This window comes from Budorcas taxicolor, chromosome 9 (genome assembly GCF_023091745.1).
Source record: "Budorcas taxicolor isolate Tak-1 chromosome 9, Takin1.1, whole genome shotgun sequence".
Taxonomy (NCBI): Eukaryota; Metazoa; Chordata; class Mammalia; order Artiodactyla; family Bovidae; genus Budorcas; species Budorcas taxicolor.
Window position 1 is genome coordinate 62,015,437 of NC_068918.1, and position 72,089 is coordinate 62,087,525.

General features: G+C 39.2%; 5 protein-coding genes and 3 pseudogenes across 5 annotated transcripts; 2 read left to right on the forward strand and 6 right to left on the reverse strand.

Moving 5' to 3' along the window:
- The first annotated feature begins 2,371 nt into the window (after positions 1-2,371).
- LOC128053282 (trace amine-associated receptor 8-like) lies at positions 2,372-3,378 on the forward strand (annotated as a pseudogene).
- A 9,831-nt stretch (positions 3,379-13,209) lies between these two features.
- LOC128053298 (trace amine-associated receptor 7a-like) lies at positions 13,210-14,241 on the forward strand. The gene has a single exon (XM_052645801.1). The coding sequence runs from the start codon at positions 13,210-13,212 to the stop codon at positions 14,239-14,241; it is 1,032 nt and encodes a 343-aa protein (XP_052501761.1).
- Positions 14,242-28,973: 14,732 nt separating this feature from the next.
- On the reverse strand, positions 28,974-30,002 carry LOC128053299 (trace amine-associated receptor 6). Its single transcript, XM_052645802.1, has one exon. It carries the CDS (start codon positions 30,000-30,002, stop codon positions 28,974-28,976), a length of 1,029 nt encoding a protein of 342 aa, XP_052501762.1.
- Positions 30,003-39,925: 9,923 nt separating this feature from the next.
- LOC128053307 (trace amine-associated receptor 7a-like) lies at positions 39,926-40,957 on the reverse strand. The gene has a single exon (XM_052645807.1). The coding sequence runs from the start codon at positions 40,955-40,957 to the stop codon at positions 39,926-39,928; it is 1,032 nt and encodes a 343-aa protein (XP_052501767.1).
- A 6,978-nt stretch (positions 40,958-47,935) lies between these two features.
- LOC128053302 (trace amine-associated receptor 6-like) lies at positions 47,936-48,973 on the reverse strand (annotated as a pseudogene).
- A 5,506-nt stretch (positions 48,974-54,479) lies between these two features.
- On the reverse strand, positions 54,480-55,514 carry LOC128053297 (trace amine-associated receptor 7a-like). Its single transcript, XM_052645800.1, has one exon. The coding sequence runs from the start codon at positions 55,506-55,508 to the stop codon at positions 54,480-54,482; it is 1,029 nt and encodes a 342-aa protein (XP_052501760.1). The 5' UTR covers positions 55,509-55,514.
- A 7,246-nt stretch (positions 55,515-62,760) lies between these two features.
- LOC128053264 (trace amine-associated receptor 6-like) lies at positions 62,761-63,987 on the reverse strand (annotated as a pseudogene).
- Positions 63,988-70,081: 6,094 nt separating this feature from the next.
- TAAR5 (trace amine associated receptor 5) lies at positions 70,082-71,095 on the reverse strand. Its single transcript, XM_052646107.1, has one exon. It carries the CDS (start codon positions 71,093-71,095, stop codon positions 70,082-70,084), a length of 1,014 nt encoding a protein of 337 aa, XP_052502067.1.
- Positions 71,096-72,089: the final 994 nt, after the last annotated feature.

Below are 72,089 nucleotides of genomic sequence, written 5' to 3' on the forward strand. Positions count from 1 at the left end.
GGTAGAATCATGTTCATCAGTGATCCAGTTTTTAATGACAACAAATAATTTGCAGTTTTTATTTAACCTGACCCATCACTAACCTTTGACACTCTTGGTCAAAGAGTGTCAAACCACTTGTCCCCTTCACAAAACATTTTCATCCCATGGGAGTCTGTGGGACCACTTTTTCATCTTTTCCCATCTATATTTGTTTGTAAGCATAACTTTGAAGTTGGTGCACATCCAGTTCCTTCTATTTTCACTATATAACCTTCTAAACTGGTCAACAAATATTTATTGAGTATCAGATATATATCCTAGGCTTTATGGCAGGTGTACAGCAGGCAATCACATTTACTTCTCAAAACACAAGTATGCTGAAGGATTTCATGTGATCATATCAGGCAAAGTTTCTTATCTGAGCTAAACATTTACAGACTAAACCACTCACTAAAGAATCTCAGTGTTGCCTCCCTCTGACCAATCCCAACTTAACCCATCATCTTTCCCCCAAGTGTACTCTTTCTCCTACTCTTTCTTGTGGGCAGGCTAAAAGCCTGGACTCACTTTTGATTCCTGCTTCCATAATGCACCCCAAACCTCTCCAACCTCTCAGTCTTTAAATTCTGTATGTTACATTATCAAAAAAGGGGGAGGCAAGGTTACCAAATAAGAGGGGGAAGAAATCAAGTTATATTTGAGAACTGAAAGAAAAGAAATGATAGTATTCCCCAGAAGAATTTGGTAGATGATTAATTGAATAATTGTTTTCATGGGAGGGATTCTCATCCACCTGATCCCCAACCGCTGGCTCGTTGGGCCCAGCTCAGGCTCTCCTTCCTCACTCAGACTTACTAGCACTGCCACTCCCCCCTCCACGCTATCTGAGGACTGGGTATGATGCCGGGAAGGTTGTGGTCAGGTGTGCACTGAGCAGTCTCAGGGCAAGCACGGCAAGTGTCACCCCATCTCAGGCTGGTAGGGCACAGCATGTCACTTAAGAGATTCAGGGAGTCCAAGCCCCTCCTTCACCCGTTCAGATACTGTGTGGTTCCTGATGCGGAGGCTGCCATCTCAGGGGGTTGTCTATCTGCCTTTGGTTGAGGTGGCAGGCCCAGGAGAAGGGGAGATACCTGGCTCAGGTTCCTCACTCCAACCTGAGCCTGAACTATTTTTTCAGAGGTTGGTGGGAGGGGGAGCCTGGTAGTGGTTGGATCACTGAGTCACAGGACAGGGTCTCCAGGCACCTTTGAGGACCTGCACTTGCCCTGCTAATATCTCCATGTCCGAGAGAGAGGCACTCCATAGCAAAAATCAAACATCTTGGCAGGTGAGAGAAACTGCAGAGAAGGTGAAGAGCTTGATACTTTGAGGGCACTATTTTTCATATTTTTGAATAAAGATCTCCACATTTTTATTTTGCCCAACCCTGCAAATTATGCAGCCAGTCTTATAAATAGTGAACAGATAACATTATTATCATATACAGAATAACGCTAGTTCAGAACAGTTGAATTAAAAGAAATTTCTCTGTTGGAAAATCATAAGGATTTTGATAAGGTAGCAGGGCTCAGAGAAATATCTTCGGTAGAACTTTTTAATTGTAATGACATAAAGTAAGTTTCCTTTCATGAGTCACCCTACAGAGGTTGCTTGTGAGGAATTTATCATGGACAAAGTTTATTGGCTGGCTACTTAGAGCATCCTGGGTGTTAACTTCTCAGATGTGAAGGTGGAAGTCTATTAAGATGTGACTTTTTAAACATGCAATTTTTGCACGTGATTATCCTTTATAAGGGGGCTCCCCAGGTGGCTCAGTGGTAAAGAATCTGCCTGCCAATGCTGGAGATGAAGGAGACATGAGTTCATTCCCTGGGTTGGGAAGATCCCCTGGAGTAGGAAATTGCAACTCACTCCAGTATTTTTGCCTGAAAAGTGCCATGGTCAGAGGAGCGGTGGGCTAAAAGACCTGGGGTCATTAAGAGTTGAGACAATTGAGTGACTGAGCAACTAAGCATGCACACATATCCTTTGTAAGGAAGAAATTCACAGGTATAAAGGGCCAAGTAATTAAATTAAATTTCTCCAATTATTAGGCAATGTGTTTTCTGGACTGATGAAAAATCATAGTAGATTTGCTTAGTGTTAACTATCTAGGAAATTTAGATATAGTTATAGAAATATTAGGTAAACACATAAAGAATGTATTTCTGAGTTTTAAAAATTTTTTTAGTTTCTCTTCATAACAAAATGGGAAAAGGATGAAATATGAGACAGTTTTTAAAAGTAGTACTCAAGTATGCAGTTTTATTTTATTTTTTTAAATTCTCAGAATTGAAGACCATTTTTCTGAAAAGCAGAAACACAGCAAGCATCCAACTGCAGAACCATGGCCAGCAATCTTTGCCAATCTGAAACCGTGCAGCTCTGCTATGAGAGTGTGAACAGATCTTGTATTAAATCTCCTTACTTGCCTGCATCGTGGGTGATTCTGTACACAGTGTTTGGCCTCGGGTCTTTATTGGCTATCTTTGAAAACTTCTTGGTGATGATTTCAGTTCTTCAATTCAAGCAGCTGCCTTCACCAGCCAATTTCTTGATCGCCTCTCTGGCCTGCACGGACTTTCTGGTGGGAGTGACCGTGATGCCCTTCAGCATGGTCAGGTCCGTGGAGAGCTGCTGGTACTTTGGAGCCAGATTTTGTGCCCTTCACAGTTCCTGTGATGTGGCCTTTTGTTACTCTTCTCTCTTCCACTTGTGCTTCATCTCCATCGACAGGTACATTGCTGTTACTGACCCCCTGGTCTATCCCACCAAGTTCATGGTGTCTGTGTCAGGGGTATGCATCAGCATCTCCTGGATTCTGCCCATTGTGTACAGCGGAGCTGTGTTCTACACAGGTGTCAGTGACGATGGGATGGAGGAATTAGTAAGTGCTCTCAACTGTATATGGGTTTTGGTAAATGTTTTGTTATTTTTTATATCATATTTTTTATATACCATTGTTATGATAATTCTTTATGGCAAGATTTTTTAAATAGCTAAACAACAAGCTCTAAAAATGGAAAATACTGGTAGCAAAGCAGAATCAGAGAGTTACAGATCCAGAATGGCCAAGAGAGAGGGAAAAGCAGCTAAAACCCTGGGGGTCACAGTAGTAGCATTTATGATATCATGGTTACCATATACAACTGATATATTAATTGATGCCTTTATGGGTTTCATAACCCCTGCCTATATTTATGAGATTTGCTGTTGGGGTTCCTATTATAACTCAGCCATGAAACTTTGATTTATGCTTTATTTTACCCTTGGTTTAGGAAAACTTTGAAAGCTATTTTAAGTGGGGGACTTTTTAAGGATAATTCATCAACCACTAGCTTATTTTCAGAGTAAATGAAAGCACTAAGTTGAAAAATTTAGGACTATTTTTAAAATTATGAATTTATGATGAAATTAGATACAAAAAATGAATAAAGCCTTTTAAAATTGGGGAAATGTATACATTTTTCAAATTAGCCAGGAGCAAAGTCACAGACAGGTGCTTTCATCATATAATATTTTTTCTTTAAGTAATAAAGGCTTGGCCTTGAGGAGGGCCTGGTAGCCCACTCCAGTATTCTTGCCTGGAGAATTCCATGGACAGAGGAGCCTGGGGGGCTATAGTTCATAGGCTCAGCAAGATTCGAACACAACTGAAGCGATTTAACAAAGTAATAAATGGTAAAGTGGTTTACTTGTATCCTCTGTCTTGATGCTTTGTACACATCCTTACTACATGTACTTGTTATACTATATGTATATGTATACTATATGTACTATATATCCAATTCTGTGAATCCTGAATCTCATTTTTCATTCTCAAATCTGTAATCATTTTCTCATTTAGGCTCAACTTTCATTTCTCTTTCAATGGTCCTTCTTTCTCAGTCTTTTGCAACATTATTTCATTTTCTAGGGCTGTCATAGCAAAGTATCACAGGTAGGGTGGCTCAATTGAAGGAAATTATTTCTCCCACTTAGAAATGTAGGGGTTAGTATTCCAAGGTCAATGTGTCAGCAAGAGCTCATTTGCTCAGAGGACCCCTCTCCTTGGATTGCAAATGCCTGTCTTCTCTCTGTGTCCTCTTATGGTCCTTGCTACATGGGAGTCTGCATCCTAATCTACTCTTCTAAGAATACCAGTCATATAGGACTAAAAACTCATTTTAGCTTAATTAACTTTTTAAAGATCTTGTCTCCAAATATAGTTGTGTTGCAAAATACTAAGAGTTAGGAATTCAACATATGAATTGGGGGTGAGAGGACCTGATTTAGCCTATATCAGACAGTCCGTGCCTGAGGCCAGGGATGGCGCCCGATGCCAGGGGCAGCAGCCAGAAGGAGCAACCCCACGGCCGAGGCCAGGGGCGGTGGCCGGGAGGAGCAACCCCAAGTCCAAGGAGTGGTGGCTGCCCAGGCGCAGGAGGGCCTAGAGGGGCCATCCCACACTGAAGGTCATGAAGGGCGGTGGGAGGAGATACCCCTCATCCAAGGTAAGGAGCAGTGGCTGTGCTTTGCTGGAGCAGCCGTGAAGAGATACCCCACACCCAAGGTAAGAGAAACCCAAGTAAAATGGTAGGTGTTGCAAGAGGGCATCAGAGGGCGGAAACACTGAAACCATATTCACAGAAACCTAGTCAATCTAATCACATTAGGACCACAGCCTTGTCTAACTCAATGAAACTAAGCCATGCCTGCAGGGCAACCCAAGACGGGCGGGTCATGGGGGAGAGGCCTGACAGAATGTGGTCCACTGGAGAAGGGAATGGCAAACCATTTCAGTATTCTTGCCTTGAGAACCCCATGAACAGTATGAAAAGGCAAAATGATAGGATACTGAAAGAAGAACTCCCCAGGTCAGTAGGTGCCCAATATGCTACTGCAGGTCAGTGGAGAAACAAATCCAGAAAGAATGAAGGGATGGAGCCAAAACAAAAACAATACCCCCAGCTGTGGATGCGACTGGTGATAGAAGCAAGGTCCGATGCTGTAAAGAGCAATATTGCACAGGAACCTGGAATGTCAGGTCCATGAATCAAGGCAAATTGGAAGTGGTCAAACAGGAGATGTCAAGAGTGAATGTCAACATTCTAGGAATCAGCAAACTAAAATGGACTGGAATGGGTGAATTTAACAGATGACCATTATATCTACTACTGCAGGCAGGAATCCCTCAGAAGAAATGGAGTAGCCATCATGGTAAACAAATGAGTCCGAAATGCAGTACTTGGATGCAATCTCAAAAATGACAGAATGATCTCTGTTCGTTTCCAAGGCAAACCATTCAATATCACAGTAATCCAAGTCTAGGCCCCAACCAGTAACGCTGAAGAAGCTGAAGTTGAATGGTTCTATGAAAACCTACAAGACCTTTTAGAACTAACACCCAAAAAAGATGTCCTTTTCATTATAGGGGACTGGAATGCAAAAGTAGGAAGTCAAGAAACACCTGGAGTAACAGGCAAATTTGGCCTTGGAATGTGGAATGAAGCAGGGCAAAGGCTAATAGAGTTTTGCCAAGAAAATGCACTGGTCATAGCAAACACCCTCTTCCAACAACACAAGAGAAGACTCTACACATGGACATCACCAGATGGTCAACACCGAAATCAGATTGATTATATTCTCTGCAGTCAAAGATGGAGAAGCTCTATACAGTCAACAAAAACAATACCAGGAGCTGACTGTGGCTCAGATCATGAACTCCTTATTACCAAATTCAGACTGAAATTGAAGAAAGCAGGGAAAACCGCTAGACCATTCAGGTATGACCTAAATCAAATCCCTTATGATTATACAGTGGAAGTGAGAAATAGATTTCAGGACCTAGATCTGATAGATAGAGTGCCTGATGAACTATGGAATGAGGTTCGTGACATTGTACAGGAGACAGGGATCAAAACCATCCCCATGGAAAAGAAATGCAAAAAAGCAAAATGGCTGTTTGGGGAAGCCTTACAAATAGCTGTGAAAAGAAGAGAAGTGAAAAGCAAAGGAGAAAAGGAAAGATATAAGCATCTGAATGCAGAGTTCCAAAGAATAACAAGAAGAGATAAGAAAGCCTTCTTCAGCAATCAATGCAAAGAAATAGAGGAAAACAACAGAATGGGAAAGACTAGAGATCTTTTCAAGAAAATTAGAGATATCAAGGGAACATTTCATGCAACGATGGGCTCGTAAAGGACAGAAATGGTATGGACCTAATAGAAGCAGAAGATATTAAGAAGAGATGTCAAGAATACACAGAAGAACTGTACAAAAAGGATCTTCACAACCCGGATAATCACGATGGTGTGATCACTCATCTAGAAACAGACATCTTGGAATGTGAAGTCAAGTGGGCCTTAGAAAGCATCACTACAAACAAAGCTAGTGGAGGTGATGGAATTCCAGTTGAGCTATTTCAAATCCTAAAAGATGATGCTGTGAAAGTGCTGCATTCAACATGCCAGCAAATTTGGAAAACTCAGCAGTGGCCACAGGACTGGAAAAGGTCAGTTTTCATTCCAATTCCAAAGAAAGGCAATGCCAAAGAATGCTCAAACTGCCGCACAATTGCACTCATCTCACACGCTAGTAAAGTAATGCTCAAAATTCTCCAAGCCAGGCTTCAGCAATACGTGAACCGTGAACTTCAAGCTGGTTTTATAAAAGGCAGAGGAACCAGAGATGAAATTGCCAACATCTGCTGGATCATGGAGAAAGCAAGCGAGTTCCAGAAAAACATCTATTTCTGCTTTATTGACTATGCCAAAGCCTTTGACTGTGTGGATCACAATAAACTGTGGAAAATTCTGAAAGAGATGGGCATACCAGACCACCTGACCTGCCTCTTGAGAAATCTGTATGCAGGCCAAGAAGCAACAGTTAGAAGTGGACATGGAACAACAGACTGGTTCCAAATGGGAAAAGGAGTACGTCAAGGCTGTATATTGTCACCCTGCTTATTTAACTTCTATGCAGAGTACATCATGAGAAACGCTGGACTGGAAGAAACACAAGCTGGAATCAAGATTGCTGGGAGAAATCTCAATAACCTCAGATATGCAGATAATACCACCATTATGGCAGAAAGTGAAGATGAACTAAAAAGCCTCTTGATGAAAGTAAAAGAAGAGAGTGAAAAAGTTCGCTTAAAGCTCAACATTCAGAAAACGAAGATCATGGCAACTGGTCCCATCACTCCATGGGAAATAGATGGGGAAACAGTGGAAACAGTGTCAGACTTTATAGGGCTCCAAAATCACTGCAGATGGTGATTGCAGCCATGAAATTGAAAGACGCTTACTCCTTGGAAGGAAAGTTATGACCAACCTAGATAGCATATTCAAAAGCAGAGACATTACTTTGCCGACTAAGGGCCGTCTAGTTAAGGCTATGGTTTTTCCTGTGGTCATGTATGGAGGTGAGAGTTGGACTGTGAAGAAGGCTGAGCACCGAAAAATTGATGCTTTTGAACTGTGGTGTTGGAGAAGGCTCTTGAGTGTCCCTTGGACTGCAAGGAGATCCAACCAGTCCATTCTGAAGGAGATCAACCCTGAGATTTCTTTGGAAGGAATGATGCTAAAGCTGAAACTCCAGTACTTTGGCCACTTCATGCGAAGAGTTGACTCATTGGAAAAGACTTTGATGCTGGGAGGGATTAGGGGCAGGAGAAGAAGGGAACGACCGAGGATGAGATGGCTGGATGGCATCACGGACTCGATGGAATCGAATCTGAGTGAACTCCGGGAGGTGGTGATGGACAGGGATGCCTGGTGTGCTGCGATTCATGGGGTCGCAAAGATTCGGAAACGACTGAGCGACTGAACTGAACTGAACTGAACTGAGGCTTGAGGACATTATCTAAGGGTCTGTTTATTTACTGTTCTTCTGTGACCCTATCTCCTCTGTATCTTCCTGGAGCTTTTGGAGCAGCTGGTAAGCCCCTCCTGCTTAACGGCTGGTAAGAATCTTAGAATGTCCACTTGTAGTATTTTGGAAACAGTAATTCTGCTTTGGAATCAGGTATTAGTTATAGACATTATAAAGAAGTAAAAATTGTGAAAAAAATTTACCAAAAAATCTGATACAATGATTGTTAGCTAATATAAAATTGGCATTTGAAAAAATTATCTATTATCACTAGCAGGGACCATTTCTGCATCAATTTCTCTCACTTGAAAATAATGTGTAATTCACATTCTCATTTTTTTCTCAGCAGTTTTCTCACCTAAGTGTAGTCTGTACTTACTTCTCCAGGATGTTGTAGGATCAAAAATTCTTTGCTTTTGCTGCAAAAAATACCTAATATTAGAAAAAGCATAAACAATGTATAAATCTCCGACCCATGTCTCCTGTGTCTCCTGATTCTTCATCTGCTGAGCCATTGCGGAAGTCCAGTGTATTTTGTATAATGAAACCATTGTAGTATAAGTAGTGGTATGTAAGTCTTTTTCTTTTGGATTTTTCTGTCTTGTCATTCAGTTGAAGTAATTTTTTCTCATTGGTTTTCATTGAGTCTTTTCATTGTTTTCAAACAAATACTGAACATTAAGTATATACAAGTAAGTGGCTCAGAAGGTAAAGCGTCTGTCTACTATGTGGGAGACCCGGGTTCAATCCCTGGGTTGGGAAGATTCTCTGGAGAAGGAAATGGCAATCCGCTCCAGGACTATTGCCTGGAAAATCCCATGGACAGAGGAGTCTGGTGGGCTACAGTCCAGGGTTTGCAAAGAGTCGGACATGACTGAGCGACTTCACTTCACTAAGTACCTGTGCAAGGATAGCTAAGGATTAAAAAAATGTATTTTATCTAGTATTTTCCTCAAGGAAAATAATTTTGTAGGTAGTATGGACAATTCATTTTCAAATATATTTTTTGAGACTCAGAAGAATATTGCAGACCTAACTCCTGTGAGCAGAAGATGAGTTGCCATCACAAGGCTGGCACATGGTATTTGCTCATTCCTATAATATTGTCATCTCACCCACATATGGTCCCATGGCCTGCGGGTTTAAAAGTTGTTAAAACAACCTTATTTTTCAGTAGAAAGGACTTTTGAGGAATCCCCAAGCATGTTTGGACTTGTGTAGGCAAATAGAAGGGTAGATTAGTTTGGGACTGTAGGATTAATTTCCATAAATGGAAGGCTGGGCTTGGAAAAAGAGGAAGACAAGTAGAGCAGTGACAAAAATATGTACATTTTCATGTTATCACTTACTATCCTCAATACATCAGATTAACTGCAGTGGATTTTAAAAAAGGACATCTTCCTAGTTTTAGAGCATAGAGAACATAGAAAAAATTAAGTGAAAGAGTCAGATAATAGTTCCATTCAATAAATGTCACACAGAATTACAGTTACTAAATTAAATTATAGATAGTCAGACCAAAGGAAAATTAAAGATTTTTAAAATATTTCCTATGGGTAGGAAAAATATTCTTTTGTTATGTATGATACCAAAATCTCTAGTACAATTCTGAGTATGAAATTTCTTTTGAGCATGTAGTGAGTATGTGGAACTCAACAAAAGAGAAAGAAAACAAAAGAGCAGATTCTTGCATTCACTCCAGGATAGCAGTAGCAGTGTTGGTCACTCAGTCGTGTCTGACTCTTTGCAACCCCATGAACTCTAGCCTTCCAGGCTCCTCTGTCCATGGGATTCTCCAGGCAAGAACACTGGAGTGGATTGCCATTCCCTTCTCCAGAGCATCTTCCTGACCCGGGGATCGAACCCAGTCTCCTGCATTGTAGGCAGATTCTTTACCATCTGAGCTACAGGGAAGATCACTTCAGGATAGTCTTTTCTGAATATGACTACCCAGGTTGGCTGATCAAGGCTTTCTAATTACACAAGCGTGTAATGCTTTTGTTGGTACCATATTATAACCTCCTTAGCCTTAGATGACTGAATTAGAGTTGGCAAAATGATTCCAGGAAAACTCATTAGTAGGTAGGGGTGAATCATATTATTACTCAAGAGAAAAGTAAAAAGACACCAGATCATGTTAATACTAAGTATGAGAATGAAGCTCTTTGATCTGCCTGAGTTCAATTCAAAGTTTTGATTGCTCATTGTTTCCTTCTTTAAAATGATAAAAATATATCTGTCACTGAAATTCAGCACACACTGAGAGGTGAAAATTTAGAAGCAATCTCTTTGGAGTCCAGTAAAAGACAAAATGGTCCAATATTATCACATTTTATAAACATTGTTTTATTGCTGTTGTTGTTCAGTTGCTAAGTCATGTCCAACTCTTTGTGACCTCCATGGAGAGCGGTACACCAGGCTTCCCTGTCCCTCACTGTCTCCCTGAGTTTGCTCAAACTTTTGTCCATTGAGTTGGTGGTGTTATCTAACCATCTCATCCTCTTATCACCCCCTTCTCCTCCTGCCCTCAATCTTTCCTGGCATCAGGATCTTTTCCAATGAGTCAGCTCTTTGCATCAGGAGGCCAAAGTATTGGAGCTTTAGCATTAGCCCTTTCAATGAATATTCAGGATTGATTTCCTTTAGGATTGACTGGTTTGATCTTCTTGGTGTCAAAGGGATTCTCAAGATTCTTCTCCAGCACCACAATTTGAAAACATAAATTCTTCAGGCTCAGCCTTCTTTATGGTCCAACTCTCACATCCATACATGACTACTGGGAAAACCATAGCTTTGACTATATGGACCTTTGTTGGCAACATAATATCTCTGCTTTTAATATGCTAAGTTTGTCATAGCTTTTCTTCCCAGGAATAAGATTTTTTTTCATTATTTATTTATTTATTTATTTATAGAAACATATCACCAGTCTAGGTTCGATACAGGATACAGGATGCTTGGGGCTGGTGCACTGGGATGACCCAGGAATAAGCATTTTTAAATTTCGTGGCTGCAGACACCATCCATAGTGATTTTGAAGCCAAAGAAAATCAAGTTTGTCACTGTTTCCATTTTTTGCCCTCTATTTGCCCTGAAGTGATGGGACTCTGGAGGCCATGAACTTAGTCTTTTGAATGTTGAGTTTTAAGCCAGATATTTTACTCTCCTCTTTCACCTTTCACCTCCTCTTCATTTTCTGCCCCTAGGGTGGTGTCATCTGCATATCTGAAGTTATTGATATTTCTCCTGGCAATCTTGATTCCAGCTTGTGCTTTATCAGCCCAGCATTTTGCATGATATACCCTGCATAAGTAAGCAGGGTGACAATATACAGCATTAATGTACTGTTTTCCCAGTTTTGAACCAGTCCATTGTTTCATGTCTGATTTTAATTGTTGCTTCTTGAAGGAGGGCTTCTCATACAGCGCTTCTCAGGAGGCAGGAAAGGTGGTCTGGTATTCCCATCTCTTGAACAATTTCCCACAGTTTCTTGTGATCCACACAATCAAATGCTTTAGCAAAATCAATGAAGCAGGTGTTTTTCTGGAATTCTTTTGTTTTTTCTCTGATCCAGTGGATGATGGCAATTTGATTTCTGGTTCCTCTGCCTTTTCTAAATCCCACTTGTACCTCTGGAAGTTCTCAGTTCACCGTTGAAGCCTAGCTTGGAGAGCTTTGAGCATTACCTTACTAGCATGTGAAATAAACACAACTGTGCAGTAGTTTGAACCTTTTTGGCATTGTCCTTCTTTGGGACTGGAATGAAAACTGACCTTTTCCAGTCCTGTGGCCACTGTTGAGTTTTCCAAATTTCCTGGCCTACTGAGTATAGCACTTTCACAGCATCATCTTTTAAGATATGAAATAGCTCAGCTGGAATTCCATCACCTCCACTAGCTTTGTTCATAGTAATGCTTCCTAAGGCCCATCTGACTTCATACTCCAGGATGTCTGGCTCTAGATGAATGACTGCACCATCACGGTTATCTGAGTCTCTAAGACCTTTTTTGTACAGTTCTTCTGTGTATTCTTGCCACCTCTTCTTAATCGCTTCTGCTTCTATTAGGTCATTACCATTTCTGTCTTTTATTGTGTCCATCTTTGCATGAACTATTCCCTTGATAACTCTCATTTTCTTGACAAGGTCTATACAATAAATAAGCAAATATAAATGTAATATACATGAATGACAGGAATGCATTTGAATTTGCAGATATCTTGCATGCCTTACAGCTCATAAATTTTCTCCTACTGAAGTGTCTCTGACTTTGTATTCATCTTAAAGAGAATTTTCTGAAATATCTCTCTGCAGTATATCTTGTGCAATAGGTCTTTTTTGTGTAGACCTCTTCAGATAAATAAGATCTCATATTTTTAGTTAGCTAAGACTTTTTCCTTTTAGCAATGAATAAATTTTGAAATATATCAGATGGAATTTTGTATTTCATTGGATGATCATACAATTTTAATCTGTTAAAATGGTGAATATAGTAATAGATTTTCAATTGTTAAAACAAACTTCCATTCTTGGCATAGACTCTAATCAAGATGTATCATCTCTTTATATGCTGTCAATTTTATTTTGTTTAGGATTTCTGCTTCATTATGAGTGAGAGTGTTCATTCTTTTTCCTTGAGTTTTGTATCCATGCTATTCTATATCAAACAATAAATTTTAATTGGAGATTAAAAGTGTAAATTTCTTCTTCTTCACACCTTGCACCAGAGGGACTCCACTGTAGATGATTTTGGATATGGGATTTGGCTGTGCTTCCTGGGGGGATTTGGCATTAACTTTTTAGATAGTTTGGAGGTGAGTAGTAAAAGGTAACCTGCGTCTTTTGCATCTCCTGCATTGGCAGGCAGGAGTTTTACCGCTGGCATTATACGGGCTTCCCTAAAACGTAATGAATGAATAACAAATCAATACGCACCACGCTAACTTTGACAAAGAGAAATACCCACCCAAACATCAGGCAGGTAATAAAAGATTGTTGTTAAATTGTAAGGTAAGACATCTTTTGTGGGAAAAGAAAATTTGCAACAGATTTATTTGAAATTAAATAATTATTCAATTTAGAATATTGTTTCATAGTACATTTTAAGTATAAAAATTATACTTTATATTCTAAAATTAAAATAAATTCAAATTCAATATACAGTTATTTAATATGTTCAGAGATTAAAACTAACATAGATACATGACAGGTCACATGATAATGTTTGGTAATTATAACAGAAATAATTGGTTCAAAGATCTTTTGTTCTATTTTATTTGATTGAAAAAGGGAGGAACTTCTCCAGATGTTTATGTGCTATCTACAGCAGCACCATGAACAGCAGCTCATCCACTGCTGCAGTCGTGCAGCTCTGCTATGAGCACCTGAATGGATCCTGTGTGAAAATCCCCTACTCACCAGCTCCCCGCCTCATCCTGTACACAGTGTTCAGCTTTGGAGCTGTGCTGGCTGTATTTGGAAACCTCTTGGTAATGATTTCCATTCTCCACTTCAAGCAGCTGCATTCTCCAACCAATTTCTTGATTGCCTCCCTGGCCTGTGCAGACTTCTTGGTGGGAGTGACTGTGATGCCCTTCAGCACAGTGAGGTCCGTGGAGAGCTGCTGGTACTTTGGGGAAAGTTATTGTAAATTTCACACTTGTTTTGATGGGTCATTCTGTTATGCTTCCATCTACCACTTGTGCTTTATCTCTCTGGACAGGTACATTGCGATCACTGATCCCCTGGTCTATCCAACTAGGTTCACTGTGTCTGTTTCTGGTATGTGTATTGCCTTCTCCTGGCTCTTTTCGATTATTTATTCTTTTTCCCTTCTTGGCACAGGAGCAAATGCAGCTGGACTGGAGGATCTAGTAAGTGCTCTCACCTGTGTGGGAGGCTGTCAATTTGCAGTGAATCAAAGTTGGGTATTAGTGAATTTCATTTTATTCTTCATTCCCACCCTTGTGATGATAGTTCTTTACTCCAATGTTTTCCTCATCGCTAAACAACAGGCTAGAAAAATTGAGAATCTGAGCAGTAAGACTGGGCGATGCTCAGAGAGCTTCCAAGACAGAGTGGCCAAGAGGGAGAGAAAGGCAGCAAGAACCCTGGGCGTCGCAGTGCTAGCGTTTCTCATCTCCTGGCTGCCTTACTTCCTGGATTCCATAATTGATGCCTTCCTAGGTTTCATCACTCCCACATATGTTTATGAAATACTGGTTTGGATTGCTTATTATAACTCAGCTATGAACCCCTTGATTTATGCGTTCTTTTATCCTTGGTTTCAAAAAGCCATCAAACTCATTATCACTGGCAAAGTCTTGAGAGAGAATTCTTCAACAGTAAATTTATTTTCTGGGTAAGTCTACATTTTAGATGGAGGAATTGATAGTAGATTCACAGTGAACACATGCTGGGTAGAAAATTTAGTCATATGTGTTTCTAATGTAAAATAAATTATGCTTCAAATTTGACCCAAACACTTAAATTCAGCTTCCTCATTCTTTGGTAGATATAACATAAAACCCTGTATGTAATGGAAACAGCATGACCTTGGAGCCAGAAACATGGCAATTTAACACCGATCTTGGGCTGCTTCCACTCTCTGAACTTCACTGTATGTCCCTAGTTAATAACCTCTCCTTTGTAGCATTCTTGAGAAAATTTAAAATAATGTATAAAGAAAGTGAAAGTCGTTTGGTCATGTCTGACTCTTTGCCACCCCATGGACTATATAGTCCATCGAACTCTCCAGGTTAAAATACTGAAGTGGGTAGCCTTTCCCTTCTCCAGGGGATCTTCCCAACCCAGGGACTGAACCCAGGTCTCCCGCATTGCAGGTAGATTCTTTACCAACTGAGCCATGAGGGAAGCCCAAGAATACCGGAATGGGGAGCCTATCCCTTCTCCAGTGGATCTTCCCTACCCAGGAATCGAACCAGGGTCTTCTGCAGATTCTTTACCAACTGAGCTATCAGAGAAGCCAAAAAGAATGTACATGTTGATGTATGGCAAAACCAATACAATATTGTAAAGTAATTAACCTCCAATTAAAATAAATAAATGTAAAAATAAATAAAAAAGAAAAAACTACTATGTTTTCATTATTCTAAATCCCCCCTTTTATTGCTTTATAATAGTTCAGTCCTTGGTTATTACTTCTGTTTATATTTTCATGATTGTAATATTTTTCCATTAAAATGTACATGCAGCTGGGGAATACTCAGAGACATCCTGGCTCAGGGAGAGCAAAGTAGTGACTCTGCACTGTCAGGTGTTCAGATTTGTGATCCAGAAATATGATCTCAGAGTCAGGTAAAATCGACCCAGAAAGAGTGACTATAACATCCATTTAATTCTTTACTATGGGAAAGGTGATTAGTGTCATTAATAGTATTTGATTATTCAGTAAGCTTCTTTGTACTGATTAACTCTACTCCTACAATTTCATTTTGGTTCAGAAATTTTACCAGTTAACATATGCTTAGAACATGGTTTTAAGACTATTCACTCATTACTGTATTTTATCTTAAATTAATTTAGTACTTGTTCACTTTTGCATTGTACCAAAAATATCATCTTTAAAACATTTATTTTATTAAAGTATAGTGATTAAATGTACCAAAATTATTTATAAGTGCTTTCAATGATTCACATGAAATGTTCAAATTAAAAAACACCCAAAAGAATAGGAAAGTGAAATGAAGGAGAAAAATGATGATAGAAATGGCAACCCACTCCAGTATTCTTGCCTGGAGAATCCCAGAGACAGAGGAGCCTAGTGGGCTGCCATCTATGGGGTTGCACAGAGTCGGACACGACTGAAGTGACTTAGCAGCGGCAGCAGAGAGGCTGGTAAACACAATTTGTGTGACCCACAGATTTGAAATTGAATTAATTTAAGCAACTCACATTGGAGAAGTTAAGCTATTCACTTTGTATAACATTCACCAGCTTTTCAGACATGAAGACTTGCTCTGGGTCTTAAGATTGAAGGGTGCTGTGTGTCCCATGCACTGAGTGAGTTAATTGCTTGATTCTCTTCTAACTTTTGGTTTGTTGTAATCAGACATCAAAATTTAAAAATCAGAGCACCATATCTTTGGGGCAAGCGTAAATACATATTAAAAATATTCTTGTTATTTTTCTTCAATTTCTTGATTGATATAAATCAGAAGTATATTAGCACATCATTTCTATTGTTAAACAAATGCTTTGAGCTGGTAAGCCTTTCCTGAGACAGTGAATTTTTTCTGAATATACTATGCTTGAATGAAACGCTCTCATCTTCATTTTATGATTAAAGATGATTCAGATAATTTAAAGGCACCCTAGACTGCTTAGTATTAGTTTATACACAACTCTTCCAACACTGAAAATCATCATTTTATTTTGATTTAGTGCTTTCAATATAGTAACTTTCTCTAATCCTGTGCCACAAGCTATAGAGAAATCATATTGACCATTTTAAAAACAGAAAAAGCTACAAAGTGCTTACAAAATCTGCTGAATATCTTAAAGCTTCTGGATTCAAATAAGCACTTCTAACATCTAGTTTAGTACTTTTATACTTGTCTTTCCATTTTTTAAGTCACTTTCACTTATATTTATCAAATCATTTAATTTTATTCCTTTCTTTCCCAGATCAACATATCATTCTATTTTGGTAAATATTTCATATCTTTCTTTCTAAAAACACAAGCTTCTCCTCATTTATGTGTGTGAGTATATAAAAGAAATAATTCTTTATGCATCATAGTGGTTATTGTGATATGCAAATTACAGACACTTCACACTTATTTTGTGGTTATTGGGATGTACCTCTGGAAAGAGCATCTCTCTCTGTCAGACATTTGGAGACGAAATCAGAGACAGAAAAATTCGCACACCAAGAAAATCAAGCTGATAAGTTTCTTGACCATTCAATTGTTAGTCTGCTATGATAAATGTACAAAATAATAAAACTGGAGGTGACTTTGAGACGATCTATTCTGAACCATCCCTTTAAAATAATTAAGTAATTAAAAAATTTTCTTGGCTGCACTGCATGGCTTACAGAATCTCAGTTAGCCCATCAGGTTTTGAACCCAGGCCATGGAAGTGAAAGCATAGAGTCCTAACCACTGAACCACCAGGGAACTCCCCATATTTAAATTTTTTAACAGAGAAGCTCATAATTTAATATTTTTCATAATGGACATATAAATTGAACATATTTAAGCTACACAATTTGATAAATTTTGACATTTGTAGACACCTATAAAATCATCACCAAAATCAAGACTGAACATACCTATCTCCTCAAAGTTTCTTCATGTTCTTTGTAATGTCCTTCCTGCTCATCCCTGCACACTCAATCCTCTTCCATCCCCAGGCAGCCACTGATCAGCTTTATGTCACTCTATACTAGTTTGTACTTCTAGCATTTTATATAAATACAGCTATACATTATATATACTCATTTTTGTCTGAATTATTTCACTCAGTATAGTAATTTGGAGAATAATCCATGTCAAAGCTTGAGTCAGTATTTTAGTCTTTTTTCTTTGTGATGGAGTAGCATTTCACTGTGTGAATTGAGCACAATTTGTTTATTCATCTCACCTGTTGACTGAAGTTTGGTTTGAACCATCCCTTTCTAGATGCAGGTCACAACTTAAGTACTTGAGCAAGATAGCCAGAGTCTCGTGAATTCACGGAAGGGGGCTTGGCCACCCTCCAGGAGATGTCTGGCTGGATTGGGCCTTGCTACTTTCATCCCCTCCTCCCTGTAGTCTTGGCACAAGGTCTCCTTTCTAAGAATTGCCTCACCTCTACTCCCTTAGATGTGGTTTGCCTGGTTCTAATGATCCATGACCATCTGTTTCTTGCTCTATTTTATACTAATGCAAATTTTATTTATAAATTTATGTTATATAATCATGTTATATTAATTAAAATTTAATATAATAAAACATTTGTTATATTGTGAAAAGTGAAAATGTTAGTCAGTCAGTTGTGTCTGACTCTTTGCAACCCCAAGGACTGTAACCCACCAGGCTCCTCTGCCCATGCAATTCTCCAGGCAAGAATACAGTGGGTAGCCATTTCCATCTCCAGGTGATATTTCTACCCAGGGATTGAACCTGGGTCTCCTCCTTTATCATCTGAGCCACCATATTGTATATTATAGTATATAGAAATGTATACTATATATAATTATCCATTATATATTTCTTCTTATTTGAGCCAGAAGGAGAAGAGGGTGACAGAAGATGAGATGGTTGGATGGCATCACCGATTCATTGGACACGAACTTGGGCAAACTCTGGGAAACAATGAGGGACAGAGAAGTCTGGCGTGCTGCAGTCCCTGGGGTCATGAAGAGTTGGGCATGACTTGGCAATGAACAGCAACAATTCCAAAAAGTTTTTTAAATTTTTATAGGATTTCAACTATAGTTTTAATTTTCAGAAGAGTTATGTTTCCAAAAATAAATTATCTTGCAACTTCAAAAACATAACTCCATTGTCTTCTTGGATCTAGTGTACTGAGGAGAAGCTTGGTCCCAGTATGGTATTCATTCCATTTTCATAGACTAGTTCTCTCTGGCCTTCATTCCTAGGAAATTTTAAGAACTTCTCCTTATATTTGTTTATATTTAGTGCCTCTATTTTTGGTTTTGTTTTGTCTCTTTGTAGTTGGTAGACATTTACATTTGGAGTTTAGATTCTTCAGCCCAGAGAAAACTTTCTCTAGGATCATTTTTATTATTTTCTTGTGCTCATTCTTCAATTGCTTTTTTCTGGGATTAAGAATTTCTCCCAGGTCCTATGGAAAGAATATTTATCTTACCTTTCTTATAAATTTTCACTGTGTTTAATGTGGGTTGTATTTTCTGTACCTAGGGTTTTCCATCTGTTTGACCCTATCTCATTTTTATCTTTCAGAGATACACTTTAGGGCATCTTACTGGGATTTCAGAAGTAAGTAAATTATTGGTTCACTTATCTTGACAGGGCTAATCTTCAGATGGTATGTACCAATTCAACCATTCCATTGTGAAAATGATGAAACGCTTAAATACTGGTTGGTAAATATCTGTTGACCTGAGCCTCCTACACCTCTCAAGCCTTGACATGATCCAACAATGAAAGATCAATGGAAAGCAAAAGTGAGCGTCTCCACAGATTAACTACCTCTCAAAAGAGCATCCTTTCTGACCAGCCTAAATCTGTCTTAGCAGATTGATTTTTTCATGATTTGAAATGTCAGCCCTAAATACTGACCCAGAAATCAAATGGTCATTTTTTGAAGAGCACTTCATCAACAGTAAATTTACTTCTGACGATCAAAACTTAAATAGGGGAAAATTAAGAATGTACTCAGAAGTACCGACTGATTGTTTAAATAATTATTATTTACTTTCTAAGAAATAAATGAGATTTCTGAAAATGTATAATGAGATGATGGGAAGAAGTTTTCAAATTATTCAGGAAAAGCATGAAAGAACAGAACTCTAGTCATTAACTTCATCCTTCCTTCTAGTCTGATTAGGAAGTCTGGCCCATCGAATATGTCACTAGATTTGGGACAGTCTGAGCTTGGTGAATCTCAAACATAAAACAGCTTTACCATTTATCTCCTAGAGCAGGCAAATCTACTCTATTGATTCTCCCTTCCCCACATTTTAAGAACATTCTGGGGAGGTATTACTATTTTCCATTCAATTTCCAAAATTTATGAAGTCATGGTAAGGTCTTTATAATTCACAGTAAAGCTTTAAAACCAAATCCAGTTAAGTAATCTTATCTTTTCTACCCCAGTCAGTGCCATCCAGGCCTAGGCCTCTTCCTTTCACTCCCAGTTTCTGCTTGGAGCCCCAACCACCCTCCAGGATGGAAGAAGAATAAAAAGAGTATTAATAAAGAGATGGAAACTGTGTTCTCATGTCTTGTAGTGTCAGGGTGTTAATGACCTATGTCTTGATTGTGGCAGAAGCCCAACTGCAGGCTCAGTAATGAGGTATACAAGTAACTTCTTTTGGGGGAATCCACCCACTGTTCAGTTCCCTAATGTGGGGTGAACCCCCCCCCCCCGCTGACCTCTCCTGACTTCTCCTTAGAATCTCTCCAGGCAGACTTTTCTTCTGGGGTCCTTTGTTCAGGAAACTACTCCAGTGAAGAAGGTACTGGCAAGATGATTCAATCTTGATTGCCTCTTTAAATTTGCTTCCTCAATTGCATGCTCACCTGCTGGGAGCCAGCATGGGGAATCCTGCCCGTGGCAAAGGTCATGAGGAAGGGGGCCTGGCAAAAGGCAAAGGCTGAGATCAGGCCTCAGGGGTACCTCTGGATTTTTCTGAGCATCTACCCCCAAAACCAGAGTCTGCCTGCTTTATTGTACTGTGCTTTCCACTCTTCTGACATAACAGGGGGCTATCCCGGACCACCTTTCTCTGGAAAGAGTTAACTTAGAGCTCCAGTTAACAGTCTCCTGCATATAAATGGAGTGTCTCAGCTCAAACCCCTCTGATGGCTCTCTAACTTGCCTGACAGTTAGAGACTTTTACAACTTGTGATCATTTACAGCCCCTCAACCGCAAGAGGCACACAGCTTAAAGCATCTTAAAGATATAGAGCCTTTTCTAAAAAGCTAAAAATTATGTTGGTGATGGGTTTCACTGTTGAGTCAATGACTGCTGCCAGGCCTCCATATTCTTTATCTTTTAGGCACCTGGAGGATATTAATCAATGTAATTGGGATATAGAAAAAGGAATATAGTAGTTTTGATGTTAGCAACACTATAGTTTTGAGTTAATGAACTTTCTCTTTGTTATAAATCACTGTAATCCTCTTTCCTTGTTATAAATTGTTGTGTCCTTGCTATATAAGAATGTAACTTTATTTAGTGCTTTCTGAGAGTGGCACCAGACTTTGGAAAGAACAACACTTTTAAGGCAAATAAGTTTTCTGGTTGACAGACCCTTATCAGAAAAGGGCTGTAAAATGCTAATAGGCCTCCTGGCCAGAAGATGATGTAAATCACCTAAGACTTGTGTATGCAGCTAGGTATGCAGAAAGAAAGCCTGGTCTCGATAAGAGTCAGGGATGCTGACACTGCATAACTTTGTATTATCCATTGATCTCTACGTACAACCAAAAGTATAAAAAGCTTTTCCGGACAATAAAGGATGGACCAGTTTCTCGGGCTAGTTCCTGGAAAGACTGGTTCCCCTGTGTCTTTTTTTCTTTCTTACTCTCTTTTCTGGCTGATTCCCATCTGAGGCATAGAGGCTAGCCGTGTTTACTTATTTGCTTGGGCTTCTAAGACCCACATGAGAGGGAGCCCAAGGTGGGGCACCCTCCGCTATTCAAGCAGGTGCCTGTGGCCCTACGTAGACGGTTCAAGTCCCTTGTCTCAGGGCTTTATTGGCTTTCTATGTAAACCAAGGAATACATCCTCTTTCTCTCCTCTATTCTCTTAACTGCAAACTCTTTCCTTATCTCTCTCTAAATCTATGTATCTCTTTCACCACGCTGTCCCCACTTCGAATTACCCTGGATCCACCGGGGTTGGACCCTGGCACTGACCTGCCCTGTGTTTGTGTTAAGCAGTGCATGCATGCTAAATCGCCTCAGTTGCGCCCGACTCTTTGCGACCCTATAGACTGTAGCCCACTAGTCTCATGGGTCTGTGGGATTCTCCAGGCAAGAATATTGGAGTGGGTTGCCATGCCCTTCCTTCTACAAGGGTTTTTTCCCTCCCAGGGATTGAACCTGAGTCTCTTACATCTCCTGCATTGGCAGGTGGGTTCTTTACCACTAACATCACCTGGGAAGCCATGTTAAGCAGAGGAAAGTAGAAATGGAGAGAGATGGCCGGGAGGAGAAATGGGCCAGTGGGGAGAGAAGACCATACTGTCAATGATTCAGGTGCCAATGATGCATCAGTTTGATGAGGTCTGGAGACTAGTGGAAGCCAGGCTGATTTGACCCTTCCTCAGGTCTCCCACTTCAGGGTGTGTCAGGCATCTGTGACACATCCCACAGGACTGGAGGAGGATGCTGAGAAAGGCCAAACCAGCACTGATCACAAGGATGAGGGACCTGGGGTGGGAATGCCTCCTGCAGGGACGCCTGCAGTCCCCAGATATGCGATGCAGGAGTGGGACACTGTTAGAAGGCTCATACACAGAGGTCATAAAGGTTTCAAGGAGCCAAATCGGGCACAGAATGATTGTGCTCTTTTTCTTCTATTCTCTTCTCTCTATGGGCTAGAACAGAAAAGGAGGGCAGGATAAGGAATAAATGATCCGACATGCTGTTTCCCTAAAATCCAGAGTTTTAAACTTAGGCTTGGCTAGTCTGGGTTCAATGAGAATGTAGATACTCGATTTGATAGAGATCATGGTTTTAAATTAGTGTAGATCAAAATGGAAATTTTTAACATTCAGAGTGACTGGACAGCTCTGGGGTCTGCCTGAAATCTAAAGAAGGGATAAAAAAGAAGATATGTTAGAGCACACTGGGCTGTGATGGGAGAGAGTATAATTTTGTACTGTTTCTCACCCCCAAAATATTCCATAGGCAGTTGTACACATTCCTAAGAAAATACTTGTTAGATACAAATGGATTGTATGGTGAATCTAGGTAAGAACTGATTCAGTTAGGCACCAACTTGAAGAACTGCTTAGACTGTAAATTAGATATATTGATCAAAGTGGCCAATGCCAAGGGCTGTTTATTTATAGTTTAACACTCTGAGCCTGCTTTGTGTTTGGTTACCTCTTGACTCTAATCCAAAGAGACAAGAGTACAAAATATGTTTCTCTCCTTCTCATTAGCAAGCTTCCGAGTTTGGGCACTGGAAAGACCACAGAGCATCATTAACGCATCTTTCTCCCACTTTCATCATAACTAAGGAATATCTCACATTCTTGGCCATTGGGGAATTTGTTTATTAAACAGACCTTAATTTGAGGAATGTCTTAGAGAAGCTGGAAGCCTGTAAACAAAGGTCCCATGTAGATATAAGACTGAAAACTGTAGATGATGCAAGACAACCAAAGTTTGACTCCAAATGCTGCCTAGTGTTAGTCTATAACCCCTTGAGAAATGTGACTGCTGCCTAATCTTGATCTTTATTTGATGCAAATGCATTTACTTAAGATGGTCTTATGAAGGCCTTAGGAAGAGCCTCCAATTTACCTCTCATCTCAACATGACTCAAGTTCTCTTTGGGGGCTAACCCCAAAGATGAACGTGTAAAAGAACCTAGATTCCTGTAATACACTTCAGTTCAGTCCATTTCAGTTCAGTCGCTCAGTTGTGTCCAACTCTTTGAGACCCCATGAACTGCAGCACACCAGGCCTCCCTGTCCATCACCAACTCCAGGAGTCCACCCAAACCCCTGTCCATTGTGTTGGTGATGCCAGCCAACCATCTCATCCTCTGTCGTCCCCTTCTCCTCCTGCCCTCAATCTTTTCCAGCATTAGGGTCTTTTCAAAATGAGTCAGCTCTCCACATGAGATGGCCAAAGTATTGGAGTTTCAGCTCAACATCAGTCCTTCCAATGAACATCCAGAACTGATCTCCTTTAGGATGGACTGGTTGGATCTCCTTGCAGTCCAAGGGACTCTCAAGAGTCTTCTCCAACACCACAATTCAAAAGCATCAATTCTTCTGCACTCAGCTTTCTTTATAGTCCAACTTTCACATCCATACATGACTACTGGAAAAACTATAGCCTTGACTAGACAGACCTTTGTGGGGAAAGTAATGTCTGCTTTTTAATATGCTGTCTAGGTTGGTGATAACTTTCCTTCCAAGGAGTAAGCATCTTTTAATTTCATGGCTGCAATCACTATCCGCAGTGATTTTGGAGCCCAGAAAAATAAAGTCAGCCGCTGTTTCCACTGTTTTCCCATCTATTTGCCATGAAGGAATGGGACTGGATGACATGATCTTAGTTTTCTGAATGTTGAGCTTTAAGCCAACTTTTTCACTCTCTTCTTTCACTTTCATCAAGAGGCTTCAGAGTTGTAGCAAAAAAAAAAAAAAAAAAAAAAAAAAAAGCCGAAAAATGCAGGACAATTCTTCCCTTTTTATAGTAGATGTTTCACATTGCTTTTTCTATGCAGCTGGTTTCTTGGACTTCTCCTTCCCTTGGAGCATGTCAGGTTTATTACCACTTATTGTTACTTCACTGAGTGTAATGTTTGGAATTGACCAGTGTTGCCCTGGCTTGTCTGAGGGGCATAATAAAAGGCTTACCTGCTGAAAACACCACCTTTGCTATTAAATATACTAATGTTAGGAAACTGGTTCCTGGAAACTTGGGCTTCAGAAATTAAGAAATTGATAAAAATTAGGGGAACCAATAGATAATTACCCAATTTTAACTTGCCAAATAAAGATAAATAGCAATAATAACTGTGGGAACAATGTTCATGCCCTTTCCCATAATTTTATTAAAGTGTTTTAATACTAAAAATTAGGAACAACATAATCTAAGAGGAAACAACAGTCTTGTAAATTGAATAAATTTTCCATTATGAGACACGTGCCTCATTGTTCTTTTTTTTTTCTCATTTTTTTCCTTCTGACCAATGAAAAGTTTGCCATAGTTCAGCACTGATTCCAAGACTGGCATTTCAACATAACTGAATTAAGATTAAAAGACAGTATTACAAAGAGTAAATACTGAGATATAACTTTACAGTTTGCATATTTCCTTCTATGCAGGTTCTCTGTAACTTTTAGGAACTTTGTCTTCACCTGAGGACTCTGCTCTTTGGTGGCAGAGCAAATGAAGTGGCATCCTCTGTATTCCTCATGGTGGTGGAGCATTCACCCTCCATCCTCCCCAACCCTCCCCAAGGTCATTACACTGTACCAGTCTTGCCTCTCTCCAATACTGTCAACACATCCTTCTTTCTATTTTAGCTCCTTAATTTTAATACCCAGCACTCTGTCATTCTCTCTAGTCCTACTCTAAGTATTTATCATATTTAAAACATAAACACTTGCTATATTAAGTACTATACCACGTGCTTTAGAAATGTTTACCTCAATAATCATCACAGTAAGCCTCCAATGAAGCTAGTATTATTATCCCCATTTCACAGGTGAGAATACTAAAGCCTAGGAGGTTACAAAGTTGGGGAGAGTCTGGAGACAGTCCCAGGCAGACTGAGCGGACTCTGTGTTCTGCCCACATGCTAAAGCTGCCTCCATAAAATCCTTTCCTTTCAGGATATCACCACCATGCTACCTCAGTTGTAACCTAGGACTTACAATCTGCAAGCTACAATTTTATTTGAAACCCTTGGGACTTCTGGAAATTGGAATTTTTTTTAATTGAAAAAGGCACATCTGTCAAATATTTTGAACGTACTAGTGAAGTATGTGAAGCATTTGTCATCAACGCTATTATCTCCGCACCAAAGCATGAACCTTCAGAAGGGCTGGTCAGAAATAAACATTAGAAATAACTTCATGTCAGTGTTGGTCACCAAATTTATCAGACACTAACTTCCAATATTTTTGCTTTTGGAATTTCAGGATGTGGACTGGTGTCCAAACCTGAAATCTCTCCAATTTGGGTGAATGATCCCTGACACCTGCCTTTCAGTCTCACTAGCTCTAGAAAGCCAGCTATTAGTCACGTTACCTCTCACTTTCTCTCACTTTACGTTCATCACTTGCTTCCTCACCCGCCTTAAATATCAGCAATCATCATTCTAATCATTCCTCAAACGTTGAAGTTGGAAGAAAAGATTCTGCACTTGTTTTATTTTGTTAATGATTATCTATCAACTATCAAGTACTTTATCATACTATGTTACTGGTTACTATATAGTAACTCAGCTCCAACTATAAGTTAAGTCCTTCTCCCACCTTATCCAACTCTTACAGCTCTATATGGAGGTAATATTATTCTCATATTAGGGGTGAAAACTCTGCAGCTGGAAGAGGTTATGGAAGTTGTCCAAGGTCACAAAGCCAGGATTTGTCCTCAGCACTTTCTGATTCATACCCCTGTGCAATGATTCTCTAGAGACTGCCTTCCTATATTAGAAGATGAGAGCTCTCTCATCTTATACCCAACACATCTACTATTACTGTTTATCACTTTTCAAGAATTGACATATAGAGCAGAAATTAAACACAAATGGAAGTTAGAAGAATGACTCGTGGTAGCGTCCACAGCTTCTGAATACAGCTTCTGATTAATGTTAAAGAGGAAGAGTTGTAGGATCCTAAAGTACTGCTACCAAAAAAAAAAGTTTTAAGCACTTTAACAACAATGAGATATAACTCCTAAAATATTTACATCACTTTAAAATATGGTCTCTTAACTCTTCCCATGCAGCTACTATTTAATTTCTTTTGGTAAGAAGATAGTATATCAGAGATTCATACTGAAAAGATAGTCACCTAAAATGAAAGAAATAAACACATAAACCTAACCCAAATGTATAGATAAGAATAGAGAATTGTATGGTAATACCAATTTTCATATATTTATATCATCACAAATATTGAAATTCTAGAGATAAACTATAAATTAGATCTCCCTTACACACACACTCTCCATTATACATAAAGTTAGACCTTGTACAAGCACATAGAGGTATATATAAAATATATATGGGGGGCATATTGCATATGCTGTTTTATAATTTGGGTCACAGTTTTCTGGTTTTGTTTTGAGTAAAAAAATAAATTGTGGTTGCCTTTTTATGTGAACTGACACAGAAATTCTAAGTGCTTTTTATCGGCTTTGTAACATTCTATTGCATAGTGGACCATATTTACTTAGTTTATCCCACATTGATCTACATTTTTCTCCAGTTAGTAATTGAGAGGTATACAATGAATATCCTAATCATGTTTGGTTACTTGCCTGACTCTTTCCTTAGGATTACTTGCCAGAAACAGAATTATTAAGTCAAGTGACATACATAATTTGAAATTTTACAGAAATATCTTAATCCTTCTCAGAAAGAAAATACTAAATTTTATTTCCCTTAAACGTATATAAGCATGCTCAGCTCTCATGAGAGTGCTCGTTTCCCACAATCTAGTTATTAATAGATATTATTGAGTCATATAAAGTTTGTCATTTTGCAATCTGAAACTCTATTACATTTTTTAGCATTATTTGATTATTTGCACACTTGACCTTTTAATGTATTTATTAGCCACATCTCTGTAAAACTGCATATTTATTTGTTTAGTGGGATGTTTGTCTCTCCCTGTCTGTTTTGTGAAAGGCTTTTACATTTTCTTAAACTTCCCAGACCAGCAATTGATCCCCTACATTGGAAACATGAAGTTTTAACCGCTGGACCACCAGAGAAATGCAAGCTTTTACATTTTCAAGTTACTAACACTTTCTTCATCATGTGTGCCACCAATACTGTCTAAGTTTGTCTTTTTTTCTTTGTCATGGCTCTATTTTTTTTTTTTTGAAGTTTAAAAATGTAGTGCATATTTTCTGTTCTGATTCCACCGATCCAAACTATAAAAACTATGCCATCTTCTAGCCTTCTAACATCTGGAAGAAAACAGTTTTGGTTTTGTGAACTACATGAGGCAAACTACTTAAGACTTTTTCAAGAAATTTTATACCACATCAACATTTCTAAATTATCCATTTTTCCTAATAACATGAATGACAGTGTCATTTTTATCATGGACAATGTATAAACTCGAAAGAAATAAAATAAATGACAGGAAATTGCCCTCTGTCAACACTAGAAGTTAAAACAAAAAACCTCACAGAATAAGAAAACTATTACATAAAATGATAACTACTATTACAGTAATTTCACCATTTGTCCACAGTTTTTCCCACAGTTACAAAATATTCTACTAAATGTAAAATATGAGCATTGCATTGAGATTGAAATGGCTGATGTGTGGGGCTAGAGGCCTTTAGGATGTCCAGAAATACCAGAATTCCAGAAAAAAGCTGCTCACAATGAAAGTAAACTGAGTCCAAACAAAGACAAGGAGTACACGGCATTAACAAGGAACATGGAACAAGGAAACTTTTGAAAGTAAAGAAGAGTAAGCTTGTTAGAAAAGGCATGACAGGTAATCAAGGCCTGAAGAGAGAAATAATTAACTGACAGAATAGGGTGGTACTCAGATTTTAGGAAACTAGAAAATATGACCGCTGTGTCAACCATTAGTTAAGAAATATATTTCTATCAGATGCTCAAGGATGTTCACATTACCAAGAAGGTAAAGTATAAAGGTGATGCTACTGAAACTGAGGTACCGTTTCTCTTCCCCAATTTAATAAGCCACTTTCAAGCACTGCATTTCATATCATAGTTATTGGCAAACTCCCAATATATCAGCAAATTAATTTCAAAATTTTCAAATTATCAATATGAAATGTATGATTACTTAGATATTAAAATTTATGTTTGATGAACTCTTCTTTAATATTGGCCAATTTGATCATTTATATTGCAAAAAAACCCCACAATAGCCCAGTGAAAGTCATCATAGAGAAGTTTTTGACAAGGTGGAAATGAGTGAAAGTCTTTGTAAGGAAAAGAGGAAAAGAAATCAAGAAAAAGACATTTTCAGGTTACAAAGGGAAGAGTCAATGGAATAAAAAGAAAACAGAAGGAGAAATGTGTCAACTACATTCCACCTTTCACCTCTTGCTTGCAGGCATTCATTGCTCACACACCTTCAGTGTCAGTACCATCATTCTACTCAGCCTTAGAAGCGAAGTTATAAACTAGAAGGAAAGACCCTGTGCTTGTTTTATTGTTTTTGCTAATGGTTATTATATCTCTAACTGTAATAGGCTATACTAACCTATACTATTTTATATTATTGGGGCACAGAGTGAGCTCCACTGTAGATAACGAATAGGGATTTAACATTTATGAGTCAAATAAATATTTTGGAGAAGCAACAGGAAGTGAGCATCCCAGCAAGACTGAAACATATTGACTTATCCAATTAAATTGGAAAAGCAAATTTTCTTTCTCTTCAGTAACAGTCTTATTTGATTTTTAAAAATACATTTCATTTGGAAAAGGTAAAGATATCTTCAACTTCCTCAACCCAATGGCTTACATTTATTCAGAGGACAAATTCATGCTCCCAGAACTATTCTTGAAAACCCGACCACTCACAATGACTTTGATGGCTTTCCTAAACCAAGGGTAAAATAAAGCATAGATCAAGGGGTTCATGGCTGAGTTGTAATAAGCACACCAACAGCAAATCTCATAAATATAGGCCGGGGTTATGAAGCCCATAAAGGCATCAATTAATGAGTCAATACTGTATGGTAACCACGAAATCATGAATGCTATGACCGTGATACCCAGGGTTTTAGCCGCTTTTCTCTCTCTCTTGGCTACTCTGGATTTGTAACTGTCTGATGATGACCCTGTTTTGCTACCAGTATTTTCAATCTTTTTAGCCTGATGTCTGGCCACAAGGAAAATATTACTGTAGAGAATTATCATGACAAGGGTAGGTATAAAGAAGGACAGAAAATCTACCAATACCCAGTTTTGATTTACAACTGTCTGGCAACCTCCTACACAGTTGAGGGCACTAGACAATTCCTCAAGCCCATTCTCATTGGCACCCGTGTAGAACACGGCACCACTGTAAGTAAGGGGCAGGATCCAGGAGATGCTGATGCATATCCCTGACACAGACACCGTGAACTTGGTGGGATAGACCAGAGGGTCAGTAACAGCAATGTACCTGTCGATGGAGATGAAGGACAGGTGGAAGAGAGAAGAGTAACAGAATGCTGCATCAAAGCATGTGTGAAAAGTGCAGAAAGTTCGCCCAAAGTACCAGCAGCTCTCCACAGACCTGACCATGCTGAAGGGCATCACAGTCACTCCCACCAGAAAGTCTGCACAGGCCAGAGAGGCGATGAGAAAATTGGTTGGTGAGTGCAGCTGCTTGAAATGAAGGATGGCAGTCATCACCAGGAGGTTTCCAAACATGGCCAGGACAGCCCCAGAGCCATACACCATGTACAGAATCACGCGGGATGCGGGTGAGTAGGGGGTTTTCACACAGGATCCATTCAGGTGCTCGTAGCAGAGGTGCACAGCTGCAGTGGGAGACGAGTTGCTCATGATCTGGGCTTTACATTCAAAGAATTCTGTCCTTCATTTCCACAGACTTTCAATGCCTGAAGAAATTATCACATATTAGTACTATTGTTTTTCAATTTTCCATTTTTTATTATAAATCTCAATTGTGTTCAATAGCAAAATAAAATACAAAAAATTACAATGGCCAAGATCACAAGGAGTTAGTTTTGACTAATGCTTAGTTTCCTTAATTTGGTAAAGTCCTAAATATTTTTATATGTTTTACCTCCAGAGTTCCTCTTTTCAACAGGGTATGATATGAGAAGTAATTGTAGACTGAAAGCATCATCTCCTGTTAGGTTTATCTGCATTACTGCCTAAACCACACAGTCTTTCCAGATAAATAAATGCCATCTATAGGAAAATCCCTAGATGGAATCCCTGTAGAACAACGTGTGAAATTGGAAGATTATTTTCAAGAGTGATTATTAAGATGGTTATTCTACAAAATGACTCCTTGCATTAAGTTAGGTTACCCATTACATTTCTACAAAAAAAAAGCTAAAGACTTTTTTTTTTCTTCTTAGACTTGAAATATTATTTCCCTATTCTCACTTCTGTTGTGGACACTTTCTTGCATTTTTATTACAAAGATAAAAGAGGGTACGAGCAGTGACAGTTAATACTTGGCTTTTTTCTCTGGTTAAGAATCACTTTTGCATCTTCACTGGATACCAAAAAACAGAAAAAGGAACATACACTGTGAGCAACTTGCAATGAAAGCACTAAAAGCACCATTCTTTGCATTTAGACACACCTTGCTTTCTGAGCTTCTATTACAGTTAGCACTGGCAGAGAAAAGATCATTGTCTTCTTAGGGTATTGTCACTGGAAGCAGATTGCAATGTCTCTCCATCCATGTGAGAAATGGGTGTAAACCCCCTGAGTCCTGCTCCTGTGCGTTACTCACAAACAGAAGACTTCCCATTCCCCTCTGCAGTGGGTTCCATGCTATCCTCGCCCCAACCTTTGCAAAAGATATGTCCATGTTCTAACCCCTCAAATGAGATCTTCTTTGGAAAAGAGGCCTTCACAGATTTCCAGTGTACTGTTGAAGCCTAGCTTGAAGGATTTTTGAGCTTTACCTTGCTAGCATGTGAACTGAGCGAATTTGTGCAGTAGTGCATTGTGTGTATGTACCATATCTTCCTTATCCACTCATCTACAGATAGACAGTAATGTTGCTTCCGTGCCCTGGCATTGGAAGCATGGGGTATTAACCATTGGACCACCAGGGTCTCCTTTCATTCTCCTCACTGTGCTGAGTGTCAGAATCACCACCCACCAAAAAGTCAGCCAAGGTCAGAGAGGTGATGAGGACTGAGCTGGAGAGGACAGCTGTTTGGAATGAGACCAGTGAGCAGAGCTTCTAGTACTTTGGAGAGCTTTATTCTCAATTGCACTATCATTTTGAAGAGAACTTTTGTTGTTCTGCTGACTGTCACTGAGTTTGATTTCTACTCTTTATGTCATTTCGGAAAAAGTGATGAGCTACAATACATGAGTTTGGTATAAGCTATAGGGGGAGCCCAGCTTCTAAGCTGGGAAGACAATGTCCCTAGAGAATGATTGTACAGGGGTTTGAATCAGAAAGTACCAAGGGTAGATCCTGGATATGTAATCTTGGACAGCTTATCTGAACTCTCCTGGCATCAGATTGCTCAGCTCTGATTTGGGAGTCATAATACCCACCATAAAGAGCTGTCTGAATAGAGGTAAGGTAGAAAAAGACTTAATTTATGCTTCAGTTCAGGTCAGTTCAGTTCAGTTGCTCAGTCATGTTCGACTCTTTGCAACCCCATGAATCGCAGCACACCAGGCCTCCCTGTCCATCACCAACTCCCGGAGTTCACTCAGACTCACATCCATCATGTCAGCGATGCCATCCAGCCATCTCATCCTCTGTCATCCCCTTCTCCTCCTGCCCCAATCCCTCCCAGTATCAGAGTCTTTTCCAATGAGTCAACTCTTCGCATGAGGTGGCCAAAGTACTGGAGTTTCAGCTTTAGCATCATTCCTTCCAAAGAAGTCCCAGGGTTGATCTTCAGAATGGACTGGTTGGATCTCCTTGCAGTCCAAGGGACGCTCAAGAGCCTTCTCCAACACCACAGTTCAAAAGCATCAATTCTTCGGTGCTAAGCCTTCTTCACAATCCAACTCTCACATCCATACATGACCAATTAATTACTACATTACATTACCAATAATATAGCATAATACAGGTTAGTATAGCATAGTAGAGTTAGAGATACAATAATCATTAGTAAAAATAATAAAACAAGTACAGGATCTTTCCTTCTAGTTTATAATTTCACTTCTAAGGACTGAGTAGAATGATGGTGCTGCCACTGAAGGTGGGTAAGTAATGAATGCCTGCAAGCAAGAGGTGAAAGCTAGAATGCAGTGGGCTTCCTAGAGCAAGTGAGCTGGAAAAACTGGTGTCAGTGATTAGATACCCAAATTGGAGGGAGTTCAAGTTTTAGTACAGGTCCATATTCTAAAATTCTAAAATCTATAACATTGGAAGTTTGTGTTTAATTAATTTGTTGACAAACACTTGCATGAGGGTATTTCTAGTGTTAATTTCTTATCAGTCTATCTGAATATTCATGCAGATACATTAATATTGTTTTGACTATGTGAGTATTGATGCAGAAATAATGCATTGATGACAAGTGTTTCACACACTCCACTGGTATATTCCAAATATTTAACGGATAGGACTTTTAAATGAAAAAATAAAAGAGTCTGATTTCTATAAGTCCTACGGGTTTCAGATAAAATATTGTATCTAGTGAGTTACAAGTCCTAAGTAAGGACAGAGGCAGGATGGAGGTGATATTCTAGAAGGAGAGAATTTCTAGAAACTATGAGGCAGATTAGTGCACAGTCAAGAGCACAAACTCTGGATCCAGTTGTCCTAGGATTGAATTCAGGCTTTCCCCAACTTCATAACTGGCCCAGGCCTCAGTATTTTCAGCTGTGAAATGGGGAAGATAATTTTATCTTCAACAAAGAGTTAGTACGATGATTATTAGGGTTGCTATTGCTAAAGCACATGATTCAGTATTTAACAGAGAAAGTGTTCACAACTTTAAATGCTTTATATACATATATGTATATGTATAGATATATGTATTATAGTTGTAGAGAGAATGAAGTGCTCAGAATTAACATTAAGATACAAAAAGGAAGAAGGACCCTGTGTCCATGTAGACCATATTGGAGAGAGGCAAGACTGGTATAATCTGATGACCTTTGGGGGTTTCTGGCAGGTCGGAGGGTGAATGCTCCACCACCATGAGAAGGAATGCAAATGATGCCCCCTCATTGCTCTGCTTTGAAAGAGCAGAGACCTCAGATGAAGACCAGGTTCCTAAGAGGTGCACAGAACCGACACAGAAGAAAACATGTTTGTAAAGTTAAATCTCAATATTTATTCTTTGTAATGTCTTTCAATCTTAATTCAGTTATGTTGAAATGCCAGTCTGGGGATCAGTGCCAGTCTGGGGGTCAGAGGAGAATGAGAACAATAAGATGCGTGTCTCATATTGTTTGTTCAATTTACAGAACTGCACTTTATTCTTAATAATCTATTTCTTTTATATTGACATTAAAACATACTTTTCTTCTGTGCTGCTGCTGCTGCTAAGCCACTTCAGTCATGTCCGACTCTGTGCAACCCCATAGATGGCAGCCCACTAGGCTCTGCTGTTCCTGGGATTCTCCAGGCAAGAATATTGGAGTGGGTTGCCATTTCCTTCTCCAGTGCATGAAAGTGAAAAGTGAAAGTGAAGTCACTCAGTCGTGTCCGACTTGTAGCGACCCCATGGATAGCAGCCCACTAGGCTCCTCCGTCCATGGGATTTTCCAGGCAAGAGTACCGGAGTGGGTTGCCATTGCCTTCTCCTTTTTTCTGCGAAATTCAGCCAAAACATAAACTGTCCCTGCTACTGTTGCTGCTGCTGTCTATGATGTCCTGAGTTGGCAAAGTTTATATTTGGCAAGTATTTGTTGGTTCCTTGAATTTTCTTTTTACAAATTTTCTTATTTCTGAAACCCAAGTTTCTAAGAACTACTATCCTGAGACATTAGTCTTTTTAATAACAAAGGTTGTATTTTTGCATAAAATAACCCTCCAAAATAAACCAGGGCAGCCTCTGGTCAATTCCAAGCTTTTGAGACGGTGAAATCTCTTCCAATAGAAACAGATATCCAAGAAATCAACTACATAAAAAAAGCAATATCTAACACTGACTATGAAAACAATTGTGCTGAGTCTTTCTACATTGTTTTTGCTACTCATTAAAACTTATTAGAAGAATCTATGCTACTTGCTACTCTGGTGTTTGACTCTCTCCTATATTCCACATATAGTGGGAGGTCCATCTTAGAGGTATTCATATAAAGAGCTGGTTATCTTCCTCTGAGGAGCACACATTTGGGGAGAGAGGGGGACGCAATATACCAAACAGATCATCAGAAAGCAGAAAGCAGTGTAACAGACAAATGAACAAAGTGGTTCTTAAGAAAGCAGGGGCTATGTAGATATACATTTACAACCTCTATTGTTCTAGCTTTTCATTCATGAAAAAAATGAAGACACCCTTTACCAGGTACTGCTGGGACTTCCCTAGTTGTCCAGTGGCTAAGACTCACCATTCCCAATTCAGGGAGCCTGCTTCAGTTCCTGGTCGGGGAACTAGATCCCACATGCTGCAACTAAGACCCGGTACAGTCAAATAAAATAAAATAAATAATAAAATTATAAGGTATTGTTACTGTATGAGCTATTACAGGAGCACATGATTTGCAAATATAATCATTCCTTATCATAATAATATATGATATCCATGAAAAATTGTATGCAATTTGCAAATTCATAACACTCAGGTGCTTTGAAATGTTTTGAAAGTAGAAGTCTTGCTGTGGAGAAGAGGCTCAAAGGAACCAAATAGTTATTAATGGAAACAACAAGATTATTTGTATTTGCTTGATGTGCGGACCAATCCTGTTATAGAAATTAAGATGTAATTTATCTAAATTATCCTCCCTTCACCCTTAGAGGGGGAAACCTTATACAGTAAAATATATAATGAAGATGTGTAGGTTGAAATGATACGGCACAGGAAATCAATTATTCCCACCAGTGTCCCCATATCTCCAAAGAATTTTATTTAACCTTTTCTTTATGATGACAGAATTTTTCCTTTGAAATAATTAGTATAAAGCTTGTTTTCATATTGCTCCCAGAAACTTGATGGCAGTGGCAGGGGCACAACAGGGGAGAAAATTTACATAATGGTTATTTCACTTAATTTCGGACTCCCTGGATGTGAATACTGGCTCTGTGTGTGTGTGTGTGTGTGTGTGTGTGTGTGTGTGTGAGTATGTGTGTACTCACACACTCAGTCACATCTCACTCTTTGTGGCCCCATGGAACGTAGGCTGACAGGTTCCTCTGTTCATGAAATTTTCCAGAATACCTGACTGGGTTGTCAGTCCTTACTCCAGGGGATCTTCCTGACCCAGGGATCGAACCTGCATCTCTTGTGTCTCCTGCATTGGCAGGCAGATTTTTTTACCACTAGCACCACCTGGAAAGCCAGAATACCGGCTCTATTGTTTAATGAATATGCCACCTTGGGCATGAGACTAGCTTCTTTATAGCCCAGGTTCCTCATTTATGATGTAAAATAATAATAATACAGTAATAATATTCCCTTGCGCATAGAGTTGTTGTGAAGACTGAGTGGGGGAGGTAAGGTGGTCCCAAGCGCACAATGAAAGATCCATAACTTAGACAAAGCACTCTTAGGGTTAGATTGTTTTTATTGTTGTACCCTGCCAGTTCCAAAGCTCATGTGTTACACACCAGAAACATTCAGTAAGTGTTCGCTGAAGCAAAGGCCAATAGGCTACCCCACATACAGCCAGAGTAAATTACAGAAGAGAGAAATGAGGGCAAGTGCTTGTTGTTTTCTTAATAAGAAAGTTCTAAAGTATTTATAATTATAGACAGAATCGAATGTTGACCTAGGAAAGGAAGTGGTAAAACTGAATGTTTTGTCTAATATATGTGAAAGTCTACTAAAACAAAAGAAAGACAAGTATAAATGCATTAAACTAGATGTTAGAGTGCTTATTTGAATCCAGAAGCTTTATGATATTCAGCAGACTTTTAAACTTTGATTTTAGCTTTTTCATTTTTAAAACGAGGAAGTATGATTTCTCTATATCTTGTGGCACAGGATTAGAGAAAGTTACCACACTAAAGAAGGCAAAGTGGTTGTCCGAGGAGGTTTCACAAATAGCTAAAGAAAGAAGAGAAGCGAAAAGCAAAGGAGAAAGAAAAGATATACCCAACTGAATGCAGAGTTCCAGAAATAGCAAAGAGAGATTAGACCTTTTAAAATGAACAACGCAAAGAAATAGAGGAAAACCATAGACTGGGAAAGACTAGAGATCTCTTCAAGCAAGCAGGAGATATCAAGGGAACATTTCACACAAGGATGGGCACAATAACGGACAGAAATGGTAAGGACCTAACTGAAGCAGAAGATATTAAGAAGAGGTGGCAAGAATACACAGAAGAACTATATATAAAAGCTCTTAATGACTGGGATTAACCGTGATGGTGTGGTCAGTCACCTACAGCCAGACATCCTGCAGTGAGAAGTCAATTGGGCCTTAGGAAGTATTACAATGAACAAAGCTAGTGGAGGTGATGGAATTCCAGCTGAGCTCTTTCAAATCCATAAATATGATGCTGTGAATGTGCTGCACTCAATATGCCAGCAAATTTGGAAAACTTAGCAGTTGCCACAGGACTGGAAAAGGTCAATTTTCAAACCAATTCCAAAAAAGGGCAATGCCAGAGAATGTTCACCAGAGAATTGTACTACCATACAATTGTGTTCATCTATCATGCTAGTAAAGTTATGCTCAAAATCCTTCAAGCTAGGCTTCAACAGTGAACCAAGAACTTCTGGATGTAAAAACTGGGTTTAGAAAAGGCAGAAGAACCAGAGATCAAATTGCCAAAATATTTTGGATCACAGAGAAAGCAAGGAGAGTCCAAAAAAATATCTACTTCTTCTTTGATTTCATGAAAGCCTTTGACTGTATGGTTCAGCAAACTGTGGGAAATTATTCAAGAGATGGGAATACCTTACCACCTTACCTGTCTCCTGAAAAACCTGTGCGCAGGACAAGAAGCAACAGTTAGAACCGGACATGGAACAAAGGACTGGTTCAAAACTGGGAAAGCAGAAAGACAAAGCTATATATTGTTACTCTGCTTATTAAACTTATATTCAGAGTACATCTGAATGTACTGGCATGTGTACATCTGGCATGTGTAAACCTGGCATGTGAAATGCCAGAATGGATGAATTGCAAACTGAAATCAAGATTGCCAAGAAAAATGTCAATAACCTCAGATATGCAGATGATACCACTCCAATGGCAGAAAGTAAAGAGGAACTACAGAGCTTATGGATGAGGGTGAAAGAGAAGAGTGAAAAGCTGGCTTACAAGTCAACATTCAGAAAATTAAAATCATGGCATCTGGTTCCATCACTTCATGGCAAATAGAATAGCAAAAAAGCTGAAGCAGTGACAGATTTTATTTCTAGGAGGGGGGGGGGGACTCCAAAATCACTGCTGACAGTAACTGCAGCCATGAAATTAGAAGATGCTTGCTCCTTGGAAGGAAAGCCACGATAAACCTAGACAGCATAATAAAAAGCAAAGACATCATTTTGCTGACAAAGGTTCATAGAGTCAAAGCTATGGTTTTCCGGTAGTCACGTATGGATGTGACAGTCGGACCATAAAGAAGGTTGAGCACCAAAGAACTGATGCTTTCCAATTGTGGTGCTGGAGAAGACTCTTGAGAGTTCCCTGGACAGCAAAGAGATTAAACCAGTCAATCCTAAAGGAGATCAACCCTGAATATTCATTGGAAGGACTGATGTTAAAGCTGAAGCACCAAAACTCTGGTCACTTGATGTGAAGTGAAAGTCTCTCAGTCGTGTCTGACTCTTTGCAACCTCATGGACTATAGAGTCGAGGAATTCTCTAGGCCAGAATACTGGAGTGGGTAGCCTTTCCCTTCTCCAGGGGATCTTCCCAATCCAGGGATCGAACCCAGATCTCCCACATTGCAGGCAGATTCTTATCCAGCTGAGCCACACCTGATGGGAAGAGCCAGTTCATTGGAAAAGACCCTGATGCTAGGAGAGATTAAGGGCAGGAGGAGAAGGGGGTGACAGAGACAGAGGATGAGATGGTTAGATAGCATCATGGACTCATTGAACATGAATCTGAGAAAACTCTGGAAAGATAGTGAAGGACAGAGAAGCCTGGTATGCTGCAGTCCATGGGGTTGCAACAAGTCAAACATGACTTAGTGACTGAGCAACAAAAAAGATTGCAGTTTTGAAAGTGGTAAATCAAAATGAATTCAAATTTTCACTGTCAGAACTGAAAAGTTGAGGGTAAACTAATACTAAGCAGTCTAGGGTGCCTTTAAATCATTTGTTTCATCTTTAACTATCAAGTAAAGATGAGAGAGATTCTCACAAGTACATTAAATCAGAAATAATACACAATCTCAGGAAAGGTTTACCAACTGAAAGCATTTGTTTAATAATAATCAGAAATGATATCCCTAATATATGATTGATTCACATTAAATGAGAAATTAGAGAAATAAACAAGGATATTTTTATATATATTCATCCCTGTCCCAATGATATGATGCTCTGATTTTTCAAACTTGATATCTGATTGCTGCAAAATAAAATTAGAATAGAATCAAGTGATTTATTTAAAAAATTATTAAAAAATACATAAATATAGCATTCTCTAGTCTTGGTACAAAAAACAAGTCTCCATGTCTGAAAAGTTGACTGGCTTCTATACAATGTGAATTGCTTAACTTGTTCAGTTTCAAATTTGTGGGTTATATAAAATGCATTTATCAGCCCCTGTCATCTTTTTGTATCCTTCATTTCAGTTCTGTATTTTTTAGAACATATCTGTAATTTGAGCTTTCATGTATATCATTGAAAATCCTTATAAATAATCTTTGGAACAATGCAAAAGTGAACAAAACAGAAAGCTAATTTAACATAAAGCACACAAAAAAAATGACAATGTTAAAAACTCGTGCATGCTCTAAACATATGTTAACTGGTAAAATGTATAAAGTCAGCTGAAATTTTATGAGCAGACAATCACCAGGAAGTAGCCCACTCAACAAATGACATCAATTACCTTTCCCATAGCAAATAATTTGACAGATATTATAGTCAATATATTTATCTCTGGGTTGATTTTACCCAACTCTGAGATCATATTTCTGGTCTCACAAATCTGAACACCTGACAAGGCAGAGTCACTACTTTGCCCTCCCTGAGCCAGAATATCTCTAAGTATTCCCCAGCTACATTTACACTGTAATAGTAATTTAAAAAATATTTCGAAGGAATAAAGAGAAGCTATAACCAGGGATTAAACTATTATAAAGTAATAAAAGGGAGGATTTAGAATAACAAAACATTGCAGTTTCTGTCTATACATTCTTTTACATTTTCTCAAGAATGCTACAAGGAAGGGATTAATTACTAGAGACGTATAGTGAAGATCAGAAACAAGTAGCAACCCAAGTTCAATGTTAAAATGCCACGTTTCTGGCTCCAAGGTCATGCTGTTTCCATAACAACCAGGTTTTTATGTTATACTGACCAAAGAATGATGAAACTGAATTTAAGTCTTCAGGTCATATTGGAAGCATAATTTATTCTTTTACAAGATCTTGCATGTATATGATTACATTTTCTACCCAATGATGTGTTCACTGTGAATCTATATTCAATTCCTCCATCTAAAATGTGGACTTACCCAGAAAATAAATTTACTGTCGAGGAATTCTGTCTCAAGACTTTGCCAGTGACAATGAGTTTGATGGCTTTTTGAAACCAAGGATAAAAGTAAGCATAAATCAAGGGATTCATAGCTGAGTTATAATAAGCAATCCAAACCAATATTTCATAAATATACGTGGGAGTGATGAAACCTAGGAAGGCATCAATGATGGAATCCAGGAAGTAAGGCAGCCAGGAGATGAGAAACGCCAGCACTGCGACGCCCAGGGTTCTTGCTGCCTTTCTCTCCCTCTTGGCCACTCTGTCTTGGAAGCTCTCTGAGCATCGCCCAGTCTTGTTGTTCAGATTCTCAATTTTTCTAGCCTGCTGTTTAGCAATGAGGAAAATCTTGGAGTACAGAACTATCATGACAAGGGTGGGGATGAAAAATAATAGAAAATTCACCAATACCCAACTCTGATTCACTGCAATTTGACAGCCTCCCACACAGGTGAGAGCACTTACTAGATCCTCCAGTCCAGCTGCATTTGCTCCTGTGCCAAGAAGGGAAAAAGTATAAATAATGGGAAAGAGCCAAGAGAAGACAATACACATGCCAGAAACAGACACAGTGAACCTGGTTGGATAGACCAGGGGGTCAGTGACAGCAATGTATCTGTCCAGAGAGATAAAGCACAAGTGGTAGATGGAAGTGTAACAGAATGAGCCTTCAAAACAAGAGTGGAGTTGACAGTAACGCTGCCCAAAGTACCAGCAGCTCTCCACGGACCTCACTGTGCTGAAGGGCATCACAGTCACTCCCACCAAGAAGTCTGCACAGGCCAGAGAAGCAATCAGGAAGTTGGTAGGAGAATGCAGCTGCTTGAAGTGGAGAATGGAAATCATCACCAGGAGATTTCCAAATACAGCCAGCACAGCTCCAAAGCTGAACACTGTGTACAGGATGAGGCGGGGAGCTGGTGAGTAGGGGGTTTTCACACAGGATCCGTTCAGGTGCTCGTAGCAGAGCTGCACAGCTGCAGCAGAAGGAGACGCACTGCTCATGATTCTCTGATTTGATACCTGGAAACCTGTCACCCTCTGTGGCCCAGGATGTCATTCCAGTTTTCAAAATATCCTTTAAGAAAAGATAAATACAATGTCAGCACTTGCCAGTGTATTCTGTCTTTCTAAAGATGCATGTTTAGAAAGTGATTCATATTCTCATCTTGTAAAATGATAATTTCCAAATGAATAAGCAGTTAATTTACAACATTGCATAGAATGCTGTTGATTTAAATTTAAAAAAAATCTTCCCTAGTTTTTCATATTAGAGAGGTTGTCTTCAAGAAGCTTTTACAGGATACATGTTCGAATGCCACATTTTATTAGTATTATTTTCCTAATTTATCAGAGCAATGATAATGCCCCAAACACTCTCTCCCCTCAGGAATGTAACTAAACAATTTCAATCCCCAAAGCCCTTAAGACTGAATCCCCATAAGTTCAAGGTGCTTAGAAAGAAAAAATTAAATAACAGTTATGTTTATGCTAAAATAAGTTTATGCTCTACTAATTTCCTGATGACACTTTAGCTTTGCATGGAACAGAATAGTGCCTATCCTTTAAAACCTTTGACTGGAATTTGAAAGTCATATTATTTGCTATTATTAAATACTGCCTTTTCACTTTTTTAAGAACATTTTATGTATATGATTTCTGTGTTGAATTCACTAAAACTCTTTCAAATAAACTCTTTATCCCTACCAGTGTTGATTTGTGTTAAAAAAATTAAATATGTGGGCTCAGTTGCTCAGTCACTCAGTCGTGTCTCTTTGTGACCACATGGGTTATAGCCCACCAAGCTCCTCTGTCCATGGAATTTTCCAGGTGAGAACACTGGAGTGGGTTGCCATTTCCTTCACCAGGGCATCTTCCCAACCCAAGGATCTAATATGTGTGTTTTATGTCTCCTGTATCGGCAGTTGGATTTACCACAGCACATGATGAAAAGCTCAAAGAAGTTAAATAATCATGTGTTAAATACTTGAATGCTTCAGGTTTACTTTTAAAAATTCTGACCTGGGAAAGTTGGGTAGCAGAATACAAGGCGTTTGCCTCAGGGGACAGCAAAGGGAGTGTAGGTACAAAGAAAACATTGTTTCTGCTCCTGTTGTTGTTGGCGTTGCAGTGGGAGCAGCATGCAAGATACTTTAAAAACAAAATATTGAAAGGACTTTTGGAATGTGGATATTCCTATTATACTCTGGGTTATACCACTGACAAATTTCCTTTTCCCCTCAGCATTCTAGAACAGATCTCACCTTAGTTTTTCCAAAAGTGTTTTTTTTGCCGCTTCCCTAATGGTGCCATGGTACAGAATTTGCCTACCAGCGCAGGAGACACAGGTTCGATCCCTGATCGGGGAAGATCCCATAGGCCATGGAGCACCTGAGTCCCAGCACCACGACGACTGAGCCTGGGCTCTAGAGGCTGGGAGCTGCAACCACTGAGGCCGTGTGCCGCAGCTACTGAAGCTCACACACCACGTGCTCTGCAACAAGAGAAGCCACGGTGATGAGGAGACTGTGCACGGCAGCTAGAGAATAGCCCCTGCTGGCTGCAACTGGAGAAAAGCCTGCGCAGCAATGAAGACGCAGCACAGCCAAAGACTGCACAAATAGAATTATTTTTTTAAAAAAGTGTTTTCTGAGGAATGACTTCTATGTTTAAAAACCAGCTTTTTCATATTAAGGCATAACATAAATTTGAAAAGTTTACATTTTTAGCATGCACGGACTGATGACATGATAAACGTATCCACCCTTATATTTACCACCACAACCAAGGTAGAAAGCAACACCCTGGCAGTTCTCCTCAAGCCCTTTTATAGTTAATCTCACCCCACATTTCCTTTCCCCTGTCCTAGGGAAAACACTGATCTCCATTCTATGGCTAGAGATTAATTTTCAAGGCCTAAAAATCTTTTATGAAAAGAGCACAAAGTTTGTCCTCTTTGGTGTCTGGCTTATTTCAGTCAGGTCAATGTCTGTGAGTTTCATCCATGTCTGAGTACATTTTCAGCTCATTCCTTGTTATTGCTAAATGTAATTCTGTTGTCTGAATATACCACAATTATTTTATCCATATTTTGTTGTTGTCCAGTTGCTCAGTCATGTCTGACCAGTTAATAAATATTCAGACTGTTCAGCTTGGGGTTGTCATACTGGGAAGTGTAGGTTCAACTCTGCAAGAAAGTATACAATATCTTCTAAAGTAACTGGACCTGGCTTACTTCACTCTGTATAATCCGCTCGTTTCATTCACCTCATTAGAACTGATTCAAATGTATTCTTTTTAATGGCTGAGTAATACTCCATTGTGCACTGGGATGACCCAGAGAGATGGTATAGGGAGGGAGGTGGGAGGGGGGTTCAGGATTGGGAACACGTGTACACCCGTGGCGGATTCATGTTAATGCATGGCAAAACCAATACAGTATTGTAAAGTAAAATAAATTAAAAAAAAAAAAAAGAAAAAGAGCAAAAAATAAATAAAGTAACTGGACCATTTTATACTCCTACCAGCAAGCTATGAGTGTTCCAGTTTGCTCCAAATCTTTCTTTCCTCCTGGTGGACTGTCTATCGACTTAAAAGATTTTGGAATAAATCAAAGCTTATCCATTATACTTTATCTTACTTCTCTAACTCCATGTGAGAGGCCAACATGTGAACAAGTAATGACAACTCAATGTGGTGACGGCTCGGATACACAGAGCGCAGTGGCGGTCACCACAGTGAAGCAAGGGAACTGTATCCACAGGCAATTTTACCAAGCAGGTAACTATAAAGATAGGTTGAGAGGGTCAAGGAGATATTTAAAGTGAAAACAGAGAAGGGTTTCCCCCGGCGAGAGGGGAGTGTGTTTTGAGGCTCCGAGATGGGGGCTGGACGCATTTGTAAGGCTGAGAGCAGCTGCAGCGCAGGCGCAGTGTGGGGAGTGGCATGAACTCAAGGAGACCTGCACACAAGCTGACCACACCCGCCTCTTTTTGCCAAGCTGTTTGGATTTCTGAGAGGTCAGTGGGTAGGAGGGGAGAGGACATGAAATACCCGTGGGAACAGATACAAATCTTCGCTTCATCTGCCCAGGGATGCTAGGGAGGATTTCTTTTTCTGCAATACTCTTAAATCTACTTAGAGTTTCACATTGCACCAGGTACAAGAAAAATACCTCAGTAAATATAGGGATTGTGACCTTTATCCCCACAGTGTCATCCATCTTCAGAGAGCTTGGTCTCACATTAGTATCTGTGGGTGTTCTTTGAGGTCTGTCTTCTGAGGAATGCATTTTCCTACCCTAAGGGGCAGATTTATAATCTTTCCTGGTGGCTCTGTCCGTGGAATTTTCCAGGTGAGAGTACTGGAGTGGGTTGCCATTTCCTTCTCCAGGGGATCTTCCTGACCCAGGGATTGAACCCAGGTCTTCCTCATTGCAGGCAGACGCTTTACCAAAGAATTCGCCTCCCAGTGCAGGAAATGCGGGTTGATCCCTGGGTCAGGAAGATTCCTTGAAGAAAGAAATGGTAATCCACGCCAGTATTCTTGCCTGGGAGATCCCAGGTACTGTAGCCCACCAGGCTCCTCTGTCCACGGGGTCACAAAAGAAAAGACAAGACTTAGTGACTAAACAGCAAGGGGCAGACTGGGCAACATTCCCCTTCTAGAGGGGAAATGCTCCTTCCAGCCTTGCTGGGAGGTGAAGTCGCTTCTCAAAATATGTGCCTCTACTCAACACATCTACTGTGCTTGTTTATCACTTTTCAAAATGACCTGAAAAGTAGAAATAAAGCACAAGTGGAATGTTGAACCATGACTCTTCGTAGCTTCCATCGCTCCTAAAGACAGCAGGTCATTAATATAGACAAGAAGAGTTGGAGCATATTAAAGATCTGCTGAAAGGAAACCATAAAAATACTTAAAAATATTAAGATATAATTCCATAGATACTTTATATAAGGTGCAGTTTCTAAAATATACTAATGTACCTATGTCATAGTTTCATTAGATAAGACAAAAATATACCAAAGATATATTCTCAAAAGATATTCCCTTCCCAAATAAAACAAGCAAGCACACAGATAAAGCTGATGATGCTTAGATAAAAATAAAGGTGGTATTATTAATATCAATTTTAACCTATGTATTTTAATCACAAACATTAAAATGATAAAGCTAAATTACAAAGTAAATCCCCCTCCCCAAACACAGAGACTGTCTGTTATACATAAAATTACATTTTGTAAAAGTGTAATATGGGGACCTAGTCCATATATTGTTTTATAATCTAGGTCAGATTTTTTTGCTTCTGTTTTCTTTGGATTTTAGTGAAAAAAATATATTGTGGTTGTCTTACCTTGTTAATTGTTACAGGGCATTTGTTCTTTTTAATGGTTTTATAATGTTCCATTTCAAAAGTAGAACATAATTGATTTAATATACACCATATCAATCCTAGTTTATTTCAATCTATAATTGAGATATACAGTGAATATCCTTGTCATGTTTCCTTCCTTGCCTCACTCTATCTTCTTAGGCTTGCTTGGCAGAAGTGGAACTACAGAGTCAAGTGACATGTGATTTGAAATTTTATATAAATGTTGTAATTTTCCTCTAAGAGAAGAGGTATTAAATTGTGGTTTTCCTATATGAACATGCCCAACTCTCAGTAGTGTGCTCAACTTCTCAGAATCTAATTAATCTGATATTAATGATCCTTTCAATGCTGTCCTTCCAATTCAAGACATGAAACTTTATTACATTTTAACTAACTTTTAAAATTATTTGTACATTGGACATTTTAATGTATTTATTAGCCATGCCTCTGTAAAATTTCCTGTTTATTTGTTTAGTGGGACATTTGTCTCCATCTTTCTATTGTGTAAATTGCTTTTACATTTTTAAATCTACTAATTCTTCATCATGCATGCTACCAAAACTTTGTCTGTTTTTCCTTAACATGGTGTTCTTTTTTTTTGAAGTTTAAAAATTAAGTGCCTGAATCCATATGGATTTTTTGTCATGATTCCACCAATAAAGTTAAAAATATATATGTTTTCTTCTGGTTTTTTAACATCTGGAAGAAATCAGTTTTGATTTTGTGAAATACATCAAGCAAGATCCTTAAGAATTTTTCAAAAAGTTTTATACAACATTTCTAAATTACATATTTTTCCAATAACATAGATAATAGTAGTATTTCTTTTTTATCATGAACAGTGTGTAAGCTCCAAATAGTACCTATAGAAGGAAAGATAACCAACAATTGCTCTCTATCAGGAGTTGGAAGGTAAAACAACAAACTTCATGAAATGAGAAAATGGTTACATAAAGGGATGCAACTATGATAGAAACTGGGCTTCCCTTTGGCTAATGGTTATTCCTACATTTACAAAATATCTCTTAAGAAAATAAAACATGAATCTCATCCTGAGTCTGAAATGGCTGATGGATATGTCTCAGAGACCTTTAGGAGCTCTAGAAAACTGGACACCAAGAATCAATTTGCTCAAGATAAATGCGAACTGAGTCCACAGAACAACCTGACATTAACAGGGAACAGAGAAGAAAGAAACATGAAAATGAAAAAAAAGTTCAGTGGTAGGAAAGGTAAAACAGCACCAGGCTTGAAAGAAGAAATAACAACTGACAGAGCAGGGTGGTGTGAAGATTTGAGGAAACGAGAATTATGACCACTGTGTCAACCACTACTAAATAACATGGTTCTATCAAGTGCTCAAAGGATGTTCACTTTTCAAAATATGTAAACATATAAAAGTGAAGCTGCTAAAATTGAGGTACCATGTCTCCTCAACAAAAAGATCATTTTCAAGTCTATATTTCATGCAATAATCACTATAGAAATTTCCAGTATATCACCAGATCAACTTAAAATTTTTCAAATCATCGATCTGAAATTTAGGCTTTAGAAGTTAGTTTTATAATTCATAAACTGTCTTTTAATATTGCCAGTTTAATAAGTTTTATTGCTCTCCCAAACCAATGATAAATGAAGCATAAATCAAATTATTTAGGGTAATTTGCAATAACTGAACCAACAAAGTATCTCATAAGCATATGAAGTGTGATAAAACTTAAAGAAGAATCAATGAATTGATCAGATACATCGAGTAATCATGAGACCAAAAGTGCTACATTGTGAAGCCCAGGCTTTTAACTGCTTTTCTCTGTCTCTTAGCCACTCTGATCTTGTGAGTCTCTGGTGACAAATTTATTTTCTAGTAATATTTTCCATCTTTTTAGTCTGCTTTCTAACCATAAGAATAATATTTCTATACAGTAGCATCTTAACAAAGCCAGGTGTGAAAAATAATAGAAATTCTATCAATATCCAAAACTGATTTAAACAGGTTGAAAATCACTTATTAAGCAGAGAGCACTTACTAATCCCTCCATCCCATCATCTCTGACATCTGTGTAAGCTTGGCACCACTGTATGCCAGGGGCAGGATGTAGAAGATGCTGAAGCCAGTTCCTGACACAGACACCATGCAGACTTAAACATAATACTTTTAACTGCATCCCAAAAAAATTCCCTGGGAAAATAATCAAAGCAAGAAAAGCAGCAAACTGGAGAAAGTTAATCACAGAAATTTTTGATAAATTGCAAATGGGTAGATCAGTCTGTAAGGAAGAAAAGAAATAAAAGGCAACAGACATGTTTACAGGTTACAAAGGGAAGAGTCAATGGAATAAGAGAAAAAAGGTGGGGAATGACTGCAGGGAATGGGCAATGGCGCATTCTACAGCAGTTAACAATAATGGGCTTAACATTTATTAGTCAAATAAATATTTTTGAAGAAGCAAAAGGGAAATGCACATCCTAACAGACTGACACATTGATTTATCCAATTAAACTGGAAAAGCAATTTGTTTTCTCTGAAGTAACAATCTTACTTGATTTTTAAAAATTCATTCATGTGTAAAATGTGAAGATACCTTCAACTTCTTCAACCCAATGGCTTACATTTGTTCAGAGAACAAATTCATGCTTGCAGAACCGTTCTTGAAAACCCCACCACTCACAATGACTTTGATGGCTTTCCTAAACCAAGGGTAAAATAAAGCATAGATCAAGGGGTTCATGGCTGAGTTATAATAAGTACACCAACAGCAAATCTCATAAATATAGGCCGGGGTTATGAAGCCCATAAAGGCGTTGATTAATGAGTCAATACTGTATGGTAACCATGAAATCATAAATGCTATGACCGTGATACCCAGGGTTTTAGCTGCTTTCCTCTCTCTCTTGGCTACTCTGGATTTGTAACTGTCTGATGATGACTCCTTTTTACTACCGGTATTTTCAATCTTTTTAGCCTGTTGTCTGGCCACAAGGAAAATATTACAATAGAGAATTAGCATAACAAAAGTAGGTATAAAGAAGGATAGAAAATGTACCAACACCCAGTTTTGATTTATAACTATCTGACAGCCTCCTACACAGTTGAGGGCACTAGACCATTCCTCTAGCCCATTCTCATTGGCACCCGTGTAGAACACGGCACCACTGTAAGTAAGGGGCAGGATCCAGGAGATGCTGATGCATATCCCTGACACAGACACCGTGAACTTGGTGGGATAGACCAGAGGGTCAGTAACAGCAATGTACCTGTCGATGGAGATGAAGGACAGGTGGAAGAGAGAAGAGTAACAAAATGCCACATCACAGCATGTGTGCAAAGCACAGAAACTTTGCCCAAAGTACCAGCAGCTCTCCACGGACCTGACCATGCTGAAGGGCATCACAGTCACTCCCACTAGAAAGTCTGTACAGGCCAGAGAGGTGATGAGAAAATTGGTTGGTGAGTGTAGCTACTTGAAATGAAGGATGGCAGTCATCACCAGGAGGTTTCCAAACACGGCCAGGACAGCCCCAAAGCCATACACCATGTATAGAATCACGCGGGACGTGGGTGAGTAGGGGGTTTTCACACAAGATCCATTCAAGTGCTCGTAGCAGAGCTGCACCGCTGCACTGGGGGATGAGTTGCTGCTCATGATCTGTCCTTTACACTCAAAGAATTCTGTCCTTCTTGATTTCCACGGACTTTCAATGCTTCTGGAGGAAATCATACATACAGTAGGATGCCTGAGGAAATTATCAGACATTAGTACTATTGTTTTTTCAATTTTCCTTTTTATTATAAATCTTAAATAAGTTCAGTAACAGAATAAAATGCAAAAATTTTACATTGGACAAAGTCACTGGGAGTGAATTTCAACTAACTAAAGCTTAGATCCCTGAATTTGATAAAATTCCCTTTTGGTCTTAAATATCTTTAAAAAATTTTTACCTTCAGAGTTCCTCTTTGCAACAGGCACTGATATGGGAAGTAATTATAGCATCAACTCCTGTTAGGTTTATGTGCCTTACCGCCTAAAGCATATAGCCCTTCCAGATATATAAATGCCATCAATAGGAAAATCCCTAGGTGGAATCCCTGTAGTGCAAGGTGTGAACTTGGAAGTTTATTTTCAGTAGTGAGTGTTAAGAAAGCTACTGCACAAACAACTGTTTTAATTAGGTCATTATGTTTCTTGAGCTCAAGATTTTTTTTCTTCTAACACTTGGACTTTTCCCCTATTTTTAGTCCTGCTGTGATCGCCTTATTGGATTTTTGTTACAGAGGTATCATAAGGTACAGGCACTGTGAGTCGATACTTAGCCTTTCTCTCCCAATAAGAACTGATTTTTGCCTGTGCGCTGGCTACTAACAAACAGAAAAGGTAGCATACAGTGTGTGCAGCTTGACTTGGATGAATTACATTTCAGGAAAACATTAAAAAAACACCAGGGTATTTAGACATGTCCACATTTCTGAACTACTCGACTGTCAGTGCTCTTAGAGAAAAGATGTGTTCTCTTCTCAAGACATCATTAAAAAGAATACATTTGAGTCAGTTCTAATGAGGTGAATGAAACTGGAGCCTATTATACAGAGTGAAGCAAGCCAGAAAGAAAAACACCAATACCGTATACTAACGCATATATATGGAATTTAGAAACATGGTAACGATAACCCTGTATGCGAGACAGCAAAAGAGACACAGATGTATAGAACCATCTTTTGGACTCTGTGGGAGAGGGGGAGGGTGGGATGATTTGGGAGAATGGCACTGAAACATGTATAATACCATATAAGAAACGAATTGCCAGTCTAGGTTCGATGCAGGGTGCAGGATGCTTGGGGCTGGTGCACTGGGATGGCCCGGAGGGATGATGTCGGGGGCGGAGGTGGGAGGGGCGATTGGGATTGGGAACACATGTAAACCTGTGGCAGATTCATGTTGATGTGTGGCAAAACCAATACAATATTGTAAAGTAATAATAATAATAATAGATTTTAAAAAGGAAAAAAAAATAAAATGAACATGAATCTCTTGGAAAAAAAAAGACATCATTGGAAGTGGATCTATAATGTCTCCTCATCCACTTGAGAAGTCCACACATAAACCCTCCGAGTGATTCACAGTCATTTGTGAATCCAAGTGATAGAACTTTCTGTCCCTTGTGTTAAAAAATGTCAACTAAGGAATAATGAACAGAAAACTTAAACATAGCAATGCATTTCTTGGTAATTTCCCACCCTTGGAATGTCGGGACAGAGCAGAGCAAAAGTATTATCCAGCCTTCTTCAAGCAGGATTCCAGACTCTGGCCACTGTAGGGCCACTGATTTTGAAGATATGTCTGGACTTGTTCTTTTGAATTGTGCCATAGGAATTATTATTAATTCATCTGGCCATTTGACTCCTAATCACATATACAGAAAATATTCTTAATGATCTCTTAGATTCTTCCTAGTGTATTCTGAGAGTTTGATTTTGTAAAATAACCAGTTGCTTAAATCAACAAAGGTGTAGACTATGCTTTCTCACAGAGAAGGCAATGGCAACCCACTCCAATACTCTTGCCTGGAAATCCCATAGATGGAAGAGCCTGGTAGGCTGCAGTCCATGGGGTTGCGAAGAGTCAGACACGACTGAGTGACTTCACTTTCACTTTTCACCTTCATGCATTGGAGAAGGCAATGGTAACCCACTCCAGTTCTCTTGCCTGGAAAATCCCAGGGACAGCGGAGCCTGGTGGGCTGCTGTCTGTGGGGTCACACAGAGTCAGCCATGACTGAAGTGACTTAGCAGCAGAAGCAGCAGCAGCAGGCTTTCTCAGCTTCAGCACTATTGACATTTGAGTTCTGATAAGTTTTGATGTGGGATCTGTCCTGTATATCGAAGGGCATCTAGCAGCATCCTTGCTACTAGATGCCAGTAAAATCTCCTTAATTGTGAAAGCCAAAAATATCTCCAGACACTGAGAAGTGTCCTCTGAGGGGCAAATGTATAAGAGAGGGAATGAGTGAAATGAGCGCAGTCGTGTCTGACTCTTGGCAAACCCATGGACACCTCTGTCCATGCCAGGCTCCTCTGTCCATGGAATTCTCCAGGCCAGAATACTGGAGTGGGTAGCCATTTCCTTCGCCAGGGGATCTTTTCATCCCAGGGACTGAACCCAGGTCTCCCTCATTGCAGATGGATTCTTTACTGTCTGAACCCAATATGTCAGTGGATCTGCCTTACTTAGAACCATGTTTCTAGGCAAAAGAAAAGTATCATATGATCACAAGTATTACAAGTATCACTTGTCATTTGGGGTACAGAAATAACTTTATCTCCCTCCATTATTTTAAATTTATTCAACAATTAATTCTTTAATCCAAGGCATATTTATTGAGTGCCAGGAGCTGGGTACAAAGAAGTGAACAAACAGATATGACCCCTTTCTTCATGAAACTTTCAATCTTGAAAGAAGAACAAACCTTCAACAAGTAAGCAGATAAATGGATGTATGAATAAAAATTGTGAGAAGTATTACAAAGGTGAAAGACCTTTGTGTGAGAGCGTAGTGACCACCTAGACAGGCAGGTGGGGACAGTAAAGTTCCTACCAACAGAATAAACCCAAAATGCTGCTGCAATATTGTAGACTTTTAATGCAATACATGGGCTTCCTTGGTTGCTCAGTGGAAAAGAATCTGCCTGCTAACGCAGGAGATGCGGGTTCTATCCCTGGGATAGGAAGATCCCTGGAGAAAGAAATGGCAACCCGCTCCAGGGTTCTTACCTGAGAAATCCCTTAGACAGAGGAGCCTGGTGGGCTATAGTGCATGGGGTTGTAAAAGTGTCAGACAAGACTTACAATTAAAAACAATAACAGCAAATAGAATATATACTCAGAGAAAGAAAATAGAAAATGAATGCAACTATAGTTGGGGTTTTCAGACCTTTTTTTAGCATAGAGAAACTTAATGGGAAAGAAATATTACACCGAAAGTATAGAAAGAGCAAAAGAGGGAGAGATAGAAGTCTAGCTGTGGTCTAGAAGCAGGATGGGGTGGGAGACCTGAGGCTTTTTCTGTGTAAACCCTGGACGGACCCCTAGATCTCCATAGTGAGGAGCTAGATTCCTCCCAAAATAAAGCACACTTTTCTTTTATGAAATTATTGCAAAGTATATATGATTGTCCTTGCTGTCTTGTTGCTTTTTGTGATGTCCTTGGTTGGCAAAGTTAACACTCAGAAATTATCTGTGGGTTCCTTGAATTTTTCACCATCTTTATTATTTCTGAACCCCATGTTTATAAGAACCACCATCCTGATACATTAGTCTTTTTAATAGTGAAAGTGGTACTTTATAAAGTTACAGACATAGAAAACAACTTATAATACCAGGGTATAAGTGGTGGAAGGATAAACTGAAGACAGATTGACATACACACAATTTCTATATATAAAATGGACTTCCCAGATGGCTCAGTGGTAAAGAATCTGCCTGCCAATGTGACTGAACAACAAAACGGGCAGGGAGTATGTTATGCTTAAATTTTCTTCTCCTGCCGTGAAACGTAAATTGCATTCCATCAGTAGCTTGCAAAACAAGATTATATAGGAAAATTACTATATTGAAACCACACGAATCAAAATAAATTCATTACACTGTGTTAGAACTGAAAAAATGTGTATAAACTGATACCATGCAGGCTAGGGTGCCTTTCATTATCTGTAAAATCAGATGGAAACAGTATGCTCAGTCACTAAGTCGTTTCCGACCCTTTGTGACCCCATGGAGCCCGCCAGGGTCCTCTGTCCATGGCATTTCCTAGGCAAGAATACTGGAGTGGGTTGCCATCTCCTTCTCCAGAAACAGTATAATTAGAAATAATACACTATTTCTAGAAATGTTTACCAACTCAAAGTATTTGTGTAATGGTAGTCAGAAATAATGTGCTAATAGATAATGTTGATTTACATCAAGCTAGAAATTTTTAAAATATAGCAAGAATACTTTGATGTATATTCTCTTCTGCCCCAAAGATATCATAATCTGATTTTAAAATCTTGATGTCTATATGAACCCTCCAGTCTTAGTATCAAGAATAATTCTCTGAAGTAATTGGCTTGATTTATCCACTGTTAATTGCAGAACTAATTCTTTTTTTTTTTTTGCCTTAGAACTGAGTTTGTGGGACATAAGAAAATGAATTTCACAGCCTCTGTCTTGGCTTCATTCTATGCCCTTCACTTCAGTTTTCTTTCTTCTTTTGTGCACACTTTTAAGCTATGCTTTCAAGTGTATCCTCAAAATCCACTGTAAATTACTTTTAGAACACTGCACAACTAAATGAATATGGAATAAATTAATCTGAAACTAAAGTAACATAATGAATGACAGTCTTAAAACCCTGCTTTAAACATCTGCCAACTGGTTCTAAACTCTAATATAATTTTATGAGCAGACTTACTAATAAGGAAGAAGCTCACTGAATAAATAAATGCTATGATGCAAATTATCTTTCCCATTGTACATAACTGAATTGGTATTATAGTTAACAGAGTGATCACTTGATTTGTATTACCTGACTCTAAAACCACAATGTGGGAATCACAAATCTCAACACCTAACAGTGCAGACCCACTGCTTTGCCCTCCCTGAGCAAGGAGGCACCACGTCACTAAGTGGTTGTATTTACATTTTAATAGAAAAATAATACAAAGGAAGAAACAGAAGATTTAGGCAGAGATTGAACTAATATAAGGTAATTGAAAGAAGGATTTATATTAACAAATATAAAGGTCCTTCACTTGTATTCTCGTAAATTTGGTCATGACTACTACAAGGGAGAGGTTATTAACCAGAGAAATACCATGAATTTCAGAAAGAGCCAAACCACCCAAGATCACATAAGATCATCCAAGTGTTCAACAGCAGGATGGGTATTGCCATCCAGGCATTTCTGGTTCCAAAGCTGTGCTGTCCCCATTACAAATAGGTTTGGATGTTATATTTACCAAAGAATTATGAACTTGAATTTAAGCATTTGGGTCAGGGTTGAACTACAATTTAGTTATTTTACATTACAAAAATTGGACTTTTACAATCAACTTTTTTCTTCTCATTACCTGTCCAATGTAAGTCTATTTGCAGTTTTCCCAAACTAAGACCAGAACCTATTCAGAAAACAAATTTATTGTTGAGGAATCCTCTCTCAAGACTTTGCCTGTGACGATGAGTTTGATGGCTTTTCGAAACCAAGGATAAAAGAACGCATAAATCAAGGGGTTCATAGCTGAGTTATAATAAGCAATCCAAACCAATATTTCATAAACATAAGTGGGAGTGATGAAACCTAGGAAGGCATCAATTATGGAATCCAGGAAGTAAGGCAGCCAGGAGATGAGAAACGCCAGCACTGCGATGCCCAGGGTTCTTGCTGCCTTTCTCTCCCTCTTGGCCACTCTGTCTTGGAAGCTCTCTGAGCATCGCCCAGTCTTACTGCTCAAATTCTCAATTTTTCTAGCCTGCTGTTTAGCAATGAAGAAAATCTTGGAGTACAGAACTATCATGACAAGGGTGGGGATGAAAAATAATAGAAAATTCACCAATACCCAACTCTGATTCACTGCAATTTGACAGCCTCCCACACAAGTGAGAGCACTTACTAGATCCTCCAGTCCAGCTGCATTCGCTCCTGTGCCAAGAAGGGAAAAAGTATAAATAATGGGAAAGAGCCAAGAGAAGACAATACACATGCCAGAAACAGACACAGTGAACCTGGTTGGATAGACCAGGGGGTCAGTGACAGCAATGTACCTGTCCAGAGAGATAAAGCACAAGTGGTAGATGGAAGCATAACAGAATGACCCATTAAAACAAGAGTGGAGCTGACAGTAACTCTCCCCAAAGTACCAGCAGCTCTCCACGGACCTCACTGTGCTGAAGGGCATCACAGTCACTCCCACCAAGAAGTCTGCACAGGCCAGGGAGGTGATCAAGAAATTGGCTGGCGAATGCAGCTGCTTGAAGTGGAGAATGGAAATCATCACCAGGAGATTTCCAAATACAGCCAGCACAGCTCCAAAGCTGAACACTGTGTACAGGATGAGGCGGGGAGCTGGTGAGTAGGGGGTTTTCACACAGGATCCGTTCAGGTGCTCGTAGCAGAGCTGCACAGCTGCAGCAGGAGACGCACTGCTCATGATTCTCTGATTTGATACCTGGAAACCTGTCACCCTCTGTGGCCCAGGATGTCATGCCAGTTTTCAAAGTCCTTAAAAAAGAAAAAAGATAAATACAATATGTTAGTAATTGCCAGCATATTCTGTCTCCATTTCTTTGTAAGTGCCAATCTTTATTTTCTTTTTAAAAAATTATTTATTTGCTGTATTGCATCTTAGTTGCACCATGTGGAATCTTATGTTGCATGGCATGGACTCCCTAGTTGTGGCTTGTGGACTCAGTGCTTGCAGTGTGTGGGTTTATTTGCCCTGCAGCATGTGGGATCTTAGTTCTCCCACCAGGGATCAAACCCATATTGCCTCCCTCGCAAGGCAGATTTTTAACCACTGGACCACTAGGGAAGTCCCCAAATCCTAACTTTCATGTTTAGAAGGTGATTCATATCTTGTAAAATAATTCACTTACAAATGCAATAACAGTTAACTTAAATCATTAAATTATTTAAATTAAAAAAATGTATTCCTTTGCATTACCTGGTACTTCATGTCTGAGAAGTACTGGTCTTCAAGAAGCTGTTATATGATGCTTGTTCAAATGCTACACTTTATAGGACCCTTTTCCTAATTTATCAGAGCAAGGATAATGCCCCAAACACTCTATCCCCTCAGGAGAGGAGCCACATGATTCTAGTACCCAAAACACTTAAGATTGTATCCCCATAGTGGAAGGTGTAGAAAGAAAGGAAATTTTAAACCATGATTGTGTTTATGCTAAAAATAATTTTATGCCTTACTAATTTTCTGATGACATTTGACCTTTTCATGAAATAGAAATGGGAATAGTCTCCTTAAAAACTTGCTCAAGGTTTGAAAGCCGTATTGTTTATTCTTACTAATTATGGGTGACTCAATTTTCATTTTGTAAGGACCACTGGTTGTTGATTCCCATTTGTCACTAGAAGTCTTTCGAAGAAGTTCTTAAGCTCTTACAGTTCTAGTTTGGGTAAAGAGATTAAATACAGAATTATATTAAAATCTAGACTGTTTCAGGCTTAGTTTTAATAATTCTTATTTGGAAAACTGAACGTGGAGAATCCAAAATGTTTCCTCATAGAAGTACATGAAGGAAGAGTAAGCACACCTTAAAAGCACTTCCTGCTAAGGTTTTTATTTTGGAGAGGGAGGAATTTTGTTGTTTCTAAATGGGAACTGTTGGGAATATATTAAAGAAGTAATATGAAAAATGTATTTTTGGACTGTGAATATCCCTATATTGTACTATGAATTTTACCATTGACAAATTCTTCTCTTAGAGCTCTAGAACAGAACTCAACTTAGACTTGAAAAATTTTTTTTCTGATAAGTGACTTCTGGTCATTTTACAAAACCAGCTTTCTAAATCTGAGGTGTAGTTTGTATTTGAAATTTTCACACTTCTAAAGTGAACAGGTTGTGGAATTATGGTAACTGTATCCACCCATGTAACTACCCCTGCAATCAAGGTATAGAATAGACTGTTTCCAACACCTCAGTTCAGTGTCTGTGCAATATTCATCCATTTATTTGGTATGTTAGGAATGCATTTCCAATTATTTGCTAAGGAGCGATCTATTGTAGGAACATACCACAATTATTATATTCATATATATTTTGATATCCATTTGGACTCTTGTTCACATTAGGGCTGTTATTAGGTGTTGCTAAGAACACTCATATATAATTGTCTGTATAGACATGTGTTTCATTTCTTTTGGGTAAATTGCTGGCCCTAATGGAAAATATATGTTTAACTGTACAAGAAAATACAAACTATCTTCTAAAGTAACTGTAGCATTTTATACTCCCACCAGCAATTTATGAGTGTTCTAAATGCTTCAAGTCTTCTTCAACATTTGCTGTTGACATGTTTTTAAATTTAACCGTTCTAGATGGTGTATAGTCACATCTCATGTTTTTAATTTAATGAATGGTGGTATTGAGAACCTGTTCATGTTATTATTGGCCATTAATGTATCCACTTTTGGTGACATGTCCATTAAAAATTTTGCCCATTTTTACCTGAGTTCTAAAATTTCTTATTATTGAGTTTACTGGGTATGAGTTCTTTTGGCATATATCTTCTGAATATGACTGAATATTTGACTTTAGTTTCCTGAATAATTTTGTGAGAGTGTCTTTTAAAGAATAAAAGGTTTTATTTTTAATGAAGTCCAACTTACTATTTTTCTAATAGCTATTGTTTTTTTTTTTCTTGCCCAAGAAAATTGTCTAACACAGTCACAACTATTTTCTTCTATGCTTCTTCTAGAATCTTTATAATTTACTGCTAGTGTTTTATGACTCACATCATATTAATTTTAAATATGTTATGAGGAGGGGTCTGAGATTTATTAGGAGAATGAGTAGTAGTATAAGGATATTCAGAAATTCCAGCAGAATTTCTTGAAATGACTATCTTTCTCCAGTGAATGATGTTTATTCATGTCAAAAATCAATCAACCATATGTGTGTGGATTTATTTCTGGATTCTCTTCTATTCTGTTTATCTCTATTTCTATATTTAGGTCAATACCCTTTTGTCTTGACTGAAACTTTACCTTAAGTCTTAAAGCCAAGTTGTGTAAACCTTTCACTTTTTTGTCTTTTCCAAAATTGTTTTGGCCATCTTATGTCTTTATTTTCATAAAACTTTTAAAACTACCTTGTCAAAAAAGCAAAACAAAAAAACAAAACAAAACCCAGCAGTGTTCATTGTTATAAAACTGAGTCTTTAAAACAGTTATGAAGAGGGGCACTGGAATATTTGATTGGGATAGTAAATTTTCTCATTTCCCCATTTAATTACATCATGTATGGTTTTCCGACTCATTGGAAAAGACCCTAATGCTGGAAAAGATTGAGGGCAGGATGAGAGGGGGTGACAGAGGATGATATGGTTGGATGGCATCACTGACTCCATGGGTCATGGATTTGAGCAAACTCCAGCAGATGGTGAAGGACAGGGAAGCCTGGTGTGCTGTAGTCCATGGGGTTGCAAAGAGTTGGACGAGACTTAGTAACTGAACAACAACCACAACAATGATTTATGAATTTAGATGCTTTGCAAATAGCTGCAAAGCATCTAAATTTTAAAGTGCTATAGTTTCCTAACATTGAAGGATTGTACATCTTAATAATATCGAGCCTACCTAGCCAAACGCATATTTTGTCTTTCCATGGTTAAGAAGCCAAAAGAGGAAAAAAAAAAACAAAAAACTAAAAGTATTATTTTAACAAAATTAAAAAATAAAAACCGAAAGAAACAATAGGGAAACAAAATATGAGAACAACTGGAAACAAGTATCAAGAGAATAGAATCAGGTCAAATACGGAAAAACATTTATCCAAACTAGTACCCACTCCAGTATTCATGCCTGGGAAATCCCATGGACCAAGGAGCCTGGTGGGCTACAGTCCATGCGGTGGCAAAGAGTCAGATACGACTGAGCAACTTCACTTCACTTCAGTATCTGTAGACACCTGTAATCAAGTGCCTACAGAAGAAAGGGCTCTGGGTGGCCAAAGGCTGCATTAAACATTTTGGTAAAAATAAGCAGTATCTTGTGTTGATTAGTTTCTTTTAACTGCTCTGAAGAACTTGGTTGGGGGGGGGGGGTAGGGAATGAGCTTATAGGCTTTAAAGTGCCAGCATAACGTTCATATAAGAGACTCGAAAGCTTTGATAAAAGCTCTGAAAGAACTCTTAATATCCTAGAGTCACAGAACTGAGTTTCTGAAAACCAAACTCCAAGCTGAAATCTGTAGGGCCCTGAATTACAAGGCAAACAGAATTCTCAAATTTCTAGAGCCTCTTTCACTAAAAGTCTGGCATTGATTAGCAAGGAAAGGCATTCTTGAAACTAGGATGGTGACATAAAGGCAGGTCCTAGTGAAACTGGTTACCTCCAACCTCTAGTTCTGTCAAGTCTTCTCTGGCAGAAGCAGTAGCCCTTCCCCCACTGCCTGATGCATTCAGTCTTCCTTTCTCTGAAGGAGCTGCAATGTCCTCCTCTGAGGTAGTTGCTGTAAGAACGCACCTGGACCCTCCTCGGGGCGTCCCCTCACACCTGTCCTCATCTTCTCACCTATCATCAGGACCCAGTTCTAGCAGGACCCAAAGGGAACGGTATAAAGTGAGACTCATGAAGACATGCATCTCCAAACTGAAGCTTGTAGGATTCTGCCCATCTATATGGACAGAAACCCAAGGAATATATAGGAGAATGGATCTCAAGTGTGTGATATCAGTGTGGAAGCTGAGTAAACTGAATCAGGCTTAATGTATTAATAAAGGCCCACCATGCAGCACATATTCTTTAGTGAAGGAAGAGTTGAATCTTAAAGACATGCTCTGCTCAGTCATGTCCAGTTATTTGCAATCTCATGGACCGTAGCCTGCCAGGCTCCTCTGTCCATAGGATTTTCCAGACAAGAATACTGGAGGGGGTTGCCATTTCCTTCTGTGGGGGATCTTCCCAACCCAAGGATGAAAGTCACGTCTCTTGAGTCTCCTGCTTTGGCAGGTGGATTCTTTACCACTGATCCACCTTGGAAGCTTTAAAGACATGCTGCAAAACAATATTAAACTACTTTAATGCAGTAAGATATAATAATTCCTGAGATGTTTTAATCACAAGATGTAGTCCCCAAAATATTGGACTTCCCAGGTGGCTCAGTGATAAAGAATCTACCTGCCAAGGAGGGGGCATGAGTTTGATCCCTGGTTCAGCAAGGTCCCCTAGAGAAGGAAATGGCAATCTGCTCCAGTATTCTTGCCTGGAAAATTCCACTGATAGAGGAGTCAGTCAGGCTACAGTCTATGGGGTGGCAAAAGAGTTAGACATGACTTAGAGACTAAACAACAAAACCCCTAAAATATATTGACACTGTTACAGTTTATTTTCATTAGGTAAGAAAAATATATACTAGGAATATGCACTGCCGGGAGCCAGCACGGGAGATCCCACCCATGACAAGGTCACGTGGAGAGACCTGATGGGCAAGGCAAGTCAGGTCTCAAGGGGTCCTCTGCCTGAGCATCTACCCCCAAAACAAAATGTGTCTGTTTACTGTCTGCTATACTATACTCTTTTGATATAACAGGGGCTATCCCTGACCACCTTTCTCTGGAAAGAGTTAACTCAGAGCTCCAGTTAACACTTTCCTGCGTATAAAAAGAATGTCTCTGTTTAAACCCCTTTGACGGCTTTCTAACTTACCTGACCGGTCTGCCCGGACTTTTACAACTTGTGAATTGTTTACAGCCCCCCAGCCGTGAGAGGCATGAAGCTTAAAACATCTTAAAGATACAGAGCCTTTAAGAGCTAAGAATTAGCTTGGTGAAGGGTTCCATTGTTGAGTTAATGTTTGCTGCCAGGCCTCCATATTCTTTATCTTTTAGGCACCTGAAGGATATTAATCAATGTAATTGGGATATAGAAAAAGGAATATAGTAGTTTTGATGTTAGCAATACTAGACTTTTAAGTTAATGAATTTTCTCTTTGTTATAAATTACTGTACTTCTTTCATTGTTATAAATTGTTGTGTCCTTGCTATGTAAGAATGTAACTTTATTTAGTGCTTTCTGAGAGTGGTACCAGACTTTGGGAAGAACAACACTTTTAAGGTTTTCTGGTTGACAGACCCTTATCAGAAAAGGGCTGTAAAATGTTAATTGGCCCTCTGGCCAGAAGATGATGTAAATCACCTAAGACTTGTGTATACCACTAGGTATGCAGAGAGAAAGCCTGGTCTCGATAAGAGTCAGTGCTGCTGATGCTGCATAATTTTGTATTATCCATTGATCTCTATGTACAATCAAAAGTATAAAAGGCCTTTCGGGACAATAGAAGATGCGCCAGTCACTGGGAAGACTGGTTTCCCCCGTGTCAAATCTCTCTCTTTTTCCCTCTCCCTCCCTCTCCTTTTCCGGCTGAATTCCCATCTGGAAAGCGGAGGCTTGCCAAGTCTACTTACTTGCCCTGGCTTCTACGACCCACACGAGAGAGAGCCTAAGGCGGGGCACCCTCCACTATTCAAGAGGGCGCCGGTGGCCTAATGTAGATGGTGCAGACCTCTTGTCCTGAGGTTTTATTAGTTCTCCGCGTAAACTAAGTTATTCAGCCTCTTTTCTCCACTAAATTTTCCTACTATACTATTTTTCCTAATCTCTCTTATATTTCTAATTAAATAATTCTTTCTAAGACACCACGCTGTCTCCCCTTTGAATTACCCTGGAACCACTGGGGCTGGACCCTGGCATGCACACAAAATGTATTTTCATTAAAGTAAAAGAAGCAAACATCTTTTGAGATCGACACGTACACATTGCTCTATTTTAAATGGATAACCAGTAAGAACACATTGTATAGTGCAGGGAACTCTGCTCAATGTTATATGGCACCCTGGATGGGAGGGAACTTCAGGGGTGAATGAATACATGTATATGTATGACTAAGTCACTTTGCTGTGAACCTGGAACTGTCACAACACTGTTAATACAATGTTGTTAATACATTGGCTGTATTCCAATATTAAAAAAAGTTAAAAAGAAAATAATGGACAAACTTTGGATAGTATTTATAGAAAAAAATTGCCCTGTCATAACTGGAAGGTAAAATAACACACTTGATGGGGTGAGAAAAATAATCATAAAAAGACAATCACTGTTGCGGAAATAACACCACCTGTTCATGGCTATTCTCACATTTACAGAAATCCCCAAATTATATAAGTCCAGCCCTGAGTCTGAAACAGCTGATGTATATGACTCAGGGACCTCTTAAGGTCCCTGACTTAACTCAAGGACCAAAAGACCTTTCTCCAAGATACAAGCCTCTGAAAATGAGAACGAAGTTAACTGAATTCAGATAAAAAGACAGGGAAAAAAAGAATTTCATGGGACATGGAACTAAGAAACTTTTGAAAGTGAAGGAAAGGTCAGCCTGAAAGAGAGGCCCAGAAAAGGAAAATCATTAACAACAAAGCAAGGAAGCATGCAGATTTGAGGAAACTAGAAAATATCAATTTGTGTCAAACATTTTTATTGAATATATTTCTGTCAAATGATTAAAAATGTTCACTCATCAAAAAAGTAAGAGCATGAAGGTGATGCTGCTGAAATTGAGGTATCGTTTCTCCTCCCCAGCTGAATGGAACACTTTTATGGAATGTATTGCATGCCACAGTTACTGAGAAATTCCAAATAAATCATTAAATTCATTGGTTTGAAAATTAGCTCTCTTTGAAAAATAAGTTTATGGTTGATGAGCTGTCTGTTAACACTTGGCCTGTTACAATAACTTTTATTGCTCTCCTAAACCAAAAAGTAAAATAAAGCATAAATCAAAGGATTTAGAGCAGAACTATAATAAACAAACCAGCAAAATAGTTCATAAACATATGAAGTGAGTGAAGTCGCTCAGTCATGTCCCACTCTTTGCGACCCCATGGACTGTAGCCTACCAGGCTTCTCCATCCATGGGATTTTCCAGGCAAGAATACTGGAGTGGGTTGCCATTTCCTTCTCCAGATCTTCCTGATCCAGGGATTGAACCCATGTCTCCCACATTGTAGGTAGACGCTTTAGCATCTGAGCCACCAAGGAAGGTGTTATAAATCACCCCCAAAAAATAAATAAATGAATCAATCATATGCGGTAACTATGAGATGAAAAATGCTATACTTGGAGTTTTAGCAGCTTTTCTCTCTCTGTCACTCTGGTTTTGTGTATGCCTAATAATCCTTCTACTTCGCTAGGAATATGTTCAATCTTTATAGTCTGTTTTCTAGCCACAAGAAATATATTACTATACAGAATTATCATAACAAAAGTAGGTACAAAATATAATAGAAACTCTGTCAAAATCCAAAATTGATTTATAACAAGCTGAAAACTTCCAGTGCAGCTGAGGTCACTTACTGATTCCTTTATCCTGTTCTCATGAACCCCTGTGAAGAACACAGCTCCACTGTATACAAGGGGCAGGATCCAGGAGATGCTGATGCATACCCCTGACACAGAAACCATGAACTTGGTGGGATAGACCAGGGGGTCAGTAACAGCAATGTACCTGTCGATGGAGATGAAGCACAAGTGGAAGAGAGAAGAGTAACAAAATGCCACATGACAGGAACTGTGAAGGGCACAAAATCTGGCTCCAAAGTACCAGCAGCTCTCCACGGACCTGACCATGCTGAAGGGCATCACGGTCACTCCCACCAGAAAGTCCATGCAGGCCAGAGAGGCAATCAAGAAGTTGGCTAGAGAGTGCAGCTGCTTGAAATGAAGGATGGCAGTCATCACCAGGAGGTTTCCAAACACGGCCAGGACAGCCCAAAGCCAAACACCATGTACAGAATCACGCGGGATGCGGGTGAGTAGGGGGTTTTCAAACAGGATCCGTTCAGGTGCTCGTAGCAGAGCTGCACAGCTGCAGGGATGGATGAACTGCTATTCATGATGCTGCTGTTAATAGCATGTAAACACCTGGAGATGTTCTGCCCTTTTCAATCACATAAAATAGAGCTGTTTTCTATCTTCTGAAGAGAGAGAACAGCCTCTTAACTAAATACCCATGTTACAGTTATCAGATATTATCATAATGCCCTGTCATATATCTATTTTAATTTTAAGCTCAGAACATATAAAATAATATTATGTGCAAGTTAAGTTCTCAATAAATACTGCTGCTGCTGCTGCTGCTGCTAAGTCGCTTCAGTCATGTCCAACTCTGTGCAACCCTATAGACGGCAGCCCACCAGGCTCCCCCGTCCCTGGGATTAACCAGGCAAGAACACTGGAATGGGTTGCCATTTCCTACTCCAATGCATGAAACTGAGAAGTTAAAGCGAAGTCACTCAATCGTGTCCGACTCATAGCAACCCCATGGACTGCAGCCCACCAGGCTCCTCCATCCATGGGATTTTCCAGGCAAGAGTACTGGAGTGGGGTGCCATCGCCTTCTCTGCAATAAATGCTACTATTAATAATTACTATTTTATTTTTATTCTTTAGGATATAGTTGAAAACAACTTTCCATATCCAATAAGAATTTAAGCAAATCTGTGGCAAATTTGCTTTCACCACAATAAATTTCTCGCCTTGTAATTCATGAAAAAATTTTTTTACCTGGACTGGATATTGTATTTATTTCTTATTGTCAAAGTTAGTGAAGATATATGTGATTTGTTATTATTAGTTACCTTTACTACCCATACCCCCTCAGGAATGTCTGAGGAGTTAATGACAAAACCCCCAGGAAACACCTAAGTTCAGTTTAGTTCAGTCACTCAGTAGTGTTTGACTCTTTGAGACCCCATGAATCGCAGCACGCCAGGCCTTCCTGTCCATCACCAGCTTCTGAAGTTCACTCAAACTCATGTCCATTGATTTGGTGATGCCATCCCCCTATCTCATTCTCTGTCGTCCCCTTCTCCTCCTGCCCCAAATCCCTCCCAGCATCAGAGTCTTTTCCAATGAGTCAACTCTTCGCATGAGGTGGACAAAGTATTGGAGTTTCAGCTTTAGCATCAGTCCTTCCAAAGAACAGCCAGGACTGATCTCCTTTAGGATGGACTGGTTGGATCTCCTTGTGGCCCAAGGGACTCTCAAGAGTCTTCTCCAACACCACAGTTCAAAAGCATCAATTCTTTGGCACTCAGCTTTCCTCACAGTTCAACTCTCACATCCTTACATGACCACTGGAAAAACCATAACCTCAATTAGATGGACCTTTGTTGGCAAAATAATATCTCTGCTTTTTAATATGCTATCTAGGTTGGTCATAACTTTCCTTCCAAGGAGTAAGCGTCTTTTAATTTTATGGGTGCGATCACCATCTGCAGTGATTTTGGAGCCCCCCAAAATAAACACTGACACTGTTTCCACTATTTCCCCTTCTAATCAGTTAATATAATTCACCACATTATCAAGTGAGAATTTTGTGATTATTTGATTAAATGCAACAATAGCACTCATTTTTTCCCTTGCTCTTTTTCTCTCATAATTGCATCAGCATTCCAGGATGCTAAGCAAATGACCTGGTTTCCATGGGAGCACATTGGGATTGTCTTTGTATATTCCATCTTGTAAGAGATTGACATTTCTCATAATGGGAAAAAAAAGAAGTCCACATTACCCTAAGCTTGAATAACAATAATCCACCCCAGATCTGTGAGTCTGGTGACCCTCTCTGGTGGTCTGTGCTTCAGACCCTCCATATGTGGCTCATGATGTAGTATCCTGCTTTGGCTTTTTTAGATTTCAGAGCTAATGTTCCATAATCAGTTTTCCCCCTATCTGTGGGAAAATATTCCACTTTTTAGAAATTATAGACTTATCAGGGGGTAGTTCTCCTTTTGAAACCCCTTCCTTTTTAGTGTCTTTAGCCAGGACTCCAAGATTTTATTTATGTCAGAGTACTCGGTCAGTTTTCTGTTTTTTTATCTTCCTTCTTCCATCTCTCCTAGTTTCTTGCTAATTACCCTGTGTATGTCCAGAAATTTGGGAATATTCTGAAGTTCTTTTTCAAATTCTCTCATCACAGTCACTTGTAATTTCTGAACTGAATATAACTTCAGAAAGCCTACTGTACGTCTATCTTCATACCAGTTTTCTTAGAATTTGAGTCACAGCCCTTGGCTTACAACTTTTAATCAGTAGGCATCCAGATGTGTGCATCCTAAAACATGATGGATATTCCAGACACACCCACAAGTATCTTCTCTGACTCACAGAGAATAGATTAAGATGTGCAAGACATGTTACTTTAATGCAACCATCCTTATAATGGTAGCAAGCAGCAAACAGTATATATAAGTGGTTTGGTTTACATGTATTAAGTCATAAAATGGTTATGTGCAAAAAAAATGAAGTCAGAAGTATTATTATCCTTATTTTATAAATGAAAAAAACTGATCAACTGAGAAGCTAATAACTTGCCTAAAGTTACACTTCTAGTAAATGATGACCTTGGGCATTTGTATCTAAGCCATTTAGCTCCAGCTTCTATGTTCTGAGCATCCATGCTCTGAGCTTCTACTCCTATGCCCTCATTACCCCAAACAGATGCTTCAGGGCCTTAGCACAGACTCTCATCTGCCTGCATCACTCTTTCCTCAGATTTTCACAGGTTATTTCTCATTCTTCAGGCCTCAGCTTTAAAATGACTTCCTCAGAAAAATCATTGTCTCAGCTAATTGATACTGTTCTCAATTGGTACTGCTTTTTTTGTTCTTTTATTTACCTTGTTTTCTCATGTTCTTAAGTGTATATATCAAAATTTGAACCCAATCAGTCCATCCAAAAGGAAATCAGTCCTAAGTATTCATTGGAAGGACTGTTGCTGAAGCTGAAACTCCAATACTTTGGCCACCTGGTGTGAAGAACTGATTCATTTGAAAAGACCCTGATGTTGGGAAAGATTGAAGGCAGGAAGAGAAGGGGATGACAGAGGATAAGATGGTTGGATGGCATCACCGACTCTATGGACATGAGTTTGAGTAAGCTCTGGGAGTTGGCGACAAACAGGGAAAACTGGCGTGCTGCAGTCCATAGGGTCACAAATAGGCAGACATGACTGAGTGTCTGAACTGAACTGAATGCCACATTAACCCATATTTTAATGGTCAGAACATGTATGGCCAAGCCCAACATCAGTGGACCCAGGACATTTGCTACTTCTCAGGGATTAGGGAGCAGGGCAGACTGCAGTGAGAAAGAAGCATGAAATAGAGGTGGAAGTGGAGAAGACAAAGACTCAGTGCCATCCTGTGATAAGTGCCAAGGACCAAGACTGAGGATGATGTATTCCTTCCCTTTGATTCTCAAAACCTTTCCCTACAATTCCAAATTTGCAGCCATCAGAGTTGCAGAGTAAATCCATGTAAACTGTAAAGGTCTGTGTGGGGGAAGGACCAGCTTCTTTCACACACTTTGTAGGCAACTGTTTGTGTGACCTTTTGGTTCCCAATGCCTTCTGCAGAACTAACTTTACAGAACAGAGCTATTCAGAAGCAATACAAAGGGGACCTTGCTATGGAAATTTCCCTGCTCAAAACCTTTGATCATATATAAGACATATAAGTTTCATGTTTATACTCATACACATATACATTCATGGGCTTCCCAGGTGGCTCAGCAGAAAAGAATCCGACTGCAATGAGGGAGACCTGGGTTCGATCCCTGGGTTGGGAAGATTCCCTGGAGGAGGGCCCAGCAACCAACTCCAGTATTCTTGCCTGGAGAATTCCATGGATAGAAGAGCCTGGCAAGCTACAGTCCATGAAGTTGCAAATGGACGTGACTGAAGCGACTAAGCACATATACATTCATGCGTTTTCTATATTCTCAGATGCTACCTGCTGGGATGAGCTACAACCTGGTTTGATTAAATTGTGAGAAAACAATGTAATTAAACTGACAGATGTTTAGAGGAAAAATAATGGTCAGTTTCGTACAAAAGCAGAATCATTTTCTGCTGTGTGGATGTGATTGACTTGCAGAGTTCCACCTTGTGAAGCTGCTAAGTATTCTTACTTTCAGGACAGACAGCACCATACCTAATGGATTGGGAATGGGTATGGATGTATTCTAGGAAGGGAAGAGGAAAGTGTTTTTAAAAATAATGACTGACATACTTTGCAAATTATATTTATTGCTACATCTAAGACACAGTGTTCCAAGCTCCTTAAAGTTTCAAAACTGTAGTACTAAGATAATTTGAATTGTAATTCATTTGTAATTTATCTCATAACGCTTGAGTTAAATGCAAAAGAAAGAATAATTACTTTAAAGAAGTATTTAGTGTTAAAAAATACATTGAATATAGCAGTTTGTACACGAACACTGCTGTAGTTTAAATGGTTAACCAACAAAAACCTATTGTATAGCACATGGAACTCTGCTCAATGTTATTTGCCAGCCTGGATGGGAAGGGGATTCGGGGAGAATGGATACACGTATATGTATGGCTGAGTTCCTTCACGGTTCACCTGAAACTATCATCTGTTCACCTATTCATACAGTGTTGTTAATACATTATTGTTAATATTGTTAATACAATAATCGGCTATACAACAATACAAAATGTTTTTGTTGTTAAAAAATAAAATTAAAAACATTAAAAATATATTGGAAAATATTTTTACAACAAATGTATTTTTTAATTATGAAAGAGTGGGATCAATAAGAGTTATCCTTCCATCAAAAATTAAAAGAAATAAATCCATTTTAGCTAACTTCATTGCCAAAATATGACTTTTACTTCTTTATTTATTGATTGCTATGTCTATGTCTGTATCTGCAGCTATAATATCATCTATATATCTGTACACCAGACACTTAAAATTAATTTAGAAATAGTTTTCCAAGCAAGTATTAATCTGAAAAAGTCACTAAGAAACATGGAATTAGACTGACTAGAGACCTGTAGGGAAAGATTTAGGAAGAAAACAAAAACAATATGTACATAAAAGACACATCCTTCCTAGCAATAGCTCTTGTAAAGAATGACTCAATTCTGACCAAGCATGTGGCATAAACAACTTATTTTTCTGAAGAAAATCCGCATACCAGTGTCTCTGGAAAAATAGGTGTAGCTTGTATGATTTTTTTAAAAGGAGAAAATATTAAAATGGTGAGATGTGGAGCATCATCACTTTACAAATATGCCTCACATTTTCATTTTTCAGTTATTAAAGAAAAAGAAAGAAAACATTCCTTCAAGAATATAATACATTTACTCAATGAGCATTGAAACAGACATTGAAACAAACCTGGCTTATCATCAACCTGTTTAGCAACTCGGTTCCAAGGAGACAGCATTTTTAAAGGGACCATTTTCTAAAAGAGACAGTCTGAACACTTGACCATGATGATGAAAAGTGATGCAAAATTAGGATGCAAACAATCTTTCCCAAAGTTCAGTTATACAAAGCTCAATTATCTGAACTTAAGGGCATCTTAGAGAGCAAAGAGTACAAACCCTTGATTTTTTCTTTTTTTTTTTTGATGAGGGGAGGGGTAAGATGTCAAAATAGCCTGACCTGGGGCTGCCAAGTTACAGGACCAGGACAGGAGCTCAGAAAACTGCCCTCTGTGTTTCTTTCCCTTCACTTCTGCATCTTAGTTGTCTCCAAGGAAGTTATAAATAAGGAGATTAATATTTGCACAAAGTTTTGAAATATCCAATAAACATTTAGAGGATGGCACTCTCTCCTTTCCCTACATTCTGTAGAAACATTGAAGGAGAAGAACACTGTATCTCTTCTCAGAATAAGAAATTTGTCTTTTTCCCCGCTGCTCAAACCATGCTGCCCTGGAAGCCTGCCCACAAACTTCCAACACCACACGGCCAACCTGCACCATTCCACTCATGCTTTTTGCAAAACCCTATCCCTAGGTGGTTAGATAGCGTCACCAACTCAATGGACATGAGTTTGAGCAAACTCTGGGAGATAGTAGAGGACAGGGAAGCCTGGGGTGCTGCAGTTCATGGGGTCACAAAGAGTCAGACATGACTTAGTGGCTGAAAAACAACAAGCCTACATTCAGTCAATCTTGGTACAAATCAATTGTGGGAGTCCGTGGTGAGAAGATCTCCCAACTCAGGAGAAGTTTCAGTGCCTTCCTGAACCACCGGTAGGAAAAGACATAGATAATGGGGTTGCAGGCCGAGTTGAAGTAAGCAAGCCAGATAAACGTGTCGAAGACTAGCGGTGGCGTGATGAAGTTAAGGAGGCTGTCGACCATTGTGTCGATGGTGAAGGGAAGCCAGCACAAGAGGTACACACCCACGGCGATGCCCAGGGTCTTGGCAGCTTTTCTTTCACGTTTGGCAGGTCCAGCCAGGCTTTTGCTTAAGTTGTTGATCTGCTTAGCCTGCTTGGTTGCAACCACAAAAATCTTCACATATAAGCTGATCATGATGAGGCAGGGGAAAAAGAACACAGGGAAGTTTAGCCAGCCCCAAAACTTATTGAACAGCAGCTGGCAACTGCCCACACAAGGCATCTCTTCCAGCCACAGGTGGAGCCCTCTCTCTGCCACGTCTGTGTAGAGCAAGAAGGCAGTGTAAGCTGCTGGCACCCCCCAGCCTGCCAGGATGTACCTGAGGGCCACCCTGACCGTGAACTTAGAGGGGTAGAGCAGGGGCTCACAGATAGCACAGTGGCGGTCAATGGAAATGAAACAGAGATGCAAGATGGAGGTGAGGCAGAAGAGGGTGTCCAGGTAGGTATGCAGGCGGCAGAGAGAGTCTCCAAAGAACCAGCAGCTCTCCACGGAGCGGATGGTACTGAGGGGCAGGACCAGCAGACCCAGAAACATGTCAGCCAGGGCCAGGGAAAGCAGCAAGAAGTTGGTGGGAGTGTGAAGCGCTTTGAAGTAGGACACAGCGAACACCACAAACAAATTTCCTAGGACTGTAATCAGCACGCCTGCTGCACAGGACAGGTAGATGGCCAGCTGGATGCCCAGGGGATGGACTGTCCTGGGGCAAGACCCATTCACCTGGTAGCAGAAAGTCTCGGGGCGTTCTTCAGCATCTTGGTTGAGGACCACACTCATTTATGGTTTCTCCTCCTCTTCTCTTTCTGGGAAGAGTTGCCTGTCCCCAACAACAACAGCAACAACAACATAATTTATCTGATAAACAACTAGAAAGTGAGATCTACAGGAAGAACTAAAGGAACATTTGAATCAACTGTGCCTTGAAAATCAAATACAGCATGGGACTCAAGGTCCCAGAAGAGTTCCTTCTGTTAGCCCTGGTTTGTCTGACTAAGCACTTTTAAAACTACCAGAGACAATATCCTTAAGGAAAGAGAAGAAGGATGTAAGTACATATTTCCTCAAATAAAAAGTTAATTATATCACAGTAGGGAGTATAAAATTATTGAGAGGTGTCTCTTCCATTTTGAAAATGTACCTGCTGTCAAATGTAAAGTGAGATTAAAGTGATGAGGGGGAATTGGATGAAAATAGTCAAAAAGATACAAACTTTCAGTTATAAGATGAATAAGTACCTGGGATATAAAATACAACATGGTAAATGTAATTAACACTGCTGTATGTTATACATGGAAATTCTTAGGAGAGCAAAATTTAAGAGTTTTCCTCACAAGGAGAAATTTTAAAATTATACAGTACTTCAACTTATACAGCACTGTAGGTCAATTATATCTAAACAAAACTGGGGAAAAATAAAATTATTTTTGAGTCTGAACCAGGGAAGAAATAATTCTTGTTAATAAAGCATTATTTGGGAAGATGTAACTTCTGTCCCCTCCTTCTAAGAATTAAATAAACTGACAGTAAAATCAACTGATCAAGCTGTTTTTAATTTATTTACTTATATTGAGGTATAATGACATATGGAACTTCCCTGCCTGCTCAGTCAGTAAAGAATCTGCCTGCGCTGCAGGGGACCCAGGTTCGAGCCCCGTGGGTCTGGAAGATCCCTTGGAAAAGGAAATGACAAACCACTCTAGTATCTTTGCCTGAAAATCCCATGGACAGAGGAGCCTGGCGGGCTGCAGTCCATGGGGTCGCAAAGAGTCGG

What these genes read in the sequence shown, in the direction of transcription:
- LOC128053298 (XM_052645801.1), top strand. Translation starts at nt 13,210, where the DNA reads ATGAACAGCAGCTCATCCACTGCTGCAGTCGTGCAGCTCTGCTATGAG.
- LOC128053299 (XM_052645802.1), bottom strand. Translation starts at nt 30,002, where the DNA reads ATGAGCAACTCGTCTCCCACTGCAGCTGTGCACCTCTGCTACGAGCAC.
- LOC128053307 (XM_052645807.1), bottom strand. Translation starts at nt 40,957, where the DNA reads ATGAGCAGTGCGTCTCCTTCTGCTGCAGCTGTGCAGCTCTGCTACGAG.
- LOC128053297 (XM_052645800.1), bottom strand. Translation starts at nt 55,508, where the DNA reads ATGAGCAGTGCGTCTCCTGCTGCAGCTGTGCAGCTCTGCTACGAGCAC.
- TAAR5 (XM_052646107.1), bottom strand. Translation starts at nt 71,095, where the DNA reads ATGAGTGTGGTCCTCAACCAAGATGCTGAAGAACGCCCCGAGACTTTC.